The sequence below is a fragment of the Lepisma saccharinum genome, chromosome 2 (genome assembly GCF_977018435.1).
Source record: "Lepisma saccharinum chromosome 2, izLepSacc3.1, whole genome shotgun sequence".
Taxonomy (NCBI): Eukaryota; Metazoa; Arthropoda; class Insecta; order Zygentoma; family Lepismatidae; genus Lepisma; species Lepisma saccharinum.
The window spans coordinates 98,753,839-98,825,927 of record NC_139230.1 but is presented as its reverse complement, the minus strand read 5'-3'; positions in this window follow the sequence as shown (position 1 = coordinate 98,825,927).

Sequence of the window (72,089 nt, the reverse complement as noted above, 5' to 3'; positions counted from 1 at the left end):
CGCGAAGTAAAATAAACTAAATCAATCATTAAGTTCCGTGTTGCAATCATAAAATTAAATTTTAATTAACTTTTTTTTCCTATCCATCTCTCAAATCTATATAGCCTGTTCATATTTGGCATGTCGGCCATTTTGTTTACGTAGCAAAAAAATCTCAAGCCATATTTTTTTGCGAATGCTCGTTGTAGCCATAAGTATAATTGGATATAATTGCCGGATTTTATTTAATTTTAGGTTTAAAATCAATAAGCGTGCATAAAAAAAAAACTAAATATTTTAAATAAATGAGATTCGAATAACTATGTACTTCCACTAGCCTTTGCGATAACGCAGCGGTAGCCTTGTAATCAAGAGATCTCGGGTTCGATACCCACACAAGTAGTTCTTGAAATTGTAGGTCCAGTCCCGATTAGCCTTACTGTGCATAAACCTCAAATCAATTAGTACTTCCACTAGCTTCTGCGATGGCGCAGCGATAGCCTTGTAATCAAGGGTTCGATACCCGCATAAGTGGTTCTTGAAACTGTAGGTCCAGTCCCGATTAGCCTTACTGTGCATAAAAAGGACTTAAAACATCAAATCAATCAGTACTTCCACTAGATATCAAAAACACGCAACTCTCCTCCATTTTTTCTTGCCTTCCTCTAACTATTTAACACATTTATTTTTTTGAAATATGCCCCGCACACATATTTCCTACCTATCAACAACGGCGCACAGAAAAAAAAGATATTCCAGCTACCAAAATGCATGCTTCAAATATATAAAAGCAGAGAGACATGAAACACCTTCTATATTCTCTCTCTTTTTGCATGTTTTGTGAGTATATTTTCTTCCACAAAAGCAATGCCATCCATACTTATAAATCAAAGCCAACTCATGCAAGCTAAGAAACAAAATTACTTACTTTTGGAAAATCCTGCGGAAATGCTCATTCACTGACGTTCAAAATAAAATAGAACTTTCCACACAAGCGCTTTAAGCTTTTTTACGGTTTTCTAATGACGTCAAAAGTGAAATGTTAGCCAACGCAACGTGGACCAATAGAAATCCGAGACAATCTTCTCTAGAACATTCTTCCCCCACATTTCAGCCACATCATTTTGCGAGTTCGAAAATTCACAAGTTAATGCATCGCATCGTATCACTGCTACCAACGCTGTTAACTGACGTCACTATTTCTCAACAGTTGCCAGACCTGATGTTAACAACTGTTGTAACCTAAGCATCATGTGTATGTAGGGAATTCGATCGTTCGGCAATTGAAAAAAAAAAAACAAGGAAGTATAACTTCCGTCGTCCCAAGGCCTACGTATTGTTGAATTTGTGTCATTGTGTTAACGTTGATAGCACACGCAGAGAGAGAGGGAACAAAATTGTCGTTACAGGCGCGCGCGCGCGCGCGTGTGTGTGTGCGGCACATCGTTCCCCAAATGAGGTTTACAAAAATCACGATATACAAACATTTGGTCCCGGACTTGGAAAATTACGATAAGGTGCATTCATCCTTCAAGAATGAGAGAGTACATTATTTACTCCTCACGCTGTGTCAGCGCAACGAATAAAAGCGCGGAACGTGGAGTTTTTGAGGTATTTTTGAATTTTAAATGAGGTTTACAAAGGTCACGATATATACAAACATTTGGTCCCGGAGTTGGAAAATTACGATAAGGTGCATTCATCCTTCAAGAATAAGAGAGTACATTATTTACTCATCACGCTGTGTCAGCGCAACGAATAAAAGCGCGGAACGTGGAGTTTTTGAGGTATTTTTGAATTTTAAATGAGGTTTACAAAGGTCACGATATACAAACATTTGGTCCCGGAGTTGGAAAATTACGATAAGGTGCATTCATCCTTCAAGAATGAGAAAGTGCATTATTTGCTCATCACGCTGTGTCAGCGCAACGAATAAAAGCGCGGAACGTGGAGAGAAAATGGTCACAATACAAGCGCGCGCGCTTGTGTGTGTGTGTGGCACATCGTTCCCGAATGAGGTTTGCAAAGGTCACGATATACAAACATTTGGTCCCGGAGTTGGAAAATTACGATAAAATGCATTCATCCTTCAAGGATGAGAGAGAGTGCATTATTTACGCTGTGTCAGCGCAACAAATAAATGCGCGGAACGTGGAGAGAAAACGAGTGGTTTTTTTTTAGATTTTTGGTGAACCTCAATTAATAAAAATGAGTTTTTTGAGGTTCCAGAACCCCAAATGAGTAGAGTGAATTTTTGATGTTTTGGTGCTGTTTTCTTCGCTGTGAAACATCGTTAGCGCAATAAATGAGGCGCGGAACGTGGAGAGAAAGTGAGTTTTTGAGGTTTCGGTGAACCCCACATGATGATCTTCAACCGGCCTACTTCATCTACTTACCTATTCGTTACCTTACATCATTGCTACTACTGTAGTTGTACATTTTGTTCCATTGGTTTGTCTTTCGCCTCTTCTGATTATCCCTAGGTCATTCCACATATCCAAGACTTTTTCCTTTAAATTCGAAATAGTCTCGCTCCCGTCCATCTCGAATTATTATCAGCACTGTTCGTAGTAGTTAAAATAATAACTGTTACTATTGTTTGTGCTTATTACTATTAGATACAAATTTTGTATCAACACGAAACCCCCTACAAAAAAAAGAAAGTAAATGGCGACTAGTATGCCTCTGCCTTGTTATCACTGGTATGCTATACATTTACACAGCGTACTTTCAATTAGTTATTCTTACTTGATTCGTCGTTACTTTCAACTGATAATCTCTACCACCTTCTTTACTCTCAATTTATAATCTCAACCGCACAAAGAAAAATTCTACATAATTATAGCAGCCACTGTAATCAACAAAATTTATTCAGTCCAAATCTCATTTGTGAAGGTCCTGACTGTCTGCTGTGGCCAGCCAGCAGTGAATATTTTGCCAGTGGAGAAATCTTGAAAGAAGCCGAAACTAGAATGAAATGAAACAGGTGGTGCCCTTTCGCAGCGGTCACGAAGGGGAGGGGTGGTGAAGGCAGGGGGGAAACATGGTGGCAAGTCTTTCCACCATGGGGGGGAGGTCCTCTGCCCTCCGGCCTGTGCTCTTCCTCTAGTTTAGGACACAACAGAGAAAAATTGCTAGTTCACTGATATGTCGCTAGGTGTCTCTGTATCGCATCGGGCCAGGAAACTACTTTCATGCCAACCTCCAGCCCACTCTTAAGCTGTAACATGCAACTTCTACGAGTTAAGGCAACAATTAGACACCCATGCAACACACAAACACACACATACGTGTAAACGTGGTCTTATAAGGCACAAGTGAGTGTACATATGTTGTTGGAACCATTATAATTTGATAAATTAGCATAATCAAATTCATTTTAAAATGTCGAGAGATGCATGTGATTACAAATACCACCGTGGTTTTTGAAAATTTTCATTTATGCAGTTTTCCTGACGAAAAAATTGTTACTATTTTTGTTGGAACCTGGTACAAATATCACCTGTCTAATTTACGTGTTGTAATTTTAATACAATTGCATCCGTTGTGGGTACCAATCAATATTGCAAAACCCGTCCAACCAATCACAATTCTTGTAGGTCACATGATTTCTTCCTGTGTGTAAGCAGCTACGTGCCATACCTTCCTTCTTCTTTGTGTGGCACACACCGCCTATGAGCGATTTCTTGCCAGGGGTCCTATTTGGTTTGTTATGAGAAAGTTTGTTTACATTCCAAATGTCTGTTTGTTTATGTTACAATGTTGTTCTTTAGTGCAAAGCTGTACAGTATCCACATGACATCAGACCGCGGCTCGTAGAGTAGAGTCGAAAGGGACATCGGAAATGGAATACCCACACGGTGTAACTGTTTGTATAGTGTATTGCGATGTTGTTGTCGAATTGGGCATTGTAAGAACAAATGGGTGATTGATTGGATAGCTTCTCCACACGGACAGGAAGTTGCAGGCACGATATATGAACTGGGATGTATAACGACGTGACCTGTACGCATTCGCATGGTAAACACTAAAACTGCACGGGGTAGGTTAATGTGTTGAAACCAAGGACGTTTATTGCCGATTTGTGCATGCCATCTATATGTAGTGGTATTGAGGAGTTGCTGGGTACACCAATCGTTCCATTGTTGTTCTATTTTGATTTTTACCCGTGGGAGGAGGTCAGTGTACGGCAGGCGCATCGGGGTAACAGTTTCTTTCGTTCTTGCTTGTTTGGCCATTACATCAACGCGATCTTGATATTTATTGAGGTCACTGTGGGCACGAATATATGTGAAGGTCGCTGACAGACCCTGCTGTTGAAGTTCTAACATGATTCGGAGAATAAGATAAGGAAATACCGTTAATTTATATGCTGCCCGACCTGTTCGTGCTAACGTTTGAAGTACGCTCAATGCGTCCGTAAGAATTAACGAATGATCGATTCGGAACTGCAGGGCGAATTGCAATGCTTTATAGATAGCATAACATTCCGCCGAGAATATCGACATATCGGATGGGAGGGAAAATTGTCGGGTGATGTTATGAGATGGTACGTAAAAAGCACATCCCACACCGTCTGCAGATTTCGATCCGTCAGTATAAATAAAGGTTGATGTGGGCCACAAGTCTCTATAATTTTCATGTCGGCCATGATCTGCATAGTGTATCTCTACTCGGGGTTCTGTGGGAATATTCAGTTGATATACAAGCGGGTCCGGATGGGTAAAAGTTTGTTGGTAAGCGTCAGGGTCAATATTATAACATTGTAAGAAAAAAAAACGTTTAGTGGGGGGAGGGGGGGTCGGGAGGCCAAACCATTGTCGTTGAATCGCAAATATTTTATTAAACGGATGAGCGTGTCGCGCCCACGATTTAAACAAATATTGCACAGTGAGTTTGATACGTCTATGTGACAAAGAAGATTCATTGCTTTCTAAATATACACTAACATTGGGACTAGACGGCATGAGTCCTAGACAGGTACGTAAGGCTCGTCGTTGTAATACGTCGATAGACGTAAGAAGTTTTGGATTGGCTCCACCATAAGCTGGTGCTGCATAATCAAATAATGCTCGAAAACAATTTTTATAAAATAATAGCATTGTATGGGGGTGTCCTCCCCACTTGGTCGTGGAAATACAGCGGAGTAAATTAACAATTTTTAGACCCTTTTCCTTGAGATACTGTAGATGCCTTGTCCAATTCAGTTTCCTATCAAAATATACACCCAGGTATTTGACATTGTCGACTACTGGAATGTGCTGTATTTCTGTGATATTGTTAGGGTAACTGCTCATTTTTCTCGAGTTAAAAATTATGATTTTGGATTTCGGAATGGAAATAGTGAGTCCTAAGGTATCTAAGTGATCTGTAAGAATTGAAACTGTTTTCTTTAGAGCGAGTAAGCCTTGCGTGGCGTCAGGGGTGCATTTATAGCAGCACAAATCGTCGGCATATTGTAACAATTTAAAGCCGTGCATATTTAGGTGATGTATTTGGTGGGTATAGATATTAAAGAGTAGGGGGCTAAGGGGCGAACCCTGAGGGATTCCCGTGCGAGCTATACGGGGGCCTTCCAACCTATCTTCAAACCAGAATTGTAAATTCCGTTCGTGATATAAATTCCAGATGATGGTCCCTACTATGGGGTGTATGTTTAGTTGTACCATCATTTTATATAAGATCGGGATGTGAACTGCATCATAAGCATGTTCTATGTCAGTGAAGAGGCCAAAGCAATAATCATGAGTAATCTGGCTATTTTGGATTTCAACTGTTAGGGTAGCTATGGCATCTTGGCTTCCATGTTGCATGCGGAAACCCATTTGTGTTGGCGAAAAGAATTTATTCTTTTCCAACGCCCAATTAATGCGATGTTGAAATGTTCGTTCGAAAAGTTTGGCAACTACTGGTATTAATACTATTGGTCGGTATGACTTTGCCTCCGCGGGAGGTTTTTGAGGTTTTAATATGGGGAGAACTATGTGGTGACGCCACTCGATAGGGATTCGTCCTGTGCGATAGACGGTATTAAATATGTGAGCAAGTAATTGTATACCTTGCTGTGGCAGATGTTTTAACATGTCATAGGTGAGACCGTCATATCCCGGGGAAGTGTTCGGCACGATTTCTAAGATTTGTTGTATTTCGGTAGCAGTAACTGCCGGGAAATCGGCAGTGAAATCGAAATTCTGTGCAAAGGATTTAGCCGCTCGTGCGCATACAGAGGGTGGCGTGAGTATGTTCATGAATTCTGTTTCCCACTTTCTATCGAGATTTTTCCGTTGTGGGTGGGCCGGGTTCCTAATAGAATGAAATTTATTCCATATGGAGCTGAGGCTATCTGTGCAATCTAGGGAATTACAAAATGATTGCCACGCTTCTCTTTTCGCGTTTAAATATATTTTCTTCGCCTTGGCTTGCAGTCGCCTAAGTTCGATTTTCTTCCCCGGCGAGGGGTTTCGTTCGTATCGTTTTAATTGATTTTTTTTGGCTTTTTATTAAATCACAGTCTCGGGTCCACCAACTAAGGGATGTAAATTTAATTGGGCTACGATATTGGCTTCGATGGGCACTATTGTCTATTGCAATGGTAATCATACTGAGGAAACGTTGATATGTTATTTTTCCATCAGTGTGGGGAGTTGTTTGATCATAAATGCTTTTAAATTGTGTTGTAAAAGCGTCCCATTTAATGGAAGCTTTGGTCCAACGTTTCACCGGGACCGACTCCCTATTTTCACGCAACAAGTATGTGGAAAACGATCTACGGGCTATAATTAAAATGGGGGAATGATCACTGCCACGGAGATCTTGTTCCTTTACCCAATGAAACCTATTGTACAATCGGGAGGAAGTAATTGTGAGGTCAATGCAAGAGGGGCGGTTGCTATTTAATGGGTAATGAGTAGGGCTGCCATCGTTTAAAAGTATAAACCGGTTGTGTGTGATCCATGCATCTAGATTTTTTCCCAAACGGTCTGCGTACGGATGTCCCCAAGAGGGGTGATGGCCATTAAAATCTCCGAGGATGAGGTAGGGGCCCGGAGCAAGGGTTATGATCTCTTGTAACTCGTGAAAACTGATTCTCTGTGAGTTGTTGGAGGAGGGAATGTATAAGGAAATTATAACTATATATTGGTCATTAATGTTGACTCTGAGAGCCACGAGCTCTAATTGGAAGGTCTGAACGAGGGAAAGGGTATGTGGAATTGGTATTTCGGTATGGGAAAGGGTTTCATGCACATAGATAACCGTACCACGCTGATGCGTAGGGTTGCCGTACCTGTGATAATGAGCAAGTCTATATTTCTCGTGCTGCGTTCCCTTAACCTCCTGCAAGCAAAGAATAAGCGGGTGGTGTTCTGCAATTAGATCTAATAATTCGAGTTTCCGTGCGGAGAAGCTATTTACATTCCATTGTAAGATGGTACCCATTTCCGATATTACCTTAAGCGTTGTCTTCGAGTAACGTCAAAAGTTTGTCTGTCAAAGATTGAATGTGTTGGATGAGGCGAATTCGATGAGCGTTGTCCCGTATGTGTCTAACCGTTTCCCACATGCTGGGAATCATTTCTAAAAGAGCCTGGTACACCTCACTGTGTTCGGTAGGGCGGTCAGGAATGTGCGATTGCGGATGATTATTCCTCTTGTTCGGGTGCACAGATGATTGACGATGGAAATTCTTAGAATGGGAAGGAGTGTTATTTATCGGGTAGGCGTTGTTTCCTATAGGTTGGGATTTCGCTTCCTCTGGGTCAGTAAGGGTCGATGAACTAGCCGCGGACTCTATTGCGACGTCATCGTCTTCCCATCGCGGACGGCGATGTGTTTCTTTCCTCGGAGAAGGGCGAATTTTGTATTTCTTAGTGTTTCGTGATTGAGAAGTAGTCTTAAAGGATGGCACCTTAAAGCGATACGAATCCAATGATGTTTGAGAATCCTTATTTTCAGGAAAGTCTCTGTCAGATTGATTTCGTAGCGGGGAAAACATATTGGCATATGTCCGATTTGAGGAGTGCCATGTGTGATTAGGAAAGAAAGGTTTTGTGCGGGAGGTCTGCAAGTTAGGGAATGCCGCTTTTGTCACTCGGGGTCGATAAACATCATCGCGAGTGGGGGTGGGGATGAAGATGCCTTGCAGCTTGAGTTTCGCCTCCCGATATGATAAATTGTTTTCAGCCATGCTGGTTTGGACAGCTGATTCCAACCGCCAGCTCGCACAGTTACGGTCTAAGGCTGAATGTGGTAGCTTGCAATTGATGCAACTCAAAGTACTGTCACAGTCCTCTGGGTGGGAGTCCAATCCACACTTAGCACACTTGGATTTTGATTTACAAACTAAATGTAAATGGCCGTATCGGAAACATTTGGAGCATTGTTGGACTGATCGTATACGCGGTCGAACCTCAAATATTTCACTGTTAATGAGAACTTTCTCCGGCAAACTATTACCGCGAAATGTGATGCAAAATAGTTTAGTGGGAACTAACTGGAAAGATCCATCCTCTTTCCACAGTTTTTTGTTCATGCGTTTGGCCGAAAGGGCCGGGATAGGACTCTCGAAACCATCGAGGACGTCCTGTTCTGACACGTCATGAGCTATTCCGAATATGAGTCCTTCCCGTTGAATTAACGATAATGGAATTCTCGTTTTGACTCCCATATCATGATGCATTGCACTACGCGTGAGAAACTCATTAGCAGCTTTAGCGGTGGGGAAAGTCACCCGGACGCGATTACGACCGCATTGTTCCACTAACTGTACTCGGACTGCTTTCTTACGGAGATAGTTACCAACACTTCCAGCGGCAAGCAATTTCTCGTTTGTGTCTATACCGTCAAATAGGACTATGTAGGGACCCGGCATATCCGTGCCATACCAATATGTAGGTGGAATCTGGGGGGACTCATGAATTGTATCACTTCTGGAGATTTTATCGGGGGGAACATCGTCCACTTCTTCGCGAGTACGTTTATTAGAACCTTTCTCAGCGTCCATGTCGGATTGGGGGTCCGGAGTATGATTCCCGGCCATGGTATAACGGGCCTATTTCACGGTCCCGTAGATTTAATTCGATACACAATCACAAGATCACTTCACAACACTATCACTAGTTCACAAATAATTTCCCGTACAGGAAAAGGATACAGAGACAGCTCGAACAGTTATACGGTGGTAGTTACTCAGGACCTCTTTAACTACAGGTCTTGATCCTATCACTTCCTATCGCGAACTTCCTACGTGCCATACCGAATTGGGCAATAGCTGTGAAATGCGCTTTACGCGTCAATTGAGAGCGCGTAGCTTGCACGTATCTGTCTCGGCGCAGAGCATTCGGAAGGGGGAGGGGGAAAAGAAGAGTTGCTTTCGCGGCGGAGTTGCGGAGTTAGGAAGGGATTAACTGTTGTGTAGTCAGTGCCGTACTTAAGGAGTTTTTGCCCCACTGTGGAATTGAGAAAATAATCACATTTACCCTAATCGCTGAATCTTAATTTTTAATTTGAATACTTTTTGTGTTGTTTGAAGATTTCAGAAATCAAAGCAGGCTTGTGCGGGCCTATCATGCCGCAACTGCGTGAAACGAAGCTCTTTATTGGAACGCTACCAAGCGAAACTCAATAGGTAACAAGCAACAACAGATACGTATCGCTTGAAATTGAACCCTCAGTAATCAATTCGACCCTTCGCATTGATGCGACAGGGCAAGCTGTACATGTCGCTTGCGGGTCGATGCATTAGGTTTTTCGAGCATGAGCGGTGAATTTCTTGCTTTAGATTGAAGTCGCCAGTGTTCGTGGGTGTCTGGAAGGGGGGCAAGGGGGCCGTGACCCCCCCTTGAAAATGAAAGTCAACCACAAATTATATATTTCACACATATAATTTCATTTCAGCCACAATAATAAGTGTTTATTAATGCACGAACATGGTAAATTCAAATGTAAGCAATGTTTTTTGAGGGAACATTGGGGAAAATGTGGCTTATTTGCCCCCTGGAAAAAAAATACCTTCCTTGCCCCTCCCTGGAAAAAACCCTGCTGACGTCCATGCCAGTGTTGTCTGTCGGTTGTCGCCTGCCACTTGTCGCTTCGATCTGAAGTCTCCTTGAAGGGGTCAGGGGAAGAATTCTGACGGAGGCAACGAGCGACAGTGTGCTTCCACATCGACAAGAGACACGGGTCCCTTTTGTCTTGTAGACTAAAACATTCACCGCCCGTGCACGACAACAAGTGGAGGCGTCCCGATGCACAACATTGATAAAGTAGCCAGTTTGAGTGACACAACCAAGCGACCTGAAATATTTGCAGCTTACCGTGCTGTATCAGTTCGAAACGTTGCATTGATTACCGAGGCTTGTCGCTTGTCCCGTTACGCTTCGGTCTGGAATCTGCTTAAACACCATAAACGGCAGGTGACTGGCGACATGGAAATTTTATACCAAAGCGACAAGCGACATTAGAAAATTCAATATAAGACAAAACATTCACCGCGCATGCGAGAACAAAAGTACGAAGCAACATGATGCACAGTATTAACAAAACTGGCAAATCAGAGCGACACGAAGGCTACATGCGACACCTGCATCTTGTCGTGTCGCTTCTGTTCGAAAGGTTCAATTCATTACTGCTGGTTCGCTTCCAAGGGACACGTGTTGGTTGTCGCTTTCGTGTGAAATCTCCCTTACAAAGCAAAAGCTGCAAACGACAGACGACAAGTGACAGGCGACAAGCGACACTAGCACAGTTAGTTTAAATTCAAACTTTCACAGCGCATGAGCTAACAAGAGCACGGTATTGAGAAAACTGCCTAATCAGAGCAACAAATGCAACTTGTCCTGTCGCTTTCTGAATGCTAGTAGATGGTATCCGACTTAGTGGATGTTGCTATTTAATATTCGCAATTCATTTGCACGGGTGTTAATTAATTTGCACGTACTTAGAACTTATTTGCATGTACTTAGAATATTTTACATTTATGTATTTGCTTAATTATAACTTTTTATGAATATATAATTATTTATTTTATGAAAAATATGTATATAAAAGGTAATTAGAGGTACTAAACGCTATGCATATGGTTTTATATTCATTACTGCAAAGTATGTAATGTATAAAATGTTAATATTAATGTTTATAGTATTGAAAATAAGTTTCCTATGGTTTATGAACCGCTATGAACGGTGGTAATGGCTGTAGGTACAGGTCCAATTACGAAAGAAGACGGTCCCGGTACTCGAACCCGCGATATGTAACGGTAATAAACGGTTAGGCTTATAGTGTATACTACGTATGTAATAATGTATGTTATTATGGTACGAAAGACGATGGTACGACACGCCAGACAGAAGACGGTGAACTCCGCTCTGAGGGTAGACGAGAAAGGAAATTGGGAGATGTGCGGTCAAGGTCAAATGACGTCAGAACAAAGAAGGAATCTGATTCACCAATCAGAGAACGCGTCGGTAGATTTTCAGAACCGGTTTTTCCAAGGTTAACCAGTACGCAATAACAGGGGAAAGCTATGCAATACTGTAGGGCAGGGGAGGGATTGATCCAGACAACAAAGAATGTCTGGAAATGCGCAGCAAGGGTCAAATCTTTGAAGCTATGCGTCGCTTGTAGAACCGGTTTCCGCCGCCAATTAATATTCCGCTCAGGGTTGCCTTCAAGGCACAGGACGCTTTAGCGCAGGTTTTTTTTATCTGTACTATGAAGAAGGGAGAGCTATCAGGGACGGGGCCTACAGTTTTCACCATTTGCTTTTATCACGGGGTAACGAACCTAGGACCCTTTGATTATTGATTTAGGTAGTAAATGTATGTTACTGTGTGCTATTTAACTTAATTTTGAGTTTATTTTTTACCAAACTTTGACTTTATGTCAAATCTTTTACAAGTTTTTATGTATTTTTACAAAAATAACACTATTTATACTATTCAGGAAACATTTTTTATTAAATTTTGGACTCACAAAGATATTTTTACAACTTTTTAACTTATTATTTTACAATTTTATACCTATTTTTAACCTAAATAACACTATTTGTACTATTCAGGCAACATTTTTTATTAAATTTTGGACTCAGAAAGACATTTTTACAACTTTTAACTTATTATTTTACAATTTTATACCTATTTTTAACCTAAATAACACTATTTGTACTATTCAGGCAACATTTTTTATTAAATTTTGGACTCAGAAAGACATTTTTACAACTTTTTAACTTATTATTTTACAATTTTATACCTATTTTTAACCTAAATAACACTATTTGTACTATTCAGGCAACATTTTTTATTAAATTTTGGACTCAGAAAGACATTTTTACAACTTTTTAACTTTTTATTTTACAATTTTATACCTATTTTTAACCTAAATAACAGTATTTGTACTATTCAGGCAACATTTTTTATTAAATTTTGGACTCACAAAGACATTTTTTCAATTTTTAACTTAACTTTTACAACTTGATATTAATTTTATACAAAAATAACACTATTTGTACTATTCAGGAAAGACTTTTAGTTACATTTTCGACACACAGAGTGTGTGATCTCAACTTCTATCTGTTTATTTCACAAGTTTAGGCTTATTATTACCAAAATAATACAATTCAATCTGTTCAGGAAAGACGTTTAGTCGCATTTTCGACACACAAAGTGTGTGTTCTCAACTTCTATCTGTTTATTTCACAAGTTTAGGCTTATTATTACCAAAATAATACAATTCAATCTGTTCAGGAAAGACTTTTAGTCGCATTTTCGACACAGAAAGTGTGAGTTTTCAATTTTTATCTGTTTATTTCACAAGTTTAGCCAAATATTTACTCAAATAACACGATTTGAACGTGTTTTTTATTACATTTTGGACACACACACACACACACACAGAAAGAGAGAGAGAGAGAGAGAGAGATTTTCCAAGTTTACAGGATTATGCTCTAAGTTTACTCAAATAACACAATTTTGTCTATTCAGGCAACATTTTTTATTATATTTTACTCACAAAGACATTTTTTTTTTCAATTTTTAACTTATTATTACTCAAATAACACAATTTAATCCAGTCAGGAAGGATTTGTTATTATATTTATTATTATATTACAAAGAGATGTTTTCAACTTTTTTTACTGATTTTTAGCAGGGTATGTATTAATTTTTATTTATTTTGTTTTGTATCATATATACATTTACAAATTTTTAACTTAGAGTTTAGTATTTATTTAAATCTTTTCAAAAACACTAAAGAAAAAGTACTTTTAACTAAAATGTAAGCCACAGAATATATTATTATTATTATTATTATTATGGTTTAGTGATTTCCACTATGCTTTTGTTTTGTATTTCTATATGTATTTATTTAGGTCAGGTTACGCCTGCTACGTAGGAAAGTTTGTTTATTTTAGAGTTTGCTGAGTATTTTGTTACTTTTATACTAGGTAAAGTTTTCCAAATATATCAGGTAGGGCTCCATCCATATATTTTTGTTTTTGCTGTTTGGAGATGATGCGATCAGCATCACTCTCCATCTGCTTTTTATTTTATGTACCCAATATTATTTTGAGGCTTAGTGAATTCTAGAGCCTATTTATGCAGGAGAGAGGGCTTGAAAATTTTGATTTCAGATAACCCACAACTATTTGTCAGAGTATTTTAAAGGATATTTTATATTTATTATGTGCCACTAGAATATCAAAGCTTGCTTAATTTTTATGTCTGTAACATTGTTATTGTATTTATAGCTAAGGCTTACTGGATAAAGTACACGAAATGTTTAACATTTCGACTATTTGCCTTTATACGAGGCCAAATTTTTAGTGTAACGAAAATTATTTTGTGTCTATAAAGACTGAAATCCCTTTACCGATGGGTCCATAACTGGACGCTTACCAACATTGTTTATTATTATTTTTTTTAAAAAAATATAACCATTTATCAATATATTGACAATTCACAGGACAAGACGAAGTTCACAGACGACTGACTATATGAACCATAGGTCCACTTGCTACACTTTTTTTCTATGCTAGAAGAATAATTTAGCCTTATAGCCTTTTTCAAGGTATTTTTGAAGTATTACTGGTTTTTTGGGGTGCATCAATACTTGGGTTATTTCCATTTGGTTTATTATACGAGGCTACAATCACTATCTGAACACTGAAATTCTCTGATTGAAACTAAAAGCTTAGGCTGTAACTAGGGATTTAGTATGTATATCGACAATTTATAGGACAACACGAACTTTACAAAGGATTGTAGGTGATGTAGGGCCACACGCCAGAGCTTTGTTAACCTGCAAGAAGCATTTACAGCTAATGCTACGAGGAAATGAGGTTGATTTTTTACTGTTTCACAAGAATGCTATTTTTTATACACCCAATATTTGCTTTTTCAAGTAACTACATGTACCAGAAGTACTTACAGGCCAACTCTAACTAGACTTCGACTTATTCTATATCAGGTGCTAAATTTATAAAGAACTATGATTGTGTATATTTCTGAGGAAGTACGCAAAAATCAGATTACCCGGTTAAAGTATCGGAAAAACAGATTTTTCTATGCAAGTATATTTGTATTGACTGGATTATTTAACAGATCAAACAGGAAGACTTCAAAATTCATTAAATGTAGTTCTATAGTATAGGTGGTTTCAGAGATATAAAAAGAACAAATATAAGATTTCGCTTTTTTTGCTTATTTGGCTAATCGCGACGCTAAGGGTAAATGGCGAGGAAATGTAACGGAGGAGAAACAGTCCCAAAAGTTATGGGCTGCATGTAAGTTAATACCACAGAGATTTTACAGTAGGTGTAGGTTCTACCACCAGAACTTTTCTATCATAATAATACTGGTTATGCTGTACTGTTAGCTAAAGATGCTGTTATTTGAGAAACTTAAAAGCTTATTTGCAAAATTTTAGATAAATAATAATCTGTTAGACTGTAAACATATTTATATCCATTCTGCAAAAGATCCGATGACAAAATTTAAAATTGTAATCGCCCAGACAGGGACTCAAACCCTGGACAGATAGGTTAAAAGCCTAACGCTATACCAACTAAGCTATCTGGGCACAAGGTATTCTTTTCTTGAAAAGTTAGTTATGTTAAGAAATATATTGAAACACTTGAGAACACTTTTGGTCTGGTTCGACAGAGAAGGAGACAACATTTCCAAATTTTTACAGACTGGGTGTATTTTTCCACTATAGAGGCCTTCACTATATGTAATTCGAAACGCTAAAGTTCAGCTAGCTTCCAAAATGGAGGTAAAGATTGTGTTTGGCGAGATTAACAAGTTACAATTATATCCAGTTACGGACAAATAAAGCTAAAACTCTCAGATTTACTGAACTAGCCAAGTTTTAGTAACATTTTCTTCACTTTAGTACAAATACCAAAGAAATAGGTATATTTTATTTATAATTTGACAAAATGTACTAGTATTTAATTCACAAAGTTAGGTAAAAAACAGTATTTTTAAAAATATTGTTACTGCCTTCAAATTTTATGTTATTTAGCCACTAACAACTGGTTTACAGTGTTTGGCATCCTTTAAATAGGAAAAGAAGGAATTATTTGTTTAGTATTTTTACTACTTTATATTTATTTAAGAAAACAATTCTACAGTTTAACTTAATTTTAACAAATTGTTACTAATTTATATATCAAAGTTATGTTATTTAGAGTGTATGAAGGCGTATAAAGTTAATATTTGTACTTATCAGTTCAACTAACAATTATATTTTACACACAAAAGATAATGTTTACAGTTAAATTACTTGAATCAGAGAATAATATTTTACAGTAATTGATTCATTCAGCACTAGTCAGTACTTTTATGCATCAGAAAGTTTTCTTAACTTTCTATTACGCATGCTATTTTGGGCTATTTTTAAAATGTATTTCTAGGGCAAACTGGTTTAATTTTCTGCTTATAATGCAAAGTTGACAGTTTTCGCACAATGCATTGTACATTTGTTATATTCTCTACTTACAATCAAAATATTATGCTTATTTAACGTATAACTAACTAACTCTCTAGCCTTCTTAAACCCGAATGTTCATGGCTGCAGCAACACATGCCTTTCATCTGTCCTTGTCCTGAGCAACATCTATATACTCCTTTCCTTCCCTACCAATTTCCTTTAGGTCCATCTCTACATTATCCCTCCATCTTTGTTTTGGTCTTCCTATTGAATTTTTACCATCAGGTTTCCCAACAAGAATCCTGTATACTCTTCTTCCTCTCCCATTCGTACCACATGATCTACACACCTAAGTCTTCTTGATTTAATCATTCTAATAATATCTGGACATGAATACAAATTATGTACTTCTAAATTATGTAATCTTCTCCACTCATCTGTCTCCTCATCTGTTTTAGGCCCAAATATTTTCCTAAGGATTTTATTTTCAAATACTCTCAATTTATGTTCCTTTTTCAATGTAAGGGACCAAGTTTATTTACTGTATTTAACTTTTATTTTTGTAATTAACAAAAATTAAAAGCTTATACTGTAGTTATTATATCTTTTTCTATCAGCTTATTTTGAAATTAATATTTTTAGGTATAGTCTTTGATTTATAACTATATTGCTTTTTTTATCAATTTATCTAAGAGTACACGCAGACAAACACATGTGTACACACTTTTATGTAAATAGATATGCCTTTTTTCAATATTTTAGTATGAAGATTGCAGTTTAGCTATTTAAGCAATGGTAGGAAAGGTAGCATTTCTGAGAATTTGTTGTAGGATTTTGTTGTCCAAGTATAGATGAGAACTGAGCTGGGAGACTGTTTTGAACCTTTTCATGATAGTTTGCATGTGAATTGTATGCAAATTGAGCACTATTGACTGTGCATGCTTCTAAGTTTTGCTGTTATTTTACATCAACTCTGTGAGACTGTAGTCAGTTTTCCCTTTTCAAGTAGTTTTTATTGATTGTATTTGTATATGTTTTGGGGACTTAGCAGTTTTATGTTATGGGGCACTTTGTTGTAGAATATTTTTGCATGATTGTTTTGAGATATTGAGTGTCTGCTGTTTTACTTGTAATTATTTTCCTTCTTGTGTTGTGTATTTGACTATATTTTGTCCAAGTTTGTAGTATTTAGAATAATTGTTGTTGACTTGTAGATGTAGGGAGTAATAATCCTTTGCAAGATGCCCTATACTTTAGTCTGAATATTATTCTTAGTGTTCTGGTAGTATTATTAATGTAGAGGTAAATTAGGCTGAAATGTAGGCATTTTTCTGATAAATTATACTCACTTAGTTGTTTCAGCAGGTAGAAGTTGCATGATGGTTTACTGCTGATGATGTTAATTTGCTCTTCTTATGTACTACGTATGATGTAGCTTACTTGAGTAATTGGAATTTTCTACTGAAAAAAGGATTGCTTGTCTATTTTATTCCTATGTTGTTGAGTTTGTCCATAAGCAAGCCATGTTTTTACTCTATCCTATGCCTTGGAAGAATCTAGATATATTGTGTTTGCAGTTTTATGTTTCTCTAAGGTTTCAGCTATGTAGTTTTTTAAACTGTGCTATGGGTGTGAATACTGATTTCTCTTTCTGGATGCCATGTTGGTTTCTGTGTATTCCTCTTGATGCTTGAATTTGACTTAGATTGTTTGCCCTTTTTTCTTAGATCTTTATTTGTTTATTTGTTCAGTATTTTTTATTTTTTTAATATTCTTTTACATATAAAAAATCAAAGTACATTGTTAAAGTCAAAGTGTGTTAAAATTCAATTTTTCAAAGTTAAAGTTTTAAAAATACAATTTTCTAAAATTAAAACTTATTATAGTATATTTTTGTTAGAAGAAGTTTTTATACTAGGCAAATTTTTTTGTTGTTAATGTAAAATTTGTTAGTTAATGTAAAATTAAAGTAATTAAAAATCAATTTTTCAAAGTTAAAGTTTTAAAAATACAATTTTCTAAAATTAAAAGTTATAATAGTACATTTTTGTTAGTAGAAGTTTTTATACTAGAATAAATATTTTTGTTGTTAAAGTAAAATATGTTTGTTAATGTAAAATTAAAGTAATTAAAATTCAAAAAAATAAAAAATACTGAACAAATAAACAAATAAAGATTTAAGAAAAAAGGCAAACAATCTAAGTCAAATTCAAGCATCAAGAGGAATACACAGAAACCAACATGGCATCCAGAAAGAGAAATCAGTATTCACACCCATAGCACAGTTTAAAAAACTACATAGCTGAAACCTTAGAGAAACATAAAACTGCAAACACAATATATCTAGATTCTTCCAAGGCATAGGATAGAATAAAAACATGGCTTGCTTATGGACAAACTCAACAACATAGGAATAAAATAGACAAGCAATCCTTTTTTCAGTAGAAAATTCCAATTACTCAAGTAAGCTACATCATACGTAGTACATAAGAAGAGCAAATTAACATCATCAGCAGTAAACCATCATGCAACTTCTACCTGCTGAAACAACTAAGTGAGTATAATTTATCAGAAAAATGCCTACATTTCAGCCTAATTTACCTCTACATTAATAATACTACCAGAACACTAAGAATAATATTCAGACTAAAGTATAGGGCATCTTGCAAAGGATTATTACTCCCTACATCTACAAGTCAACAACAATTATTCTAAATACTACAAACTTGGACAAAATATAGTCAAATACACAACACAAGAAGGAAAATAATTACAAGTAAAACAGCAGACACTCAATATCTCAAAACAATCATGCAAAAATATTCTACAACAAAGTGCCCCATAACATAAAACTGCTAAGTCCCCAAAACATATACAAATACAATCAATAAAAACTACTTGAAAAGGGAAAACTGACTACAGTCTCACAGAGTTGATGTAAAATAACAGCAAAACTTAGAAGCATGCACAGTCAATAGTGCTCAATTTGCATACAATTCACATGCAAACTATCATGAAAAGGTTCAAAACAGTCTCCCAGCTCAGTTCTCATCTATACTTGGACAACAAAATCCTACAACAAATTCTCAGAAATGCTACCTTTCCTACCATTGCTTAAATAGCTAAACTGCAATCTTCATACTAAAATATTGAAAAAAGGCATATCTATTTACATAAAAGTGTGTACACATGTGTTTGTCTGCGTGTACTCTTAGATAAATTGATAAAAAAAGCAATATAGTTATAAATCAAAGACTATACCTAAAAATATTAATTTCAAAATAAGCTGATAGAAAAAGATATAATAACTACAGTATAAGCTTTTAATTTTTGTTAATTACAAAAATAAAAGTTAAATACAGTAAATAAACTTGGTCCCTTACATTGAAAAAGGAACATAAATTGAGAGTATTTGAAAATAAAATCCTTAGGAAAATATTTGGGCCTAAAACAGATGAGGAGACAGATGAGTGGAGAAGATTACATAATTTAGAAGTACATAATTTGTATTCATGTCCAGATATTATTAGAATGATTAAATCAAGAAGACTTAGGTGTGTAGATCATGTGGTACGAATGGGAGAGGAAGAAGAGTATACAGGATTCTTGTTGGGAAACCTGATGGTAAAAATTCAATAGGAAGACCAAAACAAAGATGGAGGGATAATGTAGAGATGGACCTAAAGGAAATTGGTAGGGAAGGAAAGGAGTATATAGATGTTGCTCAGGACAAGGACAGATGAAAGGCATGTGTTGCTGCAGCCATGAACATTCGGGTTTAAGAAGGCTAGAGAGTTAGTTAGTTATACGTTAAATAAGCATAATATTTTGATTGTAAGTAGAGAATATAACAAATGTACAATGCATTGTGCGAAAACTGTCAACTTTGCATTATAAGCAGAAAATTAAACCAGTTTGCCCTAGAAATACATTTTAAAAATAGCCCAAAATAGCATGCGTAATAGAAAGTTAAGAAAACTTTCTGATGCATAAAAGTACTGACTAGTGCTGAATGAATCAATTACTGTAAAATATTATTCTCTGATTCAAGTAATTTAACTGTAAACATTATCTTTTGTGTGTAAAATATAATTGTTAGTTGAACTGATAAGTACAAATATTAACTTTATACGCCTTCATACACTCTAAATAACATAACTTTGATATATAAATTAGTAACAATTTGTTAAAATTAAGTTAAACTGTAGAATTGTTTTCTTAAATAAATATAAAGTAGTAAAAATACTAAACAAATAATTCCTTCTTTTCCTATTTAAAGGATGCCAAACACTGTAAACCAGTTGTTAGTGGCTAAATAACATAAAATTTGAAGGCAGTAACAATATTTTTAAAAATACTGTTTTTTACCTAACTTTGTGAATTAAATACTAGTACATTTTGTCAAATTATAAATAAAATATACCTATTTCTTTGGTATTTGTACTAAAGTGAAGAAAATGTTACTAAAACTTGGCTAGTTCAGTAAATCTGAGAGTTTTAGCTTTATTTGTCCGTAACTGGATATAATTGTAACTTGTTAATCTCGCCAAACACAATCTTTACCTCCATTTTGGAAGCTAGCTGAACTTTAGCGTTTCGAATTACATATAGTGAAGGCCTCTATAGTGGAAAAATACACCCAGTCTGTAAAAATTTGGAAATGTTGTCTCCTTCTCTGTCGAACCAGACCAAAAGTGTTCTCAAGTGTTTCAATATATTTCTTAACATAACTAACTTTTCAAGAAAAGAATACCTTGTGCCCAGATAGCTTAGTTGGTATAGCGTTAGGCTTTTAACCTATCTGTCCAGGGTTTGAGTCCCTGTCTGGGCGATTACAATTTTAAATTTTGTCATCGGATCTTTTGCAGAATGGATATAAAATATGTTTACAGTCTAACAGATTATTATTTATCTAAAATTTTGCAAATAAGCTTTTAAGTTTCTCAAATATCAGCATCTTTAGCTAACAGTACAGCATAACCAGTATTATTATGATAGAAAAGTTCTGGTGGTAGAACCTACACCTACTGTAAAATCTCTGTGGTATTAACTTACATGCAGCCCATAACTTTTGGGACTGTTTCTCCTCCGTTACATTTCCTCGCCATTTACCCTTAGCGTCGCGATTAGCCAAATAAGCAAAAAAAGCGAAATCTTATATTTGTTCTTTTTATATCTCTGAAACCACCTATACTATAGAACTACATTTAATGAATTTTGAAGTCTTCCTGTTTGATCTGTTAAATAATCCAGTCAATACAAATATACTTGCATAGAAAAATCTGTTTTTCCGATACTTTAACCGGGTAATCTGATTTTTGCGTACTTCCTCAGAAATATACACAATCATAGTTCTTTATAAATTTAGCACCTGATATAGAATAAGTCGAAGTCTAGTTAGAGTTGGCCTGTAAGTACTTCTGGTACATGTAGTTACTTGAAAAAGCAAATATTGGGTGTATAAAAAATAGCATTCTTGTGAAACAGTAAAAAATCAACCTCATTTCCTCGTAGCATTAGCTGTAAATGCTTCTTGCAGGTTAACAAAGCTCTGGCGTGTGGCCCTACATCACCTACAATCCTTTGTAAAGTTCGTGTTGTCCTATAAATTGTCGATATACATACTAAATCCCTAGTTACAGCCTAAGCTTTTAGTTTCAATCAGAGAATTTCAGTGTTCAGATAGTGATTGTAGCCTCGTATAATAAACCAAATGGAAATAACCCAAGTATTGATGCACCCCAAAAAACCAGTAATACTTCAAAAATACCTTGAAAAAGGCTATAAGGCTAAATTATTCTTCTAGCATAGAAAAAAAGTTTAGCAAGTGGACCTATGGTTCATATAGTCAGTCGTCTGTGAACTTCGTCTTGTCCTGTGAATTGTCAATATATTGATAAATGGTTATATTTTTTTTAAAAAAATAATAATAAACAATGTTGGTAAGCGTCCAGTTATGGACCCATCGGTAAAGGGATTTCAGTCTTTATAGACACACAATAATTTTCGTTACACTAAAAATTTGGCCTCGTATAAAGGCAAATAGTCGAAATGTAAAACATTTCGTGTACTTTATCCAGTAAGCCTTAGCTATAAATACAATAACAGTGTTACAGACATAAAAATTAAGCAAGCTTTGATGTTCTAGTGGCACATAATAAATATAAAATATCCTTTAAAATACTCTGACAAATAGTTGTGGGTTAACTGAAATCAAAATTTTCAAGCCCTCTCTCCTGCATAAATAGGCTCTAAAATTCACTAAGCCTCAAAATAATATTGGGTACATAAAATAAAAAGCAGATGGAGAGTGATGCTGATCGCATCATCTTCAAACAGCAAAAACAAAAATATATGGATGGAGCCCTACCTACCCTACCTGATATATTTGGAAAACTTTACCTAGTATAAAAGTAACAAAATACTCAGCAAACTCTAAAATAAACAAACTTTCCTACGTAGCAGGCGTAACCTGACCTAAATAAATACATATAGAAATACAAAACAAAAGCATAGTGGAAATCACTAAACCATAATAATAATAATAATAATATATTCTGTGGCTTACATTTTAGTTAAAAGTACTTTTTCTTTAGTGTTTTTGAAAAGATTTAAATAAATACTAAACTGTAAGTTAAAAATTTGTAAATGTATATATGATACAAAACAAAATAAATAAAAATTAATACATACCCTGCTAAAAATCAGTAAAAAAAGTTGAAAACATCTCTTTGTGCATCCAAAATATAATAACAAATCCTTCCTGACTGGATTAAATTGTGTTATTTGAGTAATAATAAGTTAAAAATTGAAAAAAAAATGTCTTTGTGAGTAAAATATAATAAAAAATGTTGCCTGAATAGACAAAATTGTGTTATTTGAGTAAACTTAGAGCATAATCCTGTAAACTTGGAAAATCTCTCTCTCTCTCTCTCTCTCTCTCTTTCTGTGTGTGTGTGTGTGTTTGTGTGTGTGTCCAAAATGTAATAAAAAACACGTTCAAATCGTGTTATTTGAGTAAATATTTGGCTAAACGTGTGAAATAAACAGATAAAAATTGAAAACTCACACTTTGTGTGTCGAAAATGCGACTAAAAGTCTTTCCTGAACAGATTGAATTGTATTATTTTGGTAATAATAAGCCTAAACTTGTGAAATAAACAGATAGAAGTTGAGAACACACACTTTGTGTGTCGAAAATGCGACTAAAAGTCTTTCCTGAACAGATTGAATTGTATTATTTTGGTAATAATAAGCCTAAACTTGTGAAATAAACAGATAGAAGTTGAGATCACACACTCTGTGTGTCGAAAATGTAACTAAAAGTCTTTCCTGAATAGTACAAATAGTGTTATTTTTGTATAAAATTAATATCAAGTTGTAAAAGTTAAGTTAAAAATTGAAAAAATGTCTTTGTGAGTCCAAAATTTAATAAAAAATGTTGCCTGAATAGTACAAATACTGTTATTTAGGTTAAAAATAGGTATAAAATTGTAAAATAATAAGTTAAAAAGTTGTAAAAATGTCTTTCTGAGTCCAAAATTTAATAAAAAATGTTGCCTGAATAGTACAAATAGTGTTATTTAGGTTAAAAATAGGTATAAAATTGTAAGATAATAAGTTAAAAAGTTGTAAAAATGTCTTTCTGAGTCCAAAATTTAATAAAAAATGTTGCCTGAATAGTACAAATAGTGTTATTTAGGTTAAAAATAGGTATAAAATTGTAAAATAATAAGTTAGAAAGTTGTAAAAATATCTTTGTGAGTCCAAAATTTAATAAATAATGTTTCCTGAATAGTATAAATAGTGTTATTTTTGTAAAAATACATAAAAACTTGTAAAAGATTTGACATAAGGTCAAAGTTTGGTAAAAAATAAACTCAAAATTAAGTTAAATAGCACACAGTAACATACATTTACTACCTAAATCAATAATCAAAGGGTCCTAGGTTCGTTACCCCGTGATAAATGCAAATGGTGAAAACTGTAGGCCCCGTCCCTGATAGCTCTCCCTTCTTCATAGTACAGATAAAAAAAACCTGCGCTAAAGCGTCCTGTGTCTTGAAGGCAACCCTGAGCGGAATATTAATTGGCGGCGGAAACCGGTTCTACAAGCGACGCATAGCTTCAAAGATTTGACCCTTGCTGCGCATTTCCAGACATTCTTTGTTGTCTGGATCAATCCCTCCCCTGCCCTACAGTATTGCATAGCTTTCCCCTGTTATTGCGTACTGGTTAACCTTGGAAAAACCGGTTCTGAAAATCTACCGACGCGTTCTCTGATTGGTGAATCAGATTCCTTCTTTGTTCTGACGTTCTGACGTCATTTGACCTTGACCGCACATCTCCCAATTTCCTTTCTCGTCTACCCTCAGAGCGGAGTTCACCGTCTTCTGTCTGGCGTGTCGTACCATCGTCTTTCATACCATAATAACATACATTATTACATACATAGTATACACTATAAGCCTAACCGTTTATTACCGTTACATATCGCGGGTTCGAGTACCGGGACCGTCTTCTTTCGTAATTGGACCTGTACCTACAGCCATTACCACCGTTCATAGCGGTTCATAAACCATAGAAAACTTATTTTCAATACTATAAACATTAATATTAACATTTTATACATTACATACTTTGCAGTAATGAATATAAAACCATATGCATAGCGTTTAGTACCTCTAATTACCTTTTATATACATATTTTTCATAAAATAAATAATTATATATTCATAAAAAGTTATAATTAAGCAAATACATAAATGTAAAATATTCTAAGTACATGCAAATAAGTTCTAAGTACGTGCAAATTAGTTCTAAGTACGTGCAAATTAATTAACACCCGTGCAAATGAATTGCGAATATTAAATAGCAACATCCACTAAGTCGGATACCATCTACTAATGCTGGTTTGCAAATTAAGCGTGTCACGTGCAGCTCGCCTCTGAAAGCTACACCAAGCCATTGTTTTATTCAATTCTCCTCAGGGAAGGAAGAAAATGCTTATACAAATACAGTCTCCGCAGATCATTCGCGAAGCCACTCATTATATTTGAAACTCTATTTTCTGTGCACACTCAGCGTGCATTATAATCTACTGAAGCGGCCCTAACGAATTTTTCTCTGGAACTAGGATCTCACTTTCTTCATCGTTGTGAAGGGTCATTCGCAATAGAATCGTTACGATTTTATCTCTCTGGTTGAGAACAGAATTTGGAGACTATAGTCGACAAAAAATTTATTTCTGTTGGAGTTATTAGATTGGGGGAGGAGGGTGGTGCTTCAGATGGCTGTTCCATGTAGACTGTACATTTGAACAAAACGAGCAAAGGAAAAGTAACTTATTTAATTTCTTTGTAAAATGAATTAAGTGTAAATTTACCAGAATTCCAGTACAGTAAAACTATCCAAGTATATAATGGTGTGAGTCTTAATCGACATTTTAATTAAACCTTTCTTCACAAACTGATTCAAAATTGAATAGGGCAGCGGTTCCCAAAGTGTGCTCCGCGGCGCCCCGAAATGCCACTTACTTGTTAGTCTACAGATGGTTTTAGATATGATTGTTTCAAACAATTGCTTATGTAGTCCTTTTTACATAAACAATGTTTCTGAATTTGAAATGTGTGCTTATTTTTTAACTTAAGGCAAGCAACCTAACAACACTAACTTAGCGTTGCAAGTTTTAGATAGGCCTATGCCTACATTCTGACTTGGGCGCCGCGGAAAAAATTTAAAACTACAAAGTTTGGGATCCCCTGAGATAGGGCATAATTGTAATACTCGTAATGCATGATTGACGTATAAACTTGATGTGAAGCGTACAGAAATGTTTGTTTTGCGAATGGAGCGAACAATAAAACGTTTTATAAATCTCATTCCTTGCAACCACCCATTCACAGTAACTGTTCATCACCTGACCTCTACTTCCACGTCACCCATGAAGTCTGCTTATGTTTCTTTGCGTCCTAGCACAAGTATTTCGTTTTCGCGATTTTTTAAACCGACTCCCGGTTCTTTCTTACTTCGGTAGTTCTTCTCGCAGTCAATTAGGAGAGGTACGAGTTCCACCTAAGGCCTCCCAGATGGCCATGTCGACCTCCGTGGCGGACTGGTTAGCACGGCGCACTACGACGCCAGGGGTTCCGGGTTCGAGTCCCGGGTAAGGCACGGGAATTTGTGTTTGTCCAAATGAGAAAAACTGAAAATTTGAGAATAACCGAGAAATGAAAATCTTGAGAATATAGTGAAAAACGGGGGATACTTCCGGTTAGGGTTATTCCTTTTAAAAAAATTGCGTAGTGGTTGATTCGTCGCCTTGTAATCAAGGGTTCCCGGGTTCGATATTCGGAGGAGGCATCTCGGGTTTGGATTCCACTTTAAACTGTAGGTACAGTCCCGATTAGCCTTACTGTGCATAAAGCGGACTTAAAACACCAACTCAAACAAACGAGTTCCACTTGCACCAAAAGCAAGCATACAGTCACGAAGTTTAAATATCGTATGTCTTCATGTCGTTACCCAGTCTCAAACGCAGGATAAAAAAAAAAAAACACGATAAAGAAAAAGAAATGAACCAATGTTCTCGAGGCCAAGTTGGGAGAAGTATATTATGGTAAATAATCATATTGTAGTCACGGACACTTCTGTGTTGTAGCAACACTATTGACTTTCAATGGAATCATTACTACCCAGAAGTGTCCGTGACTGTAAAACCCTAAACTGATGTTGCGTCACATTTTTTTGGAATGTCGACTAAAAAACTCTCATAACATGTCGCAACAAAACAAGTGGCTTCACCAAACTGAGGTAGAGACGAACACACCATTATTCTGCTTGTTATATCAAGAGTCCGATATTAGCAACTGAGGGAGAAATGTTTTCAATTCACTACTTATAAATAGTATATGGTGTCGTCCTGGCAGAACGAACTGACCCTACTACAAAAGAACAAGATGCTAACTGTCTCGATTATTGCGATCATACGGTCTAGTTTTATTATTGTGTGTAGTTTTACCAACTAACCTTGAAAGAAACAGTTTAGATCGACGTACACACGGAACATTTCCAACCAATGGCATCACAAAACATGTCGCTACTAATACACAGCGACTTAGTGCAACAAAACAAGCCTACGAGCACAAAATGAACAATCTCTATTTTATGGTGGTATTTTAAGACTTTAGACTTTAATGTCGTTGGAAAGGTGTAGAGTTCTTAACACAAAAAATACTAATAAATAATATGAATGGGAAACATGCAAGGGTAAAGTAAAGTGCATTACAGCATTGCATGGATGAAGTTGTAAGGGGCCACATATTATATCTCACTTAATGTCCCGCTATTTTGGAACATTTCTTGATTTAGGGCAGTTATTTGGAAAATATTGTCCGTCGACGAAGCTGCTATGCCTGCAGTCATCTGTAGAAGACAGAAAATCTCAGTCCGGATACGAGTGCATCAGCTCAATCTATGGCGTAAACTCGTTAAGACTTTTGTAATTGTTATTCGGCCCAGATTTGAAAGCACGACTGATGCAAGGCCTCTTGTTGAGTGAGCGTGTCATCAATTTCTTTTCCTACCTCCTAATTTATGATGGCGGGCCTCACGCAAAAAGTGCATAATTTTAAAGAGTGGGAAGCTGCATGAACGTTTACTATATAGTAGCTGAGAAATGCTGATTACAATGACAGAAATATATTAAAGTTGCAACAAAGTTATCATTGAGAAGTTACAACATCTTGTAACTTGGATATCTAGAAAAGTATTACAAGAAAGTTTGAACATTGTATTTTTGACTTCATTAAAACGTGATGAAAAATGTAGGAACATTTTTATTAGATTCTCGTGTTTACAGTCAAAAATACAATTAACACCTTCTATTTAAAATATTCTGGCACAATATGTACTGGGGCTCCCCGATGGCGCAGTGGTAGCGTCGTCGCCTTGTAATCAAGGGGTCCAGGGCTCGAAACCCGGTTTAGGCATAAGTGGCTCGGATCCCACTTTAAACTGTATGTCCAGTGCCGATTAGCCTTACTGTGCATAAAGTGGACTTAACCAACCACAATATGTACCATTTGCGAATATGGGAGTTGTTGAAAGGTGAAATATTCATTCGAGAATTAGACTGCAACAATCACTAGCAGAGTTATCTGTTTCCATCCGAATCGTGCTCGCGCCAAAAGCAAGTTATGAGCGACCCAGGTGGCCGCTGGCGCCAAAGTGTCTGGAATCGTCTCAAGGAGACCTTCAGTGAGCACACAGTCAACGAATTCGGTTTCTAATGAACTGACACTTATATACTTATATATATATATATATATATATATATATATATATATATATATATATATATATATATATATATATATAAAAGACAAGACCAGGAACGTGACAGGGGATAGAGGGTTGGGACAAGATATACTTTGTTAAATTTGGACCAAATTGTCTGTTTTTACCATGTATTTAGTAACAATTGATTTGCTCACTCCGCACTCTAAACATTTGTTTCTATGACCCAAAACTCAAGGTTATGCTTATTACTTTAAAATTGGCACTCAGTTTTCCTAGAAATATATTTACTAAACATTTCTTGCTCACTCCGACACGCACTGCGAACTGTTCTTAATAGTCACATCCATCTCATTCTTATTTAGAAAGAACAGGAGACTTAAATGGATTTTGTCAGTTTCAAGAAAATCCATCTAACTTGCTCACTCCTCTCCCAATGTCCCATTTACAATTTTGTTTTGCTTTGCTCGAAATACATATTGCTTTATGACGCTCATGCACACTTCTCCTTCTTTAAAAAAAAAAATTCTTACGTATTAATAAAAATATCTTAAGATGAGATACAAATGACGTCAAATTCTATTCTCGACCCGACCATATGAAACTATTTAATTATGATTCATGTTTCATTACTGTGTAAATATTAAAACAAAAAGTTAAGTAATTTTAACTTAAAAAAACGAAATTGTTACGTAAGTAGTGGGGTTTGTGGTGGGATAAACTCACGAAAGTATGAACCCCCCTCCAGCAGATTTGCTTACACTTAAAACTTGCTTAACATGCCCATATGAGCTTTTTGCTCTAGTGTGGAACCCCCCTCTAATCCAAGAGTTTTGTAAAAAGCCCTTCGGAAAGTATGACCCCCCTCAGATTGATGAGGCTACACTTATAAAAGGCACTTCTGTGAGATTGTTGTCCATAAATTTGTTAAAAATATGCTCTTCTTGATATTGTATGATATCTTAAGTATAGTAACTGCTATAGTGCCCCAGCATGTATAGATTTCAAAATTATTGTTAATATTGCATTTTTCAGAAAATTCTATTTATAAAAATTAGGCATTTACAGCTTAAATATTGCATATATCAGGAAAATTATAGAGACAAAAAATGTAGAGAATCATGCCTAGAATATGCCTGCAAAATTTCAAGTCTCCAGTACTGATAGTTTTTGAAAAAATCTCAAATTCAAAAAATTATCGATTTTTTAACAAAACTTCTAAACAGCCTCTAGATTTCAAATATGCAACCCCCATGCCTCTATCTTGAAAAATAGGCAAGTTATTCAAGATCTAGAGAACAACAAGAGATTTTGAAAAATTATAGAGATCAAAAAGTTGCATCTTGCCATGCCCAGGCCAAAGCAACAAACCCCATGTCTCTAGGATTCATGGTTCCAGAGATAATCAAAATTATTGTTAATATTGCATTTTTCAGAAAATTCTATTTATAAAAATTAGGCATTTACAGCTTAAATATTGCATATATCAGGAAAATTATAGAGACAAAAAATGTAGAGAATCATGCCTAGAATATGCCTGCAAAATTTCAAGTCTCCAGTACTGATAGTTTTTGAAAAAATCTCAAATTCAAAAAATTATCGATTTTTTAACAAAACTTCTAAACAGCCTCTAGATTTCAAATATGCAACCCCCATGCCTCTATCTTGAAAAATAGGCAAGTTATTCAAGATCTAGAGAACAACAAGAGATTTTGAAAAATTTATAGAGGGCAAAAAGTTGCATCTCGGCATGCCCATATTAAAGCAACAAGCCCCATGTCTCTAGCATTCATGGTTCCAGAGATAATCAAAATTCAAAAAATTATCGATTTTTTCAAAATTTGAGTATGTTGCTCAGGGGGCTATGCTGAGTCACCCCATAAAATATTACTGGCCTAGGATCAAAATTAGTGAAAATAGCAAAAATAAAACAATCGATTTTTTCAAAATTTCAGTATGTTGCTCTGGGGGCCATGCAGAGTCACCCCATAAAATATTACTGGCCTAGGATCAAAATTAGTGACAGAATGCAGAAACAAAACTTATAATAGGGCTTGGATACAGCTACCAGCCATTATATTTTTATTTTGAACACAGCACTTAAAACTAAGCCAAGATGCACCCCCACCAAAGTGGTTCCTAAATACAAAATAATTAATATCTCAAGAACTAATTGACATAGAGCTATGCGGTTTTTTTTGTCTGCACTGGAATAGCCCAAGTAAGGTCATAGAGACAATATACACTGATACAATAAAAGCCAATTTTTGGCAGGGGGGCCAAAGTGGTTCCTAAATACAAAATAATTAATATCTCAAGAACTAATTGACATAGAGCTATGCGGTTTTTTTTGTCTGCACTGGAATAGCCCAAGTAAGGTCATAGAGACAATATACACTGATACAATAAAAGCCAATTTTTGGCAGGGGGGCCAAAGTGGTTCCTAAATACAATATCTCAAGAACTAATTGACATAGAGCTATGCGGTTTTTTTTGTCTGCACTGAACTCAACTGATCCAGCATAGAGTTTTGATTTGAACCCCAGGAAATTGTATATAAATACCAAAGCCAAAAATATTAATACACATACACACATATATACATACACACACACACAAAGCACAGTACTGAACCCAACTGATATTTTTATCCAGCATAGAATTTTGATTTGAATCCCAGGAAATTGTATATAATAAACAACAACAAAAATGCCGAATCAAAAATATTGTAATCAATGCAATAAGAATATATCCAGCCCCAATTGGGCCAAGCATCAAAAAATTTGTAATCCAGACAAAAGCAGAACTCCCACAAAAATTTGCCCCAAATGCAATAGAAAATACAGCATGCAATACTTCACATATACACATAAAGATACTTGCTCTGCACAGTCATCAACACAACCATCCACATCTGCTCTGAAAAGAAGGCACGAAGTACCTCTTAATGCCAGAGCAGCAAAGCAGCCACGCTATGAACCCATCCGTAGCAGTTTTAACGGCCAATTAAGGGATCACAAGTTTGTATCAGAGCCAAGATGCGGCATTGAGAATTTCTTGAACAGTGTAAATCCTAATGTGCAGGCAATTCTTAATGCACAAAATGGGTCTTATAAGCTGTTCCTCAAATTGTTTGTACAATATAAGAAACCAAACGGCACAAAATTTATACATCCCCACTTAACAGAAACTGTACCGGTATATTCAAACGCAAATTTAGACAGAATAATAAGCAGATTGATGGATCAATTGAATATGAAACACTCTGAATTTGCAGCAAAAGAGTCCGGATGGAGCCTATGTGGCTCTCCGCACAGGCTCTATGTTAATATTTCTGAATTCAACCCGTTACAAGGATCTACATATCTGCCATTACCTGCTAATATCAAAAACAAAAGAGCCGTGGTCAATATTGAAAATACTGACCAGAAATGCTTTTTGTGGTGTATATTAGCTGCTCTGTTTCCAGCTTCAAGAAATCCTCAGAGAATAAATTATTACAAACAGCATGAACATGATTTTGACGATGCAATGGAGGGTTTGGAATATCCAATGTCTGTTCAGAATATTGATAAATTTGAAAAAAGGGCCAGGCACATCAATGGCAAGCAATTATCTATTAATGTATTTATTTGTTCCACTGGCAATTGCCCGATAGCACCTCTCAGAATCAGTACACTTGATGATCAATCTGCTATTCCGATTGATTTGCTCTTAATTGAAGGGGATGGCACATATCATTACACTCTGATACATAATCTTGAAGCTTTAGTGAGAACACAACTAGACAAATATAAAAAAATATTCAAGTTGTGCAGAAGATGTTTAACTGAATTTGATGGTAGAAAAATGGTGAAGGGGGTTTGTGAAGAGAGTGCAGAAATTGCAAAAAACAAGTTAATTGAGCATCTGAAATACTGTGGGAACCATAAACCTGTTCATATGGTGATGCCCAATCCAAGTGAAAATTGCAAATTCAAAAAGTATGAAGCCTCGTTGGAACACCCAGCATATATTGTCTGGGATTCTGAATCAAATCTCAAATCTCTTGCATTCTGTAGCCCAGATCCCGAAGAATCTTCAAGTACACCATACCAGCAACATGAACCTTCCAGCTTTTGTTATATGGTTATACGGGATGGTGTTGTTATTAAAGAATATTCATACAAGGGACGAGATGCCATCAAAATATTTGCACATAGAATAGAAAATGAGTGCCGTGACATAGCATCTAACATCTTATTAATATCAAAGCCCATGTTGCCTTTAACAGAGGAACAGATTGAGGATTTCAACAAAGCAGAAAAATGCCCGGTATGTGATTGTGAATTTTCAGATACAAATATCAAGGTTAAACACCATTCTCATACAGATGGTCGATATAAACAGGCCCTGTGTAATAGCTGTAATATTAAGATCAAGAGACCAAGATTTGTCCCCATATTTTGCCATGGAGCATCCAATTATGATTTCCATCATCTGATCAGGTACGAGGGGTTTGAGAAGCAGAATTTAAATATTTTAGCTGAAAATGATGAGAAATATATATCTATTAGCAAGATAATTAAAGTTGATGGTGTTCCTATTCACATAAGATTTCTTGATTCTTACAGATTTTTATCTGCTAGCCTGGCTACACTGGCCACTCAATTATCTGATGATCAATTCAAAATCACACGTGCATTGTTTCCAAATCAGGACCTGAAATTAATTAGGCGGAAGGGTGTATATCCATATGACTATGTTACAGATTTTTCTAAATTTGATGAGTGTTCTCTGCCACCACAACAAGAGTTTTACAGCAAAATCAGAGGATCTGGAATCACTGATGAAGATTATCACCATGCCCAATTGATGTGGAACAATTTAAATTGCCAGACATTTGGTGATTATCACATGGCATATTTGAAACTTGATGTCACCCTCTTAGCTGATATATTGCAGGCATTCAGAAAATCTTCCATGCAAAATTATAAACTGGATCCAGTGTATTTTTACAGTGCCCCGGGCCTAGCATGGGCCGCAACATTTTTCAACACCAAAAAGCAATTGGATCTGATCCACGATCAAGATATGTATCTGTTTATGGAGAAATGTATAAGAGGAGGGATGGTGCAATGTTCCCAGAGATATGCCAGAGCAAATAACAAGCATATGCCTGATTATGATCCAGCACGGCCATCAAATTATATACTGTATGTAGATGCAAACAACCTCTATGGTCACGCTATGATGGATAAACTGCCATATGCAGGGCTTGAATGGGTCGAAGATTTCAATATTGAAGATCTTCAGGATTTTGATGACAGTGAATATGGACTCTTCTTAGAGGTTGATCTGACAATTCCTGATGATTTGCACAACAAATTTTCTGATCTGCCCCCAATTCCTGAGGTTCAGTGCTCACCTGGTTCTAAACAGAAGAAGCTCATGATGACACTGGAGCCGAAACAGGGATATGTCATATATTACAAAAACCTCCAGTTCCTGATGAAACATGGTGTTCAAGTGACCAAAGTTGGAAAAGTTTTGAGGTTCAGGCACTCAGAATGGTTGAAACCATACATTGATACAAATACAGAGCTTCGAACATCTGCAAAGAGCCAATTTGATAAGGCCTTGTTTAAATTGATGGTTAATTCTGTGTATGGCAAAACTATTGAAAATGTCAGAAAACATACCGATGTTAAAATAATTACTGACCCCAGCCGGAGCAAAAAATTGGTTGCAAAGCCTAATTTCAATTACAGAAGAATTTATGATGAGCACATGGCACTTTTTAACATGATGAAAACAAAGATCAAGTTTGATAAACCTATTTACGTAGGGGCTGCGATATTGGAATTGTCCAAATTACATATGTTAACATTGTATTATGATGTGCTGAAACCTTTTTATGGTGATCGTGTAAAATTATTGTACATGGATACGGATAGTTTTATTCTTGATATTCAAACAGAAGATGTTTATCAAGATATGTCACAGCCTGAATTGTTTAAATATTTTGATACCAGTGAACATACAAGAATTCAACCCCACAACAAAAAGGTGCCTGGCAAGTTAAAAGATGAGACATGTGGTGATGCTATTGTGGAATTTGCTGGGTTAAGTGCCAAGGTGTACAGTTTTAAAACATGTAGTGCTGTTGTCAAAAAGGCCAAGGGTATTGGCAGAGTTACTGTTGGCAAAGATCTCCAATTTGAAGATTATAAAAATTGCATCAAATCACAGAGTTCAATTAGAACATCAGAAAATAGAATTCAGAGTGAGGATCACTTGTTGACTAGCAATATTGTAAGAAAAGTGGCCCTGGACCCACATGATGATAAGAGATGCATTTTATCATGTGACATACATACTTTACCTTGGGGGCATTGTGATTTGAAAAATGGCAAACAATGCCCAATTACAGAGCATGATTTGAAATAAATAAACATGCCTATGAACTTATTTGGGTTCAAGAAACAGGCTATTATGGACCTGCCGACACCACAACCCTCTCCTGATATGCTGTCTAAACTGAGTGGCTTGTTAATTATTCATCTGAACAGCATACTTACAGATAATGATGAAGAAACAGGCAAAATATTGTACATATTTAACAATAATTTAAATCATTACCAATTACCAGTAGGTGGGCAATTGCAATTTATTACAACCCCTGAGGGTGATGTTAAAATTTCAGTAGGGAGAAATATTTATAGAATTAAGCACTCAAACATGGTTTCTGGCACTGTATATACTGTTTCTGCTGGTGACTGCTTATATATTGAGGTCCCTGGATCCTATGACAAGCTTATACCCTTTTTTATAGAATTAAGAATCAGATACTCTATAATAAATAACCAGTAAAAACAAAAATGCCTAATGATATATTTGGCCATACAAGACATGAAGATCACAGTGATGAGATTCTGATGCTTGATGTCAGAGTTAAAAAATTAAGAAGTGATTTACAAGCTTTACAGACCACACTCAATGCCAGTCTTCAGTTAGAAATTACAAATTTGCAATCACAATGCATGGACCCTCTTCTTAAAATTGATTCTGAACTCAAAGTGCTGCTTCAGAAATATACTGACCTGGCTACATTAGATAATTTTCAAAGTTTGGAAGAAGCTGTAGCAGCTCTTCAAGCCAAATTTAAGACCCAGGCCACCAATTCTGAGCAATTGAAACAGCAATTGGAAGAGCAGATAAATAATGTCCAGACACAGCTCCAAACAATTGTCAAAAGCATAAAATCACAAGAAGATTTTGATCTAGTGATTTCTACTCTAAAGGAACAAATTCAGTCACTCCAGATACCTAATCTGGATCCTCTGCACAATGCCATAGCCGAGGTTAAAGAAAAAATTGAGACACTTGAAAATTTTATGAACAATTTGCCATCTTCTGATGCTTTGAATGCAATAACTCGGAGTGTTGCAAACATCAAGCTGCAACTTGAAACATATGAAGATTTTGGAAAAATTCAAAGTTCCATAACCCATCTTGAAGGTACAATAGCAGCAGTGCAAAGTGATTTGGCAAATGTACTAGAATCCCGATTGCCTGGAATTGTAGACACACTTGTCAGTGTCCAGCAACAGATCACAAAGCTTGAAAACCTCAACACTGAATCTGAGCTATCTCATTTTCATCACTTGATCGATGATATCCAAACAAAGCTTGAAATTTTACAGCAATCAACACCCACTCAGGCAGATATAGCCCTGCTCCAAAATGCTATGCAAAATGTGGCTGATGCTTCTGAATTAAACAATGTAAAATTGGCACTTGAATTTTTGCAAAATACAGTATCAAATCTTCCCACATCACAGGAACTTAAAAATATTAAGAGGGCAGTGAATAGGATATTGAAATCAGAAGATATCAAGAATATCCAGGCAGAGATCAAACAACTCACTCAGACAGTGGCCACTCTTCCAACCAATCAACATATTAATGAACTGCATGCCCTGTTTGAGGATATCAGAAGACAGGTCCATGATCTTACTGCTCAAAATTCAAAATTGGCAGTTGTTGAAAATTTGCAACAAATTGTAGCTAATATCAAGCAACAGCTAGGGACCATGGAATCCAATCAAGCAAATGCTTTGTCTGTTTTTGCCACCCAGCTTCAAGAGATTGTGCAACAATACAAGAAACTTGTTGTGGACATAAAGATCAAGCCAGGCCATGATGATGTTGTTAGGACCATCAATGAGCACCTTGAATCTGTAACAAGCAGATTGCTCACAGCAGAAAAAGAAATAACAGGCATAATCGAGAATCCAAAACATACAGTAATTCTTGAATTGTACAGCATCCCCAACAAAGAATATGATTCACCATTTACACCAGGTGGCAAAATATATATGCTGTCCCCTGCTCAATTTTATTACCAGTTTTTTGTTGGGGGCACATTGAGACCAATCAAGATCAAATATTGGCATCAGCCACAGGCACATCACTACCCCACCTTATCAATAACAAATGCTGACAACAAAGTGAAAATCACCAGTGTAGAGTTAGAGGATTTTACAGATCCCAATACATTAGAAACAGCCTATGCTGAAGATGATGGCTCTCTGGAATTTAAAATACAAATAGGGGACAAATTATATTTAGAAAATCCTGTAGTATCAGCTGCTGAACACCCCATAGTTGCAATATTCTTGTTTACATATTATGTCTAGACAAATTATTGTTGATGAATTACACAGACAAGCCAGACATAATTATAAGAGACTCCCAGTAGTCACAAAAGGCATAGATGATTTATGGCAGAGCGACTTGATTGAAATGGCAAGTGGGCAGTTGAAAAACTTAGACAAAATCAACAAGGGCTACAAGTATCTACTCACTGTAATAGACACATTTTCAAAATTTGCCTGGGCTGTGCCACTCAAATCCAAGACTGGAAAATGTGTTACAGAAGCCATCAGGACAATCATCAATCATTCAGGAAGATCACCGCGCTATTTGCAAACAGATAATGGCAAAGAATTTTATAATTCAGTGTTTCAACAATTTATTAAAAGCCAGGCAATAAAACATTATTCGAGTTACAGTGATCTCAAAGCCTCAATTGTAGAGAGATTCAACAGAACCTTAAAAAATCTTATGTATAAACAATTTACACTTCAAGGTAATTATAAATGGCTTACAATCCTACCAGAACTTCTACATAAATATAACAACTCGGTCCATTCCACAATCAACATGAAGCCCTCTGAAGTAACTTCATCTGATGAGCAAAAATTGATCAGGACTGTTTATTATCCTAGATACCAGCCAACAACAAGAAGGGCCAAATACAAGGTGGGTGATCAAGTAAGAATCAGCAAATATAAGCACTTATTCAAAAGAGGCTTTACGAGAAACTGGAGCACCGAATTATTTACAGTGGTTCAAGTTAAACCCGGGACCCTTAACACATATATAATAAAAGATCACCGAGGAGAAATTCTCAAAGGCAGGTTCTATGAACAAGAGCTCAGCAAAACTAAACAGCCTGACACATATCTCATAGAAAAAATCATCCGCAGAAAAGGCAACAAGTTACTTGTCAAATGGCTAGGACTCCCGGAACACAGCTGGATCGATGCAGACAAAGTGATAATATGAGCACCTGGGATGTTATAAAAAGGCTGCCAGAACCTGAACAACAGAATAAGAGAAATGGCAAATTGCTGCCTGATAATATTAGGTGTCTTATTGTTGGGCCATCGGCTTGTGGTAAAACTACACTAATGGTTGATAATTTTTTATTGGCACCCAACTGGTTAGACTGGAAAAACAGGCACTTGTATGTCTTCTCTAAGAGCTTGGAACAATTAAAATATCAGCAGTTGATGAAGCTATATGATGGATTGGATATAGCCACTTTTGAACCAGATGTTAAGCCACTTCATGAATGTCTCGATAATTCTGTTGTTGTGTTTGATGACATTATACTGGATAATCAAAACAAGGTTAGAAATTTCTTTACACAGGGCCGGCACAAAAACATTGATTGCTTCTACCTGGCACAGACTTTTTCTAAAATTCCGAAGCAACTGATCCGAGACAACAGCAATTTTATATGTGTGTTTCATCAAGATCATACCAACCTCAAACACATACATGATGAATATGTAGGTGGGGACTTGAGCTACAATGATTTTTCCAAGTTTTGCAGCAGGTGCTGGAACCAGGACAGTTATGGGTTTGTCACAATTGATATGACAAGAACACCTAACACTGGCAAATACAGAAATAAAATCAACGATTTTCTAGACGTTGAGACGTATATAAACAACCATGAAACGACCAATCATTGACGATCTTAAGTTAAGAGATTATCTTGTAAAAAGATTTAAGGGATGGAAATCAGAGAACCGTGGAATTTATGAAAAACACAAACAAACAGAACAGCCTGTAATTGATGCTATTAATAATTTAGGTAAGAATATCAAAACTGTTACAGAGCAAAATCAAAATTTGATCACAGAGCTTGTACCTGTAGCTGCAAGGAACATATTAGATTATCCATTCACCCCACTTTCCAGTATTCATACACCTAGTCCTGTTGCTCCTAGAAGAATTGAAGCTAGTCAAGATCCTATTGAATTGGGTCTTCTTGCTCAAAAATATTTAACCACACCTAAAGACAACAAAGATGAGGTGTTTGGCTTATATGCTGACACAGAGCTTGATGGCAGTATCATACACAGAATTGGCAATTTCAGAGTAACTTTTATGGGGGATGATCTGATTGTTTATTCAGAATCTCGTCTCGGAGAAAAAGGTGCTTTTGTTAAGTACCCCGGAACACCTGGATTGTGGGAACTGATGACTCGGAAAAGACCTGGCAGCTATACAGATCAAGATTATGAACATTACAAAGAAATATTAATAAAATCAGATGCTCTATACCAGAACAATGATCCCACACAAAAAAGGGTCAAGTCTAGCAGTGGGGCAAAATACAATAATTTAATCAAGCCCATATGGTCACAGATCAAGACTGGCAGTGGAATCAAACAATACAACACCCTGCCCAAAGAATTTGTCTGGGTTGATGATGTCAGGAAACTTGTAGATAGGTTATTGGTGATAGCTGGGGAGGAAAATGCAGGGAACCACAATTTTTACAATGAAAAGGTTGGAATTATGGACATGATAAGCACAAAATTGTCTAATTTTATAGTGAATGACCCTAAGGGCATTGGATATCTCATAAAAATTATTAATACTCTACCACCTAAATTTTGGAATGTTTCTGAGGGTCGGGGCTTGGTTAATGACATTATAAACAAGCTGCCATTTGAACTACACATTCCAGGCTATCAGTATTGTGGTCCCGGTACAAAATTGGACCATAGATTAAACAGAGGGGACCCTGGTGTTAATCCCCTAGATGCTGCTTGTAGAGACCATGACATAGCATACAACACACATTCTGATCTAGACAAGAGACATGTTGCAGACAAAAAATTAGAAGAGGCTGCATTTGGTAGATTTGTAAGCAAAGATGCTTCTTTGAGTGAGAGAATAGCAGCATTGGGGACCACCATAGCTATGAGCACCAAACAAAAACTGGGGTGGGGGCTGTGAACATGTATATAATAAACCTACAATGAAGGCCAAGGGTGTTATGTATCAAATACCTTATGCAGGTCTCAAATCTCTTAAAACTATTGACAGTCTTTTGACCAAAAAGCAGCGCAAGAAAAAAAGCTCTTGTCTTGCAAAGGGACATGGTATGAAATTGTTGCTTAGTACCCCCCAATTAAAAAAAATTACAGCAATCTAGGAAAAAATCACATGTGGGGGGTTTCATATTTACTATCCCTGCCATCTTAGCAGCTTTGGGGGCTGTTGGGAGCTTGGCTGGGGGATCAGCTGCCATAGCAAAAACGGTAATAGATGCCAAGAAAAATAGGGCAGAATTAGATGAGCAGAAGCGCCATAACCTGGCCATGGAGAAAAAAGGCAAAGGTGTTAAGAGAGCCATGAATAAGTTTAAAAAAAACAAGAGCCGCTTACAAACCAAGATATTGAAGCTTTAATCAAGCCACTGGGCATCAAACATTTTAGAGGTGTGTACATGTCTGATTCTTTACCGGAACAACCACTCAACAAAGAGTGTGGCATTGTTAATTTGGATAAGTTAAAAAATCAGGGCACTCACTGGATTTGTTATCTTAAATATTTAAACAATGAGGCATTTGTGTTTGATTCATTTGGAGGTGTTCCACCTGAAAATTTAGTAAAATATCTAAATTCCGCTAATCTTTATTACAATAATGCCCGTGTTCAAAACTTCAAAGATGTTAATTGCGGACATTTGTGTTTATCTGTTCTCAGATATATGTCTCAAATAAATAAACCATCAATTGAAAATTTTCAAAAAGCCTTGTGGTATCTGAAACATCATGGGGGTATTCCATCTCACCAGCCAAAATTCAATATTGAAACTCAAATTACATGATGACATAGTGTATCCCAAAACAATAGCTCTCAGAGCATTTTACGGCATGTACTTGATACCTAATATTACGCACCACAACAACACAATTGCAGTAGGGGATCAAAAAATTGTCATCACTCCAGGGCAATATAATCTGTCCACTCTAAATGCTCAATTACCCAGAGGTATAGTGTTAAGTCAAAATTCTGTCACTCACAGAGTAGAGATTGTATCTGCTACAGAAACAGTGCATCTGGGTACTATAGGAGAGCTGTTAGGCTTTGAGAACAACACAAAACTCGAACCGGCCATCAAACACACTGCTATGAATATACCTAAATTCTTAGCCATAGAGACTCTGAATATTCACTGTAATGTGGCCGAGGGTATGATCACCAAATCAAATGGCATAGGCACTCACAAACAAACCGGCATCATTGCAACATTCAAACCTAATTCCGAATTCATGGAGCCCATCATCTACAATCCATCCCCAACATTATATTTTCCTGTGTGCCATAATAGAATAGATTACATTGAATTGATGGTCACTAATGAAAAAGAAGAATTAGTTGATTTTGCTGGAGCCACAACAACTGCTATCATAGAGATTAACATTTAAATAAAAATACATACAATGGAAAATATTGAGAGTTATGAGCTACAATCATTCCCCCCAAACAGGAGGACATTTGCAAATTTAAATCAACCCAACACAGAGATAGAGGTAGATCTTGATGTAGGGGACGGCTTTATACACCCCCACAGAGCAGATCTATACATCAAATTTGATGTTGTAAAGCTGGATGGAACAGATTATCCGGCAAATACAAATATAAGATTGGTAGATAATTTTGTGCCGCATCTGTTCTCTGAAATTGAGATCAGAAAGCATGGCGTTGTTATAAACAGAATAGATTATCCCGGCATTACCTCCACGGCTTTGGCCACATTAAAATTATCCAAAACCGAGGCTTCTTACTACAAAATAGGCGGATTTGAGGCTGGTGATAAAATATTATCCAAGAACCACACAGTGCTGTTCCCGATGCGCCTGTTGCCAGGATTCTTCTCGGATTACAAAGAAATTATGTGGAAGGGTGGTTTAAGAATCACATTTAGAAGAGCTGCCAATGATAATAATGCTTTGATGAGGTACAGCACATTAAACTCTACAGGAGAAGCTCTGCCTAATACCTTACCTGATGAAGGCAAATGCATTATTCAGACTATGGAGCTAAGAATCCCGGTTGTTGAATATGAGGCCAGTTATGCTCTTAAATACAAAGCTGATATCCTAAAAAATCCACAGATTCCTCTGCAATTTTACACATATCAATGCGTACAGAAGCCCGCATCTGGCACATATTATGAGTTTGATGCTACAAATTCATTCTCCAGTATTCAATTTGACATGCCTGATTTTGTGGTGGTACTGTTTCAGACTGGGAGACACAACAATCAGGAAAAAAATTCAAGTAAATTTGATAGCTGCAACATCAAGAACATATATCTTAAAAATGGCAGAAATGAGGTATTTCCTAGAGAAAATTACAATTTAGACATGTCCAAGGATGATTTTCTTAAATTATATGAGGCATTTTCGGCTTTCAAACGTGTCACTACTGGCAGTACTGACATGTATTACTCACCAGATGAATTCAAAGCACGGAGACCCATGTTTGTAATCAACACTTCAAAAAGGAAACAAGTTGTAGTTAATGACAGGACAAACATTAAAATTATCTGTGAATTCCACGAGGCTTTACCTGAAGACACCATTTGTAGTGTTATTCTCATAGGTGAAAAATCATATGTTTATGATGTAAGAAATGAGAGAGTCACGGAGCAATTCTAGAAGAATTACATTGTTTTAATATTAGATAAACAAATTGAAGCTAGTATCCAATTAAACTTAAACCAGAAATAAATATGTGTGTATGTATGTATGAGTGGCCTAGTTTTAAGTGTGGCCCAAGAGGGGCATATTTTTAACAAATTTATGGACAACAATCTCACAGAAGTGCCTTTTATAAGTGTAGCCTCATCAATCTGAGGGGGGTCATACTTTCCGAAGGGCTTTTTACAAAACTCTTGGATTAGAGGGGGGTTCCACACTAGAGCAAAAAGCTCATATGGGCATGTTAAGCAAGTTTTAAGTGTAAGCAAATCTGCTGGAGGGGGGTTCATACTTTCGTGAGTTTATCCCACCACAAACCCCACTACTTACGTAATACTAATACTACTAATAATGATGCACTTAACTGAGAAATGTTTATTTTCTATAGTGTATGCCTTGCTTTGTCTAGAAATTCGAACAAATAGGCACATAATGTATGAAACTGACTTTGGCCCAAAGTGGATACATTTCTGAGGACGGCCTTGAACTTGTTTTCAAGTTAGTGTTGTAGTGATTCAGCTTTCAGTATTGCAATCAACATTCTACATCTTCCCTTCTTCTCAGTTCTTGCGCATACTGTGTGCTAACGGGAACTCAAATTTCAAACAAATTCTAATAAGTATGAACAAGATAAAGCTTGTGTGGAAACAAGTAACAATGGATTAGGAAAGGCAGAACTGGTCTTCGATTGGCACCGGGTGTAGATGCTATTAAAAAATTGTTAATTCGACTTCACGTAATTGAAGTTTTCAGTTTTTCAATGTAACGCAGCTGCTCTGCATAGCCATGGAGAGGTACACTCTATAGTCCAACAGCTTTTTGAAGACCAGAGCCTATCAAATGGGTTCTTCGTTGAGCGCATTGAGTCCCATCGACGCTGTTATCAGACTTCCTCAATAGGAGCCAGATCGTCCATTTGAAAAATTGAAGGGAAAGTGCTCCCCTGTGCAATGTACCACGCCATGAAGGCGTGTACGGATTGTGGGGTTAGGGCCTCACACTATCTTGATCACGGCCGAAGGGGGGGGGGGTGATGTGATCAGCACCACTCCCCTTGCCGCCTTTAACCCTCACAGTTTCCTACAGGTACCCACTTTATACGACGCTGGGTGGGCGCCAGAGCTGCTTGAACAGGTGGGAAATTTTCCGGCTCTCCCCCGCCTGGAGAACCTTATTAAGTCATTCAATTAAATTAATTGTGTTGCTTCATCACCCAAATTTTGGAGCTCTCATCTAAGTTTGAACCCGGGACGGCAGATAATACGCGGGAGACCTTTTCATCGTAAGAGCATGATAATTACAATAGAATGAGAACCCAGGAGCTAGATATTCTGGCGCCCTAGTAGGAGGGCGACCATAATACTTTGACCCCAAAACGGGACATCCCAAGGAGATGAGTTGACCTCCTCCCCTCCTGAAAAATCAGTTAGGCCAAATTATAAAATTATTGTTATAATTAAAGTATCATTATTATTATTTTATTCTTTGAAATATGATCTCTCATTGTCAAAAGCTAATATTTATTATAATCTCGGTGTGACTCACACAGTATTTCTGGTTCCTTCTGATCAACCTTTGATGTTAGCCCTACGCTGAAGTTGAGGAGTGCCAGAAGTATGTATCACAATAATCAATCTTCTCGAGAGCGGCTTTATTTTTTACCAACCGTTTGTAAATCTCCTCGAAAACCTTACACCCCACACATCTGTTGCGAAATTTGCTATTTGAGTTTGTGGTTTGTGTCTTGTCCCATGTTCATATTGAAACTGCATGTACGCTTCTTGGGCATGCGTATGCACTGCTCTACAAATAACGGAACACACGCAAAACAATAGGTACAACTTCTTTTTAGCATGAAATGTCTCAACTTTATACTTGGTTTTCAAGCTAACACCTAGACTTTTATAAAACGGAACAAATAGTGTTTTTAAATAATATCGAAGGGACGACCGGGATACGCCTCTCAAACGGGACTGTCCTCTCAAAACGGGACGTACGGTCACCCTATATAAATAACAACATAACTAAGGACCTAATGAGCGAACTGTTAGAAGGCACTCCAATATCAACGTTTCCACTTCCATGTAATACATCTGAGAAACTACGTTCTTGAAGGACTAAGTCCATAGTCAGTACATATTCTGCGAGGTTGTCAGTTATTTTGCAATTTGTCCATTACCTACCGATGCTCCTCCACAGCCAGTTCTTACTGTTGCTTTTAGACGCGCCTGAGGTGACGTCTTCCGCGAAAAATTAAATAAAACTATAGTACGTAGCAATTATTTTCTTCTTCTGTAACTGAATCATCATGTTATCGTATTTACGGCTAGTACAGAAGGAGGAGGGGGTGTTCTTTGGTTCGCTAAATCACTCGCTCACCCCTTGTAACTTGATATAATCGAACAGTGACGTGATGAAGAACGGTGGCCAATATTCTAATAATTAGGCTATCTGATTTCCATCAACCTAGCGTGCAGCATTCTTCTGTGCTTTTTATTGGGTCATATGTAGATATCTCGGTGGTCGAGCGTGTTGAGTGGTATACTGGTAACCTACATAGTGAGGGATCCGGGTTCGATTCCCTGTGCGTGGTGTAAGGTGTGCCTTTCGTGAAGGGTAGAAATTCCACCTGCCATTGGCCTGGGCCGCATTCTGCAGAATTACGAGGCTCTGGAGCCCAGACACACAGGCAGCATAATCCTCTGCTTTGTGTTGACATGTTTGCCCTGCGGACCACAGCAGTTCTAGTATTTGTCTCGATTGTAATCACTGGCGTAGGCAGAAGAGGGGAGGCTTGAAGGGACTAGAACCACTCCGAAATTTTGAGAAAAATCAACATTTTCAAATAAAGCAGTGAGAACTCGGTTGGAAACCAAAGTGAGTGCTAAATGCAATGTCCAATGTGCTGACGTGTCCATAATTTAAATAAATCAATCAAGTAGTCTATGTTCAAGTTCTGGCCTGGGCATGAGTGTACCTTTGTAACTGTAACTCATAATTCACCTTTGTCGTCGCCAATAGTGGCTGAAAACATATGTAAATTAAATAATGTAAACACAAACACGCTGTTGCAATTCTGACCACCTCTCTTGCATTGAAGCAATTTTTTAATCTATTTCTCCAGGCCAGTGCTTCTCAACACAGCTGTTATGTACTACATGGTTAGTAGAGGTAGAACGAGAATGAAATACCGGCAGTGTCATTTTTAGTGTTTAGAAGAAAGTTACAAAATTCAGAACTAAATTATAATATTTAGAACTAATTTGTAACATTTAAAACTAAATCAACTCTTTTGGTTTATCAATAATTTGTGTCTTATAAATATATGAATATTAATTTATGAATAATGAATAAAATAGGCAAATAAAAAGGTTGATTTAGTTCTAAATATTGTAACTTAGTTCTAAACACTAAGAAAAAATCTGTTGGTACCTCACTCTACGTCTACTCTGGTCTTTTGGGGTAACACATACAAACACATACATCAGGAGGGAGGAAAACCCGTTTGTGCCTTATTTACTAAAGTTGCCTCTACGTTCAATAGGCTCTAGGTTTAGCTCCCCACCTCAAATGAAACCACAGGCATGCTGCTGTACTACTTTTTTCAAATTCGTAAGGCAAAAATATTAGGAATTATCACTGCTTTCTGTAGCTTCAAATTATTTGGGGGGTGGATTCAAATTATTAAATTGAAATGCACTAGAGAGGTTGAAAGTGAAAAATAATTTTGCATGTGAAACAGTGTGAGTTGCGTAAGAAATTGCAAGATATTTAGTCTAGTCATTAATAATGTAAAACATTTTAAACGCTGATTTATAATATTAGCAGGTAGATCTGCACATAAATATTTTTAATATATCAAATAAGCAATATTTGATCAAAATAAGAGTTATGAGACTGGAAACGGAATGAAGAGAAGTAGTTAGTGTACCGCCTTGGAGTCGATAAATCAATTGATTGGAAAAGATCGATCAAAGATCAATTGATGATGTAGTTGTGTGGGCAAGCAAGGGTTATTGTTGTTCGCGATGACGTCATAAAATGGGCGGGGTGAATTTGTGTGGATGATTCTGATTGGTGGGTTGTTTTAAAATGGGCGGGGCCTAATTTTGTGAGGAGCGTTTTGATTGGTTGTTGGGTAGGAGGAAAAGTATTCGGGTTTTTCCCGCGGCGTCTGGAAACAGATGGCGTTGGATGATTCTGAAATTCTGGGAATGTGGGTTGGGGAGGAGGATAAGTATCGACGATTATCCGGTGACGGTTGGTTTTCTCGGAATTTCCGGCGTCTGAAAACAGATGGCGTTGATGAGGCTTTTAAGGCATGCGGTGAAGGTTAAGTGTCTGTTCTTGGAAAATGTGGTTTGTTGAGTGTTGGTTCGAGGAAATGTTGTGAGTATTAATGGATGTGGTTTGTGTAATGGGTCGGGAATGGTAATTGCTTTTGCAGTTTTGAGTCAAGTGTTTCAAGGTCTGTTTTTCAAGGAATTTTGTCGGGAGATTATTTCAGGGTCTGGTGAATGTTCGAGCAGATGGCGTTGAAGTGTTGAGTGTTCGAGTTCTAGGAATTGTGTGGGATGAGAGTAGGGTTTCGGGGGAATGAGTAATGTTTGATGTCTGGTGTTAATTGGTTTGGTGTTGCGAGAAAGATTATCGTTAAGTGGTTCCAGGAATTGGTGAGCGATATGTGTGTGTGTGGACGGTTGAGGGTGATATGCATGGACAGGATGAATGATGTGCGGAATGGTTGAATGCTGTGCTGGAAGGAGGATTCTCTGCAAAGCATGTGGGATAGCACGTGATGGAGAAAGAGCATAAGGAGAAAAAAGTGCCGGAGAAGACGGATGTAGATAAATTATACAGAATAAAAAAAGTACGATTCTCGGAAGAGTTGAGTGTGTACAGTGTACCAGGACAGGAAGAAGATAGGAGAGGCACGTGGGCGTTGGATGCTCTGCGCGAGAGATTACGTATCGAATATGACTGTGTTGATCGTCGGGAGGAAGGTATATAAAATGGAACGAGCCAGATATGCATCATAAGAGGTACAACTGTCCGCCAGATAACTGTCCACAGCTCAGCCAGCACAATCGGCTGTCAGGTTGCAGATACTGTAGTGAGAAAAGTGATCAGTTTCAACGGATCAATCCTACCTGGTATATATATATATATATAGTGGGTTATCTTGAGGTGAGTAGAAGTGTAAAATGGGTATAGGGGGCTGGATATTGCAATTTGTCGGCAGTGTAATGGGGATGAAACCTGCTGCTCCAGATTTGTCGCCAGTGACGACGACATCACGAAGTAGCCGTCTACTGCCGTCTCCTCCACGGACACCACGGTCGTCGGTACAGCCTGAAATGTTTAAGGATGACAACCCGTACGTGAGCGTTCCTAAGTATTTTACGGAACAGCAATTTCGTAGATCGTGGGAAGCAAAGAATGCTGCACAACACAAATATGAGAAGTTGAGACGCTGTGGAAAGAAAAGTAGTGGTGGTAGAGGTGAAACGTTGAGGAAAAGAAAACATGATGCTGATAAAAATATGCAGTATAATCCTTTGTACGGTTACATAGAGCGTTCTCCGAGGAAGGCGATGTGTTTTGCATACCCTGTAACAGTCTCCGATTCGAAAAGATTGCATGGTGTTAAATCGAAAATATTTGAGAGTAATAGTCCCAAAGTGTTGGTTTTTGATAGTCCGGTAAGGTACAGGGAATCTCTTTTAATAACATTTTACAATAGAGATCTAGTGAATGAGAATTTTATGGAACTTGAAAGTAATGGTTTTCCGATCAGCATGCAGTACATCAAGAGTCGTAGAACAGGATTATGCGAGACACATTACCTTTTCGAGAGAGCACCTGTATACGGTCATTTGCCGTACCATGTGTGGAGCAATCGTGTAGCCGGTGAGATAGCATCTCACGGATATAATGCAGGACCTTTTACTGTAGTATCGGGAATTTCCTCAAAAGATTGCATCTGTATGGAGACAGAATCTGAACTAAATTCGGAACATGTAGATGTATCCGATCTGCATGTTCCTCCACGTTGTCTGGTTACAAAATATATCATGATGACGGATGAGAGTTTAAATTGTGGGCGTGCCGCTGTCGAATTGACACGGTACGAAAATTTGGAACATTTACTGAATGAGGAGATTCCCCTGCTGTACCGAGTGGGGTGTCACAAAAAATACATGATAGTGGATTATAGTGATGTTGCAACCCTGATGCAGATATTTAGAAAACAATATCGGGAGTCTATGTTATCACTGGGTGAAATATTTCAGTGGTTTAACAGTAGTGTACCCCTACAGGAGTCGGTAAGCGATACATTAGGAGTAAAAGGTACTGCATTAGATTTAGAAGAGTTAGCCGACTATTGTTACAACCCGTTACGGCGTAACGATCTAAGATCAAAATATGCTTTTATTTCCAGTGTCCATAAAGTTGAAGAGCAGTTTTCAAGAGGTACAGGCCCACATCGTGAGTTCCCCGAAATAATAGAGGAGACTGACACGTCGGAAGCAGAAAACGATACAGCTTGAAAGGTGAGAAAATAAAAATCATTACCTGTGGCAGCAGAGGTTTATTTTAGAGATGTACAGCCTATGGTGGGGGGGTTAGCTGTTCCCGGTCCTCGGGTGGTGGTAATGGAGGCGTACGATGTCCGTCCTCCTCCTCCCGCTGCACCAAATCAATGAGGGGTGGATCTTCCTCCTCTTCCGGAGCAGGAGAAGGAGGACGAACGTAGCCTCTGAGGACCGCAGGAGGTATCAGTTGAAGCAGGTTATCGGCTCTACGAGCATTGCGTCGACCCATTCTGAAAAACAATATATAATAATTAAAGAAATATATTCGGTTCCATGTAGATATTGGCTGTAAAAGAAAAAGTGGTATGTGACATATATAATCAGAAAATGGTGAACATGCATGTGAAACCAGGCCACAACTGAGGACATTTTGAAACGTGAGGTCTGGGAGAAACAGGACCGTGACTGAGGGTCTTTTATTTCAATTTTGTTCAAAAACGTTTTAAACTTGTTTAAAACATTTTAAACTTTTACGATTTTTCGATTTTAAATTTTCGATTTTATTTTTCAGATTTAAATTTCCATCTGTCCATAATTGAGCTACAAGGATAGTCGATAGGTTGTCGGACCATGTCAAAATATACAATGTTATAAGAAATAAATTAAAATAATTACCTTTGACGATAATAACGGAAAGTGTCGGCCATTCTTTCCCGATTGAGTCGACGCCGAAGTGCTGTTACTGCCAACGTCTGCTCGTAGACCCGTTCGATGTCAGCCTGCTCCTCCAGGCACCTCCTAACATCCCTGGTGAGCTCTGCGAAGTGCTCTTGTTCTTCTACACCTATTTGATATTGATCAAAAGCATTCCGCAGAGCCTCCCCCTGCTGCATGTTACGTTCCTGAAAATATGTGTGAATTAATATATAACAGTGATTACAGTTTGTGTAAAAAAAATATATATTGATTGATTGATTAGTTGTTTGAAGTCCACTTTATGCACGGTAAGGCTAATTGGGACTGGACCTACAGTGTAAAGTAGGATCCGAACCACTTGTGCCTCCACAGGGTATCGAACCCGGGACCCTTGATTACAAGGCGACGACGCTACCACTGCGCCATCGGGGAGGCCGAAATATATATATATATATATATATATATATACATAACTAATATATTTTCTGTCTATTTCAGATGACTACACTTCCACTAGGGTTCAGTCTGCTGTATGGAGACGTAAAAGAGGAGACGGGGACTACAACAGAAGAGAGAAGAAATTTGTGGAGCAAAGTTCACGCACCAGCTACGTCAATTTCTGCGAAGAAAACGGGTTGTCCGAAGATTTATTGCACCGACTAGAAGAAACGTGTAAAGATTTTGAAGTGAAGGTGGACACATTGGTGAAAATATTCAGCTTCATTATTGAAAAAAAAAGAAACGCGGCAGTGTTTGGTGATTTTGTAGAAAACATACAGAGAGTCCAATATGTACCCTCGCATTTATCGTTAAGAATCTGTTTCGAGTTAATGGAACTATTTAAAAGTGTAAGGAATGAAAGAGCAGAAAATAAAAAAACAGGGGGAACGGGGAAAGAGCTAGAGGAACGGATGGTGGAGATGTTGAAAAAGAGAAAACTGAACGAATAAACATTACTAATCTTACTAATACACTAACACGTTTCGTTCAGTTGTGGGATAATTAAACAATCTATCTGATTTTAAATTTATGCACAGAACCATAGGTTTCCATCGGGAATCGAACCCGAGATTGTACATATAATGTCTACATTGAGAGGTGTTGCATTTAATGGGTATAATGAAATATGTATAATAGTTTTTTGTAATAAAAATATATGGTGTATACAGAAAATATGTTATTTTTAATATGAATATGAAATAGGTACTTACCAAATTTCTATCCGCCATCGCACGTTCTTCTTGATCCAGCACGAAGTAACAGAATGAGTGGAGGAAAATCTGTTTCAGAAGTTCTGCAGACTTCCTTACATGCTTAAGTCATTAGCAAGCGTGTTACGCGGAAATCTGTAGAAGAGATTAAACTGCGGTGGCTGGAGTTCTTTATCACATCATGACAGATTTACAAGGAGGAAATTGCTGGACTGAGGCCTGCAGTTCTGAGATGAGTTTCACAGTAGTTCCTTGTTGCATCTGGTCGACTCTGATAACGTTATGTACATAGTACTTCCTTGTTCCATCCAGATAGATAATAAACGTATGGAGATATAATTGCGAAACCAACTTCCTTGTTGGGTCCTCACAGAACGTCTGAGAAAGAACATCGTGAGATAGATGATGTTGAAAATGTAGCGTTATTGTAATTGTGTTTGTTTCTTAAATAAACAGAATCAGAGTCGACCTACACATATAGAAAATTCGTTTTTACAGGGTTTGAGTGGACTCGTTGCAAAATACAAAATTAAAGCAATCAGTTTGTTTTTAGAACACACAGGGGGGAGTCGAACCCCTTGAAAATGCAAAGTTATTTCTATTATTTCTTCCCGGGGCCAAACCGAGTCGGAATCGCCCTTTGAAAATGCACAGATATGGCAAATCAATTTTATGTTAAATCACACAGGGCCGGACAATAGGGTCCCCATGTTGACGGCAATGTAGGGTTTCTGTATTTCAGATCGTAGACACCTTCCATATACTTTTGACATACAGATTCCGAATCTACAATTGCCTTCACTCTAGTCCAGTTAGGGGCCTGCTGAACGGCCCTTCGAAATTTTCAGGACATGTTTTTCGAGTTTGAGTTTTTCAATTTACCTACAACAGATAGGTGCCAGTAAACATCGCCGACGGTTACTAGGTAATATTATACAATTAATTGTCATCTTAGCTCGTCATGACAATGGGGGGTCGCCATCTTGGTTTTTGTTATTTTGACCGTAGACCACCGTCCATATACTCTATTTAAAGGTGTTGACGTACAGATTCCGAATCTACAATTGCTATCACTCTAGTCCAATTAGGGACGGCTGGACGGCCCTTCGAAACTTTCCGGACATGTTTTTCGGGTTTTTCAATTTACCTACAACAGATAGGTGGCAGTAAACATCACCTACGGTTACTACGTAATATTATACAATTAATTGTCATCTCACCTCGTCATGACAATGGGGGCCGCCATCTTGGCCGCCATATTGGTTTTTGTTATTTTGACCGTAGACCTCCGTCCATATACTCTATTTAAAGGTGTTGACGTACAGATTCCGAATCTACAAGTGCTTTCACTCTAGTCCAATTAGGGACGGCTGGACGGCCCTTCGAAACTTTCCGGACATGTTTTTCGGGTTTTTCAATTTACCTACAACAGATAGGTGGCAGTAAACATCACCTACGGTTACTACGTAATATTATACAATTAATTGTCATCTCACCTCGTCATGACAATGGGGGCCGCCATCTTGGCCGCCATATTGGTTTTTGTTATTTTGACCGTAGACCTCCGTCCATATACTCTATTTAAAGGTGTTGACGTACAGATTCCGAATCTACAAGTGCTTTCACTCTAGTCCAATTAGGGACGGCTGGACGGCCCTTCGAAACTTTCCGGACATGTTTTTCGAGTTTTTCAATTTACCTACAACAGATAGGTGCCAGTAAACTTCACCGACGGTTACTACGTAATATTATACAATTAATTGTCATATCACCTCGTCATGACAATGGGGGTCGCCATCTTGGCCGCCATCTTGGTTTTTGTTATTTTGACCGTAGACCTCCGTCCATATACTCTGTTTAAAGGTGTTGACGTACAGATTCCGAATCTGCAATTGCTTTCACTCTAGTCCAATTAGGGACGGCTGGACGGCCCTTCGAAACTTTCCGGACATGTTTTTCGAGTTTTTCAATTTACCTACAACAGATAGGTGACAATATCTATCACCGACGGATACTACGTAATATTATAGAATTGGTAGTCATGTCAGGTTCTGATGCTGGTGTGACAATGGGGTCGCCACCTTTGCTTGGAGGATGAGTGATAGTGTGTTGGACTCGGAATAAAGTAGAACAGTTAGGGATGGTTCGGGGATTTATTGGAAAAGAGTGTTAAGTAGTTCCGAGAATTTTACATGGTTTCATAGCAATCAGGAAAACATCTGGTGAGGACAGTTAGCTATTTCCGAGAATTTTACTTGGGTTTGATATCAGAAAGGACAACATCTGGTGAAGACAGTTAGCTTTTCCGAGAATTTTTCATGAGCATTCATATCAGCCAGAAAGGGCGAAGACGGTTACCAGAGGACTGTTACATATTTCCGGAGAGTTTGCAGATCAGACAGCAAAACCGTTAGGAACGGAAATAACTGGTTTGGTATGCTTGCGTATATAAAGTACGGTGTTCTCTCCACATGACAGTCTTCGTGACACAGACATCGCACGATCATGGACGTACAGTTATCCGCTGACGATCTGTTATTGCTATATCGTGATGGATATTTCACAACACCTAGACAGTTACGGGAAGTGTTGGTGCAAATTGCGCAAAAAATCATAGCAGGAGAAACAATCTCCTTGATCGAGGAGTATGACCGGTTACTACAAACAGTGACAACATCCGTACCCGATCTTTATGGAGCAGGTATTTCCGAAGAATCACCAGGTCCTTCATCAACACCCGATCCTGTATCCCCAGCTACCGAGGAGAAGCAGACAACCGCATTTGAGCCTGTTACATCACCAGGACCTTCAAGGAACGTCGCACCTGGATTAGGCTTGGAATCTGTGCCAGGACCGTCATGGAGACAGGATCCCTTGCCCCCAGCAGAACCGTCATCCCAGAGTGTTTCTGTAGCAGATAGAAGAGGTAAGAAAAGAAAACGTGCTTCAGTGTCTCGTGAACAGATAGGGAATATAATATTACACAACATTCAAGAACGTGAATATCCTAAATTCCGTTCCAAAGGACGACGTGTGGAATTCAGTTTCTCGCACCCTCCAGAAAATGTCGATCCTCACACATGGATCCGCGAAGGTGTCGAAAATCTTCTCACCTACGTTAAAAAAAACACCAAAGATGAAGACAAGATAGGTTTAACTCTGTCTAACATATCTGACCCCACTGTGAAAGATATTTATGTCGGGTGGCACAGATGTGACCAGTTACACAGTGATATGGTGTGGAATATCATGTATAAAATATTGCAGAGTGCGAAAACATTCACTGCTACAGATCGCTTAATTTTGCGCGCCGACCATGTCGACATACCTGTCGGAGGTGGCGGAGGTAAAAAAACATATTGTTTACCTAATTACATGCTAAGCACGCAAAAAAGAAGTGTCGTCGGTGTGCCGAATAGAAGGAAACCACTCTGTTTAGCTGAAGCTTTGATCATAGGAAAATCCCATGCTGATAATGATCCGTCCTATTCACAGTATCGAAGAAATAGAAATCTTCTCAAACCTGTTTTCGAACTTATGCGTAAAGCAGATGTAGATCTCACAGACAATGCGTGTGCAGGAAGCGGAATTCCTGAACTGAGAAAATTTCAGCAAGTTCTTGCAGAATATAAAATTGTTGTATACAACAATCTTCGTGATGTGAAAGATGTTTTGTTTGAAGGACAGGTTGAAAATGCTTCCAAATATATATACCTTCTCTATGATAACACTCGCCAGCATTATGATGTGATAGTGAACCGTGTTGGAGCATTTGCGGCAAAACAAGAATGTCGCGGGTGTAACGAACTCATATTTCATAGACCGCATAATCATCTGTGTAAACAATTGTGTTCTATGTGTCGTTCAACTCCACCGTGTGTGCCTGAACAGGGTGTTCGCAGAATATGTCAGACATGTCACAGAATTTTCAAAAATGAAAACTGCTTCACGAATCACGTTTCTACACCATTCCGAAACGGTACAGTCTGTAGTGAAATCCAACAGTGCCCCAGATGTTTCAGAATTATTCTAACAAGCAATACATATGAAAAAGTGCATAAATGTAATATGAAGTTCTGTACTGTATGTAACTGCGTGAAACCTATAAATCATTTCTGTCACATGGCTGTACCGAAAAGTAAAGTGAATTCGAAATTTCTATATATATTCTACGATTTTGAATGTTATACAGACATTCCTTACTCTGAGAAAGAAAAAACGTTTCTTCATGTTCCGAATCTTATTGTAGTACAGACAGCCTGTCACTCGTGTTACAAGAAGGAGGATTTAACAGTTCCCTGTTCTGTTTGTGGAACCAGAGAGTTTATATTCTGGGATGATCCTGTGGACACATTTCTGTCCTATCTCGAATTGCAGCACAAGTTTTCCAACATAACCATCTGTGCACACAATGCACGAGGCTATGATTGCACATTTCTGCTACGGAGAATGTTGGAAAGAGAAATGAAACCTCATGTGATCTTAGACGGTACCAAAATCATCAGTATGTCATACCAAAATCTTCATTTTGTGGACAGTCTCAACTACGTTCAGACAAATCTTGCTGGATTTTCCAAACTTTTCGGTTTGCCTGTTCAGAAAGGCTATTATCCGCATCTGTGGAACACCTACAAGAACAGAAATTACATAGGACCGATGCCTCCTCCTTCTGCATACGGCTATGAATATATGAAAACAGTCGAAGATCAGCACCGTTTTATGTCTTGGTATGACATTGAATGCAGCAAAAATGTACCTTTCAACAACAAAAACCAACTTCTTCAATACTGCATCAAGGATGTTACCCTGTTGAGACAAGGATGTTTGAAGCTGAGACAGAATTTCCTAGACATATGCAAGATCGACATTTTCAAGGATTGCCTCACAATAGCATCTGCCTGTTCACTAATTTACAGGCAGAAATTTATGCCGGCTAACACTATAGGAATAATACCTAAAGGAGGTTACCATCATGCAGATCAGATGTCCAAGTTCGCATTGAAATGGTTAACCTACGTGGAAGAACAAAATGATGTAATACTTCTTCACGGTGGACGTACTCGTGAAAAATATGTCATAGGAGGGCGTTACAGAGTGGACGGTTATCACGAGGAGACGCAGACGGTGTACGAGGCGCTGGGCTGCTACTGGCATGGTTGTCAACGCTGCATATCAATTAACAGGGATATGTATCCGAAAGGTGACGAAGAAGATGAAACCGATCAGGATAGTAACAGTGATAAACATAGTGACTTGTTGAACACTGCAGCCTTCAGATACGAGACAACGTGTCGTAAACTTGCGGCTCTACGTTCTGAAGGATACCATGTTGTCACAATGTGGGAATGCGATTTCAAAAAAATATTGCAAGCAGATCCTGAACTCGACAGACATCTATCGACACATCCTATCGTTTGCTGCATTCCTTTAAATCCACGAGACGCCTTATATGGAGGAAGAGTTGAAACAGTCAGGACGTATTACAAAATCAAGGAAAATGAAAAATTACAGTACTATGATTTTACAAGTTTGTACCCTTATGTGAACAAATACTGTGCCTATCCTGTCGGACATCCTGCCATATTTCTAGGAACTTCTATTCCTTCGGTAAATGAGGTTTTGAACATGGAGGGGCTCATAAAATGTACTGTTCTGCCACCAAAAGCCCTTTTACATCCTGTTCTACCTACAAAAATGCATGGAAAACCGATGTTTGTCTTGTGTAACGAATGTGCTATCAGATTAAAATGTGAAGGTACGTGCAGCCATTCCGATGAACAACGCGCACTTTCGGGGACTTGGGTCATCGCCGAGGTGCGTAAAGCTTATAGTTTAGGCTACAGAGTACTGTCAGTGTCGGAAGTGTGGAAGTATGAAACATCGATGTACAACCCTGTCACAAAAACTGGAGGACTTTTTGCTGGTTATGTCAACACCTTCTTGAAAATAAAACAGGAAGCGAGCGGCTGGCCTTCATGGTGTCAGAACGACGAGGATAAGAAGAAGTACATACAGAAATATTTCGATAAGGAGGGTATTCTATTGGAAGAAAACAGTATCGAAGTCAATCCTGGTAAACGTACTCTGGCTAAACTTTGCCTTAATTCTTTATGGGGCAAGTTCTGTCAACGGGACAACCTTTCCCAGACGACCATCATCAAGGAATCGAAAGATTTTCTCGATAAAATGACTGATCCAAATATAATGATTGGAGGAGTCGTATTCATCAATCAGGACACCGTTTTAGTGAACTGGAAATATGTTGAAGAGGCTGTCAGTCTGAACAGGAAAGTAAATGTTCCTATCGGAGCCTTCACAACATGCCATGCTCGTCTGAAACTGTACGAACTTCTCGAAAAATTGGGTGACAGGATATGTTATTGTGATACAGATTCTGTAATTTACGTAGATAGTCCTGAAATGGAATATCATCCCCAGACAGGTGACGCACTAGGAGAACTCACCGATGAATTGGCAGATTTCGGACCCGGTGCAGTTTGTGAACAGTTTGTTTCAACGGGACCGAAAAGTTACAGCATGAAAATAACAAAACCGTTCTCCGAACCGCAGTATATCTGTAAAGTGAAAGGAATCACATTGAATACCTCCACATCGGAATTGGTCAATTTTGATACCATGTGCGACATGATAAACAGTGAGCAACCTGAAGTTATGGTCGAAAATATTTTCAGGATCAGAAGAACAAAACAGTTCCAAGTAATCAGTACATATGAAAAAAAGCTGTTTCAGCCGGTACTGTTGAAACGACGTTTCGACGATGAACATTTATCGTATCCCTTCGGATACTGTGCTGACTAAAATATGTCTGTAGAGGTCAAGAGTTTGAACCCTTCTTCGGACAGTCAGTGTATAAAATGTGTTTACAATGTGCCAGATCTTCATTTTTCTTCAAATCTCCAGTATAAAACATGTTTCCTAAACTTTCCCATCCTTTCACCATGATGGTCTGCGGAGCATCAGGAAGTGGAAAAACTACTTTTGTGACAAATATGGTCGACTCCATCGTTCATCTTGTCGAAGGATCCGTCAAGAAAATCGTATGGTGTTACGATCAGGAAAACAGTATTCCGCAAAATCTTCGAGATGTGCAATATCATAAAGGGATCGTCGATTGGCAGTCGTGGAACGGAAAAACTCCTACTCTCATAATCCTGGATGATCTTATGATGGTTGCTCAAGGAGAAAAAGTCGCCGACCTTTTCACAAAAGGCAGTCATCACAAAAACATTTCGGTGGTGTTCATAACACAGAATCTTTTTCATCAAGGGAAAAATTGCAGAGACATTTCGCTGAACGTGAAGCATTTCGTTATTTTTAAAAACCCTCGAGATATGAACCAATTCACTGTGTTTGCACGACAACTTCATCCTCACCGCATGAAGGAACTCGAAAAAGTATATATAGATGCTACCGCTCAACCTTTCAGTTATTTGTATATTGATCTTTCACAGTCAACACCGGATCCTTTACGTTATCAGACAGACATTTTTAACCAGAATTACTCAACTGCATATCTTCCTCAGGAATGTTTAAAACATCGAGATGAGGAGAACGAGGAAGACACGTACCAAATCACGTTCTAACAGGAATAGACATTCGTCTTCTTTCAAGAAACATTCACCTTTCTTGCACGTGTTGAAAAATTCACCGACCAAAATCCGTAAATCATTATTGAAAAGTGCTCCGAAAAAGACAATTCGTTTCATCAGCGAATGCTGCCTGAACGTTTTAAAAGGAAACGTGAAAATTAAACCGTCCACAAAACGTCGTCTGACACCTTACAAGTCGGTCTTACGCAATCTCGTGAAACCGAAAGTGAACATCGAAAAACGAAGAAAACTACTTGTGCAAAAAGGTGGATTTCTACCCTTACTTCTAGGTTCTTTGTTATCGGGTCTTCTCGGTACTCTCATTCCTCATTGAGAAATGACATCTTCCTACAAAAAGATGATCGTCCTTTCACCGGAACAGTTAGCACGTATTCGCGGTTCCGACTCGTCTGTAACTCAGAAATTATCCGTTCTGGATAAAAAAATGAATGATATTCTAAAAATGAAAAATATATCAGACGATCAGAAATGGCGTCTTTACAGAAAGGAACTGGACGAGTATTTATGGCTGAGTCGAAAATCCAAAGAACCATTACAAATTCCTATTGTTCAAGATAACGACGGTTCTTCTACTATTTCGCCAGGATCGACGTTCTTTCCTCCGAACCTGGCTGAGACGTTACCCCGTAATACACGTCATCAGTTACAAAATATCATCGACGAGTACCAATCTACGGCTCAACATTTGATAGACGAACGTCAGGAAAAAACACTTCCTGATCCGAAGACGTTGAACTTCTCAGCGTCGTCAACGGAAAGCCCTGGACCGTCTCATCGACAGAAACAGAAAAAGAAGAAGAAAGCGGCTGTCCGTGTTTCCAGAAAAACTACACCGTTTCTGAGAACACCTGACGCATACAAGCTGGTTCCTCTGAGAAAAAGCCGTAGACAGAGAGATCAGTCATGGGAGTCCCTAAGTTAAAACACGATAAAATCCTCACCAAAATATATTACGATCCCCGACACCGTGCTTCATTCTCATCTGTAGATCGTTTATGGAACGCGGTACGGGATAAAAATATATCCCGCAATACGGTGAAAAAATGGTTGATGCACCAGGAAACGTACACTCTCCACAAACCTGCAAGGAAAAGGTTCCCCCGAAATCATTACAATGTGTGGAACATAGACATGCTTTGGGAAGCCGATCTCAACGACATGACATCGATACAAAAACATAACGATGGATACAGATATCTTCTGACAGTGATCGATGTTTTCTCAAAATATGCCTTTGCATTACCACTAAGAAATAAAACAAGCAATTCGGTAACCGAAGCTTTCAAAATTATTTTCGGACAAAGCAGACGAAAACCTGTCACACTACAGACCGACCAAGGAACGGAGTTCACAAATTCTACATTCAAGAAGTTTTTAAAAAATGAGAATGTAAATTTCTCGATCGCTTCAAATTATCCTGTGAAAGCAAGTGTAGTGGAACGTTTCAACAGAACATTGAAAGAACGAATGTGGAAATATTTCACATCGAAACAAACAAGACGTTACGTAGACATTTTACCGCAACTTCTCGAAGGTTACAATACAACTATCCACAGTTCCATAGGGATGGCACCTCGAGATGTGAACGAGTCTAACGTTTACATCGTGTGGAAACGTCTCAACAAACCTGACAGACATATTTCACAACCGTCTTCAGATCTGAATGTTGGTGATTTCGTACGAATCTCTGTCGTCAAAGGACATTTTGAGAAGGGATACGAACAATCGTGGTCACGAGAACTTTTCAAAATCCACTCCCTTGTTCAGCGATCACCTGTACCTGTATACATATTAGACGATTTAAACGAAGAACCTGTAAAAGGCACATTTTACAAACATGAACTGCAAAAAGTTTATTCGGATCCTGACGAAGAGTATAAAATTGATAAGATTTTGAACAGCCGGGGAAAAGGTAAAAATTTGGAATACCTGGTTCGCTGGCTCGGATATCCACCTAGTTTCGATTCGTGGATCAAGGCATCTTCCGTAAAACAGTTATCAGAAAAATAATTTCCAAAACATATTTATATCAAAATATATCGTCACCACGATCCAGTGAGTTCTTTGTGTTCGGCGAGAATGGACGATAATTTCTATGTTTACCTACCGTCATCTGCATCGGAGAAGTATTTTCCGAACAACACGCTGACCCATTTCAACGTAAAACTTGCAAAACGGATTGATCTGTCTCCAGAATTGTGGGAAGTCGGATTAGCAGAACTGCATTATTCAACTCTATACGACAATGTTTTGGAAACAGATTACGGAACGGTGACCTTTCCTGTTCGGACGTATGCAAATGCTGAGGACCTGATCTCTACCATCGAAGAATCCCTCCCCAACGACCTGGAAATACGGAGAAACGTTCTTAAGCAATTCTGGCATTCTCTGTTGGAAGCGCAATGGGACGCGTCGGGATCTTCTGTTTCTACGGATAATACACTCTATATTAACGAGCAGCCATTTTATTTTCCTGCAGCAACATATACAATAGAGGAGTTCATTCAGTTCCTGAAAACAAACCCTGCTAACGCCGTTGTTCCTACTCATCTCAGATTTTTCTTTAAAGAGGCTGTGAACAAACATCTGTCCGTGATAGGGGTTCCCGATCCTGAATCGGAAGGTGTTCCAACAAATACTGTTACACCCATAGACGAAACTGATGACTACGCTAAATTTCGATATGACGTATTGAAATCTATTTATTCTACGCACGCAGTGTCCAATAACGTCGTGGATAAAAACCCTTACATATTCATCTATTCCGATCTCGTGAAACAGCAATTGGTCGGAGGAGAAATGCTACGTCTTTTACGTCTTGCCCGAAAACAGTATTCGGAAACAGAATCATCTTGCACAGTACCCGTAGCCCATCATACATTTAATCCGATTCATTACGTTTCTCTGGATAAAGGTTCTTTCGAAACAATAGAAATTGCGATGTATGATAGACAAGGATATTTCCTGCCTTTGAGAAACGGCTCCGTACCTACAATAGCTGTTTTACATTTTCGTAGGAAAGCAAAGTCCTTTTAAAAAACAGTAAGGAATCATTTTGCTCAGTCTATGTCGAAAAGCTGATGAATCACCATGAATTCGCAGACCGAATATTACAGTAATCAGATCCGTGGGGGAATTGGACCCATCTATCGTTCAACTAGAATTCAAAAAGGGAGAGGATTGGGGTCTCTCTTTGCAGGACTCTTTAGAATGGTGAAACCTCTACTCTGGAGTGGTGCAAAAGCGATCGGAAAAGAAGCTTTGAAAACAGGCGCTAACATTATCACCGACATTGCAACAAGCCAGCAAACTCCGAGAACTATCGTTCGTCAACGTGTACGTGAAGCGGGTCAAAATCTTCAGAGTAAAGCACAACGCAAAATCGACTCTCTGGTAGGTTCCGGTATAAGAACAAAACCTGCAACAAAAATTGCTCAGTCGATGTTAAAACGTTCAGCCACCCGTATTAGAACATCTACGATCCGTAAAAAAAGCGCATCCAAAAAGCGGAGAAAAACATCCACAAAATCTAGGACGACACGCAAAAGGAAAATTAAACAGAAGGCGGCAGGAAAAGATATTTTTGGATAATAATGGAGAATAACACTTGCATGATCTCGCAGTTCGATCTTTTCAGTAAAAAACCTATTCAGCAAAATGTCGAAAAAACTTACACGGTCGCCTACAAGCCTATCGCTTCCATCGATAATCAGAACATACTTCAGTTTGCCGTTCCGCCGGCAGGAACAGATTTTCTAGATCTTTCATCTGCCTATCTTCGTCTGCTAACGCAGATGGTCAATCAAGATGGGTCTCCCATGAGTGCTTCCGAACCTTCCAACGCTCTCACAAAAAACTGCGGGGTCGTAAATTATCCTCTCCATTCACTTTTTTCACAAGTTACAGTGGCTCTCAACGGTATCGCTGTAACCGTTGCCGATAACAATTACGCATATAAATCAATCTTCGAAGCAGAAATCAATTACGGCAGCGATGCTGCGAACACGCATCTCACAAATGCCTTGTGGTACTTGGACACACCTGGACATCAACATGAAATCACCGCCGACAACAAAGGTTTTACCGCCAGAAAAGACTTTTTCCAGCACGTTCCGACAACCGGAAATCCTACGGAAGTGTCTGCCGTAGTCGAACTTATGGGAAAACTGCACATAGATTTTTTCCACCAGCCTAAATACCTGGTCAACGGCGTTGAAGTACGTATCGATCTAGCCAGGTCACGTGATGCTTTTTACATCTGGGGAGATCAGACTTCACCAACCACCAGAATAAAAATTTTAAAGGCTGTTCTCGAAATAAATCACATCATTCCTACTCCTACCACCAGTTTAGCCATAGACAGAGCACTCTCTTACGCTCCTGCCCATTATCCGTTCACCAGAAGCGTCATCAAAGCTTATTCTTACGTTGCCGGAACGCAGCAGATTTCGATCGATAATGCTTTTCAAGGTCCTTTTCCGAATGTTGTTCTTTTTGCTATGGTATCCACCGCCAGCTTTCTCGGAGACAGTAAGAAAAATCCGTTCGACTTTAGAAGTTTCAATCTATCTTCTTTCCATCTTGTGAAAAATGGGGAACTCGTACCTTACGAACCCTTGCGGGTCACCACAGGAGGGAACGGCGGATTGATAACACGTGCCTATCAAACTCTATTTTCCGGTACAGGCATTCACCACGCCAATTACGGACACCAGATCACAAGGAAAATGTTCGAGAACGGATCCTTTTTCCTGATTTTCGACATAACGCCTGACTCTTCAGGAAACGACACGCACACCAGTCTCCAGGAACAAGGTATCATCGGAGCCGAGATGCAATTTTCCCCCCAGCTGTCGGAAAATATAACATGCCTTCTGTATGCTGAATTCGAATGTGCAGTAGATATAACAAAAGACAGAAGTGTTATCCTCCATCAGTGAGACCGACTTGTCTATAAATATGTGTGCTCGTGTTTCTGGCTCGCAGTGTTATCGAGACAGTTCTGATGTAGACATTATACTACCTGTGATGGAAAAACCTACCAAAGTGATAACCCGTACTATTAAGCATAGTAGTGTTTCTTCGAAAGTAACAACTTCAAAACCTGTGACCATACAATCGTTTCCCGAACTACTTGACAGCAGCCCTGGGAGCATAGAAATGACCAAAGACAGGAATATTATTATAAACATATGAAAACATATGTAACGTGAGATGGGAAAACTCATCGAACTGATAACCTGTGATGATATTTATAATAGTGATTCTTTGGAAGTACTGTCTGCCAAACCTGTTGACACGCAACCGTCCCCCCAAATATTAGAAGAATATCATCTTGAGAGTATAGAAATAACAGAACGCTGTACTCTCATTTTCCGTTTTCGAAAACATAGGCAGCATGAACACGTCGCAGATCAGGGAGATTCTATCTCGAAACTGTTCCACCAAGAACATTTTCTACGGTGTTTACTCGAGAGATCTTTTACCTCGGACGTTTCCTACCCCTGCCTTGATAATCGCAAACACCGACACTTCCAACTTTCAGGGTACACACTGGGTGGCCTTCTATTTTGGCAAAAACAATATGGCTGAATATTTCGATTCATACGGATTTCATCCATTCTATCCAGAATTCGTAACTTTCCTGAACCGTCATTCCTCGGTCTGGACTTACAACAACATTCCCTTACAGGGGGTGTTGGCCACGACGTGCGGACATTACTGTTGCGTGTATGCTTATTACAAAGCACGCCTTGTTACGACCAAGGATTTCATTCAAGCATTTCCACCAGGTGTCAGTAAAGATGGATATATCCTACACCGTTTTCGTCAGATCTTCAAATGTTTACCCCATTGCAAGTGCCCGAGAGGGGATCAATCGTGTTGCTCTATCCACGCGATCCGGTGTCGTGTTATGCAAAAAGCTATATAAATGTGTGCTGCTGCATCTTTCTCTCAGTGCCGTCGAGACAGCTCCAGTGAAAACATCATGGAGGCTGTTAGGGATTCTACAATGGAAAAACACGACAAACTAGTGAAACGCATGACCCGTCAGGATGATGCTTCCAAACGTAAAACTCGCAAACGTGTGCAACCCCTCAAAATCGAAACTGTCCCTATCAAGAACGAACCGATGGACGAGGGAATAGATGTGACTACAGACTGTGATTTCATAAAACGGCGTAGGGAGATCGGCTTTTCTCCAGATACAATCGAATGTCCTGGACTACACAACGTAGAGGCATGTTTAGATCTCTATCTTGCTAACACATATTTTCTGAACAAGGAAAAAAACAAGTTCGTAGCAATAGGATTCGAAAAGCGATCCCCTTTCAATTTGGTGTGGGAGTTTTCGCAACAGGGGAGATCACCCGTACGCATCGATTCTAAGCAGATTAGAGAACTGTGGGCTTTGAAATCTGACTTACTGAATTACGTCGAAACAGGTCGTCGATTCAATTACTTGGTTACGGGAAATATCACCGTCAGTGGTGTAAATTTTTTCGGGAAACGTTGTATCTCGATGTATCAGCATCATTCATCCGATGCTTTTATTTTCACAGCCTCTGAACTACACTTATTTTTGTGTAACCTTTTTTGGCCTCTGCAGACATTAAAGAACGAACGTTATCATAAATTGCAACCCGAAATGGAGGCTTTTGTATATTGTATCAAGAACAATATGGTTTCAGAAAAAAAAGAAGTGCCCAATTTAGTGAACTATTTTTATATTCTTTGGTACAACGAACTGATGATTGAAATATATCTTGAGAACAATCATGGACAGACATTGACATGGTAAATAAGTTCTGTTACTTTCATGTATCTGATGTTGTAAATGAACCATTGTTCTTTCTGTGTATTGTTATTTTATGTATTGTAATATAACCCTTCAGGTATTGTAAACCTTTCATATTCAATTGTAAATACAACATTTGTGTTATTCTATGTATTGTAAACCTATATCCATATTGTAAATAAAACATTTGTATATTTTAAAAACGCTTTTATTTCTTGTACTTATTACAATAGAAACTGTACATCTTCCAGACATTTTCAACTGCACAGGTTTTTTTTACATTTTTACATTTGCTATGTTCTTTGCATCTTCCTGAAGTGTTTTTCACACTATTCAATTTTGGACATTCAAGTTCTTCGATGTTACGTACGGATATTTTACCCATACCTTTTTCTCCAAGTAATTTTTCAAACCATTTCACTTTCTCCGTACCTTTGACGTACACTATTTGATTCACAAGCACGACATATAACAGATCTCCTAATTTCTCATACGGCAGCCATCCATCTCCCCAGTTGAGACCGTGTTTGTTGGCACGGAGCCAGTAATTCACTCGGTGATACTTTTCACTCAAAAAGCGTAAACCATAAGGAGATTTCACTAAACAGTCAAATGCATTGTCAAAAGGAAATTTTAAAATTCCGACTTCTTTCCACACAAATTCTCCTCCTGCTCCTCGAAGACCTTGAACGTCCAAAAAACAGACATCCATTTTGGCATCAGGTGAAAACTGTCAACGTATCTTCAATGCTACCCCGGCATACGGCGCACTTGTCCAATTGGGAAGCACAGGATCCGCAGGAAACAAAATGTCGACACGGGAGAATTACAACACTGCTAGGATTCTGAAAACATATTTTGCACACAGAATCCACACTAGGTTTATCGCATGCTTTCTCAGGAGTCTCTATACTGTCGCAATACTTGCAGCTCTTGGAGTTACGATGTAACGCCGCAACACTCTGTATAAAAGGACACTGGGGTACCAACATGTAATGTCCTAGAATCGGGCAATCTTTGGATGTCCAATCGCAAAGTCCGTACGAACAATGAAAACATAATACTCTGTCGCTAAAGCCTGAATAGTAAAATCCTGCAGTCACTAATTCTTCCGGAGTCTGACGTAATCCTATAGGCCACTTTCTGTATGTTCTGTATCTAGAATTCACTGATACGTAATTGATAACGTACGGCTCGGCGTGAGTCCAGCAGACGTGGTGAGTAAACACTCTCATACGTCATAAAAGGTAAAGTAATCGGATACTGTAGGTGACGGCGTCCCAGGTATCGGCGATAAAGGAACAACCTGAAGATCGTCGGGGAACAGACGTCTGCGGACGCCGAAACCTTCTGCAGGAACCACAGGGAAACAGGGATGTCCTTCTAATTTACGTAACAAAGGACGATCACAGCCAGAACACCACAAGGAATTTCTGTCTGCCAGCAATGAAAGCCACTCTTTCACTCTCTGCTTCAAAGCTTCACCGATCTTGTCCTCTTCCTTCCTGCGACGTAGTTCGCACATACACCCGTGACCTGGAAATCCTGTTCTCTCGTCCGCTCTTCTTTTCCTCTCTTCTATCTCCTTCAACGTCTCGCAGTGATGATGGACTCCTTTTCCTAATCCGTCGAACAGGTAACATCCACACCAGGGAGATTCAGGTATCGCTACATACATAAACGGGAAATAACTCAGCACCCGATGCAGGGCCGTTGGATCGTTGTCCAGGTCGCCGCAAGATCGAACAAGTTCCCAGAACTCCTCGTAGCTAACCTCGTAGAAATTCACGCCATTATCAGACAGTCTTGTACCGCACACATCCATCCTCACATGATACTATTATCCTGTATCCCTTCTATTTATACCTTCTTTTTTCTACGTCACGATTTCCGTTAAACATACTTCAAACAGTCGCCCTGGAAGGTTAAACCTAAAACATGCTAGGACATGATTTTCAGACCACACCCAATTCCAGGAATTTCAAACTCATCAACGGCCCTCGGAGAAAAACACCACCTTCCCCAGAATGACTCATCAACGCCATCTCTCTTCAAACAACAAAAACACGTACCCAAATTCCCAGAATTTCAGAATCATCAACGCCATCTGTCTTCAGACAACAAAAACACTTACCCAAATTCTCAGAATTTCTGGAATGCAAACGCATTACCATTCCAAACCCATTACCCAAACCACATCCGTTAATTCTCACAACATTTCCTCGAAACAACACTCGACAAACCCCATTTTCCAAGAAAAGGCACTTAACATTCACCGCACCACTTAAAAGCCTCATCAACGCCATCTGTTTTCAGACACCGGAAATTCCAAGAATCTCCCCAACCCAAATTCCCAGAATTTCAGAATCATCAACGCCATCTGTTTTCAGACGCCGCGGGAAAAACCCGAATACTTTTCCAACCAATCAAAACGCTCCTCGCAAATTAAGCCACGCCCATTTTATGACGTCATCGCGAACAACAATAACCCTTGCTTGCCCACACAACTACATCATCAATTGATCTTTGATCGATCTTTTCCAATCAATTGATTTATCGACTCCAAGGCGGTACACTAACTACTAGAGACAATCATTGAATTCAATATTTTGGAAAATTTTACCTTCTGTCTTTTAAACGTTCTATGAAATTTTCCTTCGTAGTAGCAATTTTCTTCTACAGGCTATAATGAGGAAGATACTTTGAATGAACTAACAATAACGGCCAAAAAGTTTAAAATACATTCTCCTCAGTCGATTTGATTATTGAGACAACTGTTATTTTCCGAGGTAAAATTAGTTTAAGTTTTCCATGAACTTTAAATTTTCAATCGAATTTTTCCAGTTTCTGAAATCTCCAACACCATATTTGAGGCTGGTTTAGGACTCCTATTTACATACTCCCACACAGAGTGAGAGAGGGAGCTGATATACACTGCATGGTGCCTTCAGGTCGGCAGTTACGGCGAGATTTTCAACATATCAAGCAACAACTGTCACCATTGAATCTTGATTTGCAACTAATTATTTTACGCACACTTTTTCATTTGTTCTCTTGTTTATTGAAATCAATAAATACTGTTCAATATTTACTTATGCATAGCAAGCGAAAGTTCATATCATCTTACAAAATGATATGATTCTTAATTAAGAGCCAGTATATTTATATAAGTTTCTATATTCTTTCCGTAAAGTGAAACGGAAGTTTTCAGTACAGAAAGAAATATACTGTGCGTCGTTGCCTTGTAAATTAGGGGTTCCAGGTTCGACGGGTTCGACACCAGGTGGAGGCACATAGTTGTTGGGATACCACTTTAAACTGTAGGTCGAGTCTCGATTGGCTTTACTGTGCATAAAACAGACTTTAAAACACCAAATAAATCAATATACTGTAAAATCAATAAATGTAAATCATATTCTTAGTTCTTAAATTCTTATTTATATTTTATTGCTCGAACAAATTAACATTTCTCAAACAATTACATTACATTTACATGTAATTGTAACGTAATCGTCTATTTCGAGTGTTATTGTCGTTTTGTAGTACCTGAAAAGTTTCAAAAGATGAACAGAATAGTGTGTTAACTAACTGCTACGATCCTAGCTGTAGTTCAATACCAATTCAGGATAACAAAACTGTTGGAAAACAAACTTTGTATCGAAACTTTCCAGGATTTTTCCATGCTCTTAAGCCGCGTTTACACCGGGGTTGCTCACACATGTTACCAGCAAATGTCGTTAATATTTCGAAAAACGCTTGTGAATTTCTTATCAACATCTCATGTTAGCAACAGATTTCCCGTGTTGGAAACAGAAATGTTGTTATCCACTAGAAGTCGGTACAGATCAAAGGGCACTTCCCCTACAATTAGCTCCTGTCCGCAGTGAAGGTCTCACCCAGAATCTTCGGTCTTCTCTGTTTCGACAAAATGACACATGTTGCCACAGAGAGTACAACGTCCTCGACGGTCGGGATCTTGCAGCCAAAATGTTAACAAAAGTTATTAACAAAAGTAAAGTGAAAGTAGTGTTATGGCTACCAACATTTTGACAACATCTGTTGTTAACCGTGTTGATAACAAAAAGTCCATCCCGTCCCCCTTTCTCCGTAACGGTTGCCATTTGGCAGACACTCTTTATTCCTCGAACCCCTACATATGTAGGATCTTCTGTGGCTAAAATTTATACACGCACGTTGCATAACTGCACTGTCGTGGATTTTGAGAAAAGAATTGTTGTAGAAAGGACATTAAAATTCCCGTGATGAGGGTATTGATCGAGGCAGAAACTGTAGTTGAACCTGAGACGCTTTGTTATAGTTAGGCCTAGTGGCCGTAGCGGTTTAAAAGTTGGGTGATTTGTTAATTACAAAGAAAAAATGTTTTTCGTACTTTTGTAAAGCGCAGAGATCACGCTTTTTTTACTAGCAAATGTCTGTGTTCCTTGTAACTATTCTTTTCTATTCAAACTTACGTAGTTATGGAGGAAAAAAACTGTGCATGATGACTAATTGCGACTTAAATATAGGGAGAAATGCAGAGCTCATCCTCAGATTCACGATTAGTCAAAAGTGACAGAAAAGAAAAGAGAACACACACCAAAACAATCAATAATGTCCAATTACCATCCTTTTCTCCGTTATTTAGTTAACGATACGATACGCAGTCTCAATGTCATGTTTCATGATGCCGGGGAAAAGATATTCAGCTTCTGAAATGTCACTTAAACACGTGGGTAATAGAATTCAAAACTATACGTTTTCCTATCCCTTCCGCTGACACACATATATAAGCGCAGACTAATTTATTTGGGAGTGTTAAGGGGTGTTTCAGTAGCCTATCTGGACAATGTTACCTTAATTGTCATACGTTCATTTCCTCCTTCACAGAAACCATTTTACCTTATGGTTTATGGGTATGCATTATCACCTTAGCACAGGTTTTGCTATTATTGTTACGGTATTTATACTATTTATATGTGCCGCCACTGAAAATCGAGTCCGAGACATCTTGATTACGGTGACTGATATATCAGTTTTGCACCCCCCCCCCTCCCTGAGGAACTGATTAATGAGGCTATATATTAAACCAGTAGCGTAATTTCTCGTGCAGTTTGTAGTACGCTAAATATTTACACATAAAGAAATCTAATTAGAAATCAGTAACACAATTTTTATGCAAGAAAACCTGCATGCTTGTCGAATAAATTGAATAAGAAGAATATAGTCGAAATTATCTTGTACTTCACCAAAATGTGTGTCTTGGAGTCTGACCCTGAACTGCATTTATCAGACTAACGAGTCTCTGGTGCCTGGGTTGTGTCGTCCATATAGGTTTGTGATTGTCACTTCATCAATCTGATCGTATTTCCATCCACCCTCATCTTCGCAATTACCGGCAATGAATATTTGAAAGAAGCGCTGATCCAGAAACTGTCTGTTTTCGTTTCTTCTGCTTTGGTTTCAAGTTTGGTCCTGAAAATTGGTTAACTCGGATTTGCGACCAGCCAAAGGGATGGCCTTTTTCCTCTGGCCCATTTCTTTCAAGAACTTTAATAAATAGTCGGGCTGTTTGCTTTGCTTTATATCCAGTGTAAACTCACTTTTCTCGGGGCCACATATCTTCGCTTACCTACGAACCTTTGAATCCTTTATAAAATCTGTTTACAATTTTAAATCTCCTCTCCTTGCCTTCTTTCGTTTATATTTGAATTAAACTTTCAATTTTAGTTCCAGGTTATTAGTTCTTACTAGTGTTGGGCAATATATAGTTACGATATTTTAGAACATATATCGTGTCAGCGATATATCGTCACGGCATTTGGCGATATACCATTTGCCTCCCCCAAATAAATCAAGATTACATTCTGATCTACCAGCAGCCTCTTACGGTTAACAACATTTTACTGTAGTATGCAAATTTAGACTAAATATTTGGTCAAAATTGCCTGTTTTACCCTCAATTTTGCAAAAAAAATATTTCTTGCTTGCTTCGATTGTAATATAAACATTTCTACACGTCACATTATTTTGAAAGAATTTGCGACCTATTCAATTAAAATATTTTCTATATAGCTATTTCTATTTTGGTTATTTTACGTCACCGATCTATTTCGTGGATGAATCCAGACAATGATGTGGAATGATAAAATGTTGAAGGTAGAATTACAATGTCCATGACTCCATATTACCGAGTCTATTCTTTAGATTTAGCTATACTTTTGGTAATTGTTTGAGACCCTCAACATTGGCCCATGTACGCAATTGGATCTCCGACGCTGTTTTTTCTTGCTTGTGGGCTAGGGGACGTCAAGGAAGGGGAGGGAGTGGGTGACGCCGTTTTTGGCTGATTAAAAGGGTTGTCGCTTGAAAGTACGGAAAACTATTTCACTTTGCAAAAGAGCAATTCATAAATAATCTCTAATAATAATCTTAATGTTATATCGCATGACTAATTATTTTGTTAGACCTTGCTTGTAGCCTGGAGCGAAAATTAGATACCGGTCAAAATGATTCTTACGCACTACTCTGGCAGCCCGATGAGTAGAAGAAGGGGAACGACTTGACGATTACTGCAGCAGATAACACTCACTTGTGCAAGCAGTAGAAGAACTCTGCCGTTGAAATATCGAAATGGGCCATTTGTACAGTCACTGGCACTTCTAGGTTGTAATTAT